The sequence below is a fragment of the Eublepharis macularius genome, chromosome 10 (genome assembly GCF_028583425.1).
Source record: "Eublepharis macularius isolate TG4126 chromosome 10, MPM_Emac_v1.0, whole genome shotgun sequence".
Taxonomy (NCBI): Eukaryota; Metazoa; Chordata; class Lepidosauria; order Squamata; family Eublepharidae; genus Eublepharis; species Eublepharis macularius.
This window is the reverse complement of record NC_072799.1, coordinates 39,061,411-39,130,570: the sequence shown is the minus strand read 5'-3', so window position 1 is coordinate 39,130,570 and position 69,160 is coordinate 39,061,411. Positions and strand designations below refer to the sequence as shown.

Sequence of the window (69,160 nt, the reverse complement as noted above, 5' to 3'; positions counted from 1 at the left end):
CTTTCTCCCTGGGCGTCTTGCTCCTGGGGAGCTACTCTGGAGAAAGCCGACATGTCAGTGAAGCAGAGCAGGATGCCCAGGGAGAAAGTTGCAGCTGCCTGCCCCCAAAGATAATTGAGAACAGCCTTGTGACTGGAGGAACGAAAATGATCCAGTATTCTTCACGCGAAAAAAAGTCACTTGTAGCTTGGCTCTAAGTCTTGCAACATATGCATATCATATGTCATATTTTATTTTTATTATGATAAGGAGCCTCAAAAGCTTAGTGTGGTATGTGTTTCACTGGACTTCTGAGATGGCCTGGCCATATCCCTTCTAGCCAACATTCAGCAGTGTTTGCCAAAAAAAAAACCCTAAAACCCGTGCTCTGAAAATGAAATATTGTAGCAGAAAAGGTATTGCCTGATACCAGGAAGTTCTAATCAAAACCCGAAGACTGCAAAACTGAAGGAACCCCGTCTGTCACTTGAAGGTTGTTTGTTTCTCTGTGACGTTTCCTGAAAACCTCAGATTCTATACAACAAAGCTGGTCATACAGATTACTCAGGGCTGCAGCTGAAACTGGCAGTTTCACATCAAGGTCCCTCCATAACTTCTTGTTCAAAGCCTATGAGGGAGACTACACAAGATGCCCGGGTGCGTGTTGGGTCCTGCAAGGTTCCCTGGGTAGTGTAGTCTTACAAAGCAATGGAAGAGATTTTGTCTCTCTCTCTCTTGCAAAAAGCCTTGGCTTGGCTTTTTCTCTGGGAGCTCAGGGGCAGCGGCTGGAGGAGGGCGGAAAGTAACAGGCGTCAGGAAATCCAGGGCAAGGATTCTCTCTTTCTCTTGCAAAAAGCTGCCCTGGACTCCCTGCCTCCTGTTACATCCCCCCCCCCCCGGACTCCTGGAGAAAAACCTGAACCAAGGCTTTTTAAGAGAGAGAGAGAGAGAGAGAGAGAGAGAGAGAGAGAGAGAGAGAGAGAGAGAGAGAGAGAGAGAGAGAGAATGAATGTCCTGACATCATGACCTTGGCCGCTTCCAGACGGCTCCCCGCTGCTCGGAAGAAGCCGGAAGATCACAAAAAAAACCGTGGAAGATCGTGTTTTCTCGTGTGAGATTTGCGCGACATCACGTGACATCGCACAAATCTCGTGCGAGAAAACGCGATCTTCCGCTTTTTTTCATGATCTTCCAGCTTCTTCCGAGCAGCGGGGAGCCGTCTGGAAACGGCCCTTATGCAGACTCCCACCTACCAACAGAAATAGTGGGAAAATGCACAAATGCATGAATATTATGACTGGGCAGGAAGAGAATACTGGGCTATTGTTTTCAACAGTGGAAACTCGTTCTTTATAAGTAGTAGTTCTTTTATAGCTTGTAATAAATACATTGTAAAAGGCATTTCCTAATTATGATTGTCCACTGATATGTTGTATATATTATGGGTGCCAAAGATAATGTATTTGATCCATTATTCTTCTAATAGACCCTCCTGTGGAGTAGCTTTAAATAAGACTCTAACACACAGGCTTTCAAACTGATGATGCATCTTATGAAGAGAACTGTGGTTCTCGAAAGCTTATGCTACAGTAAAGTTGGTTAATCTTTAAGGTGCTACTGGAATCTTTACTATTTAGGCTTTCAAACTGGCAGTCTACTAGAACTGCTGCCATATATGTATATCAAGGGGCAGGCAGACATTTAACACCAGAACAGGAATACATGAATCAGATGTAAAGTTTATGCAATGCTTCCTGGATGATGACTCTACTTTCTTATATGTAGTGAAACTTATTGCTAAAAGCATGCTCCTGTTTCCTGCAGCGCTCACATAAAAGAATAACTTAAAATGCAGCTATTGGGAACCAGTTATGGAATGGGACAGTGGAAATGAGAGTTAAATCTTTCTATCGATGAAACCGATGTAGTTTCTCCAGTCCAAATTCTCCCCTCTGCAGGCTGTTTTTCATCCTAGAGAGAAAAGACAGGGCCAAGCTAGAAGTGACGAATTACACTTGAATGGCAAGTGAACAGACTCACATGTATTTCTCCCTGTTCACTTGCGCTCCACTTGCACACTATGTGATCGGGTGGAGCACAAGTGGAGCGCTAGTGAACAGGGAGGAATACATGTGAGTTTGTTCTCTTGCCATTCAAGTGTAATCCGTCACTTCTAGCTTGGCCCAGTGTCTTTATTTCCAACCATGGATAAGAGCAGCTTGTTTGTGTGTGTATGATAGTTTTGATTGGGCTAACAATTTGAAAGAAAGGGTTAGCTCTGCCTTCCCCTTTGCCAGGGACTTGATCTACACTGGCTCCTGTCTTGCTAAACCACATAATGTGTAGTTTGGTTCTTGGAGGGGTCCTTATGCGATCAGGATTGCCTGATATGTATAAAGGAGAGTTAGAATGCAGGCGCGTCTGCCGTACTTTGCATGTGGAAGGCGCCCGTGTAATATTCATGCATCCACTGCAACCATTTGCAACATTATAAACCAAAGGCTTTCTAATTTCACTGCTTATTTTTCTAACAAAAATGTATAACAGTGACACAGAACAAAGTATGTTGAGGTTTATGTGGATCTAGACCAGAGCTTCTGGATCCCCAAGGCAACAGCCATGGCCCCCAAACCATTCCTTGCATTTGAAGTTTTGATCTGACAAACGTGGGTGAGCTACACATATTCTTGGATGCGGTCACATTGGAGTTTTGCTTACAACCAGCACTTTGCTGGAGAATAGAAACTGAAAGAAGTAAAACACATATAAAAGAAGTAGTCAGTTCATACTCTGGATGCACATCAGGATGGAGCCGCAACAGCCAGAAGGGAGAGGTAAAAATCTGGTTCTGAAAGTGGGTTCAACTGGAGTTTTTTTGGGTTTTTTTGCTGAGGAATAAAATAATGACAGCTTCCCTCCTAGGTATTCAATGAATATTGCAGTCCTCAGTGGTAAAAATCCAGCAGAATGAAATTCAGCAAATAGTCAGAGGACTGTGGCCACTGCTGAGTTTTGAAAGCTGCAGCACAGACTATCACGTATTGTTCCACCAACTTTCTGTTTTTTAAAATGTATGGGTGGACATCCATTTGAAGACTATTCAATACAGTTGTATCAAAGTGTATTGTGCTCTAGTATTGCAGCATCATTCAGGGCATTGTTACACACACGAGTGGCTTTAGTCTGGTTCGTAATGCAAATATACAATCTATATGGGCCAGAATGCAATTTTGTATTTTAAATGCCTCTCTTCCTCCTAAACAATGAACAGGCATTAATATAAAGTTAGAAAGTATCTCAAGAATGATGAAAGGTTCATGAATGAAAAGTTTCTCAGTCTAAGTCTGTAGGAAAGCACAGAAGCGCATTCAAATAAGTGTTATGCAGAAGGATATATCTGGGTAATAAAATGCATGGGTTAAGTATATGTGCATGTACAGGAGAGTGTTATTTTGGGTTGTTTCTTGATATTTTTATGCATGTTTTTAAATATTCACATGCATCTCTATGAAAGCATACTACTGCTAATCCATATGTCTACGTATGAAAAATCACATTTAATCACTAAGCTCATTATGTGATAGGGTTACCAACCTCCAGATGGTACAACATTCTTCTGGAATTACAACTGATTTCCAGACTACAGAGATCAATTCCTCTAGAGAAGGGGTGGCAAACTGGATCTGACAAAAACATCACTTTGTCAGGCCAGGTCATTTATACCATAAAATTTAATGCCAAGTACTGGAGATATAAACTTTCTAAAGGACAAAGGCTACCCAATTAATGATATAATTTTTTAACTCAAAATACAAACATGCTTAAAACATGAGCTCTTTTACTTTATTTCCATTATTTAACAGTCTTTGATTCCTGACATTTCTTGCTCTGAACAATTACATCAAAGTCTGGAGTTTAAGTCTGTGCTGTTCAGCAGTGTCAGGCCTGAAACATCTGTTTCCTCCCCCCACCCCAAAATTCAGCTTGTTAAAGAGTTCTGCAGAACTCAAAAACTTGCAGGCTGTTTTGTGTCATTTTCATTGCTCTTGATAAAAGGTATTACATAGGTATATGCTCCATATACTCTTTCCATCACTGCTGAGATGCTCCAAATTAAGCCTGTATCCATCAATCTCCAGCCCTCTTTTCCAATAAATCAGGGTGCCTGCTCTAAAGGTCCATTCTGGGAATAGCAGAAAGTTATCAATGAAAGAACACCTCTGAGCCTGCAGCCTCCCAACATTAACCACCTCTAGCACATAAAGAATTGGCTGCCAGGCTGTCATCTCCAGGTTGGGGAATTCCTGGCAATTTGGGGCTGGAGGCTGGGGAGGGGAGGGTTTGGGGGGGAGGGACCCCAGCAGGGCCCACCTTCCAAAGCAGCCAATGTCTCCAGGGGAGCTAAGCTGTCATCTGGAGATCAGCTGTAATTCTGGGAATCTCCACAGCCTAGCCACATTTACCCACATGCACCATGCCCAAATGTGCCCAGGACCTCTTTGGTAGCTGGCAGCATTTGTTTCACCAACCAGGCCATCCGCTTGCCCCTCAGCTAGAAACACAGCCCCTCGGTCTTCTCAGAACAGACTTTGGAAGTGGCCGTTTGTCCAGGTTGGATGGGGATGCAGGGAGGCATCTAGTTCCCCTCAATTCTCTCCTTGCTTAGGCAGCTGGCTAGGTGCAGGGCAAGAGAAGGCACTGCTAGGCAGCTGCTAAGACTCTGCCTCCACAGGGCTGGGCACTGGGTGCCAACAGAGGGTGGCTCTAATCAGCAAAGCAAGAGAGCTCCCGTGGCTACAGCTGGCTGAGTAAAGGCAACTGGCTGGGCAGTGGGTGGTTCTGACAAGTGGGCAGCACCCTGTCCTGTCCATCATGCCAGGCTGCCACGCCAGCGGATGTGGTGATGTGCAGGTGATCGCTTCTGCTGGGCAGTGCTTCCCCTCCCTTCCCATACACGTGGCTTTGCCAGATGTGTCTCTTCATGAGTGCTGATACCCACAGGCAGCATGGAGCTGGAGGCCTTGCTGGAGCAAAACCTGCCTGACAGCGCACTTCCCAGCCGGCACTGAAGCCCCCATCAATGTGGTCAGGGAGAAAGTGGTAGAGATCAAGGGTGTAGCGTGGGGAAAGCTTTTCCCCAGTTGCTCACAGCCTGGGTAAGAGCCCTGAAAAGACCGGATCCAGCCCATAGGCCGTATGTTTGACACCCTTGCTCTAGAGGAAATGGCAGCTTTTGAGGGTGGAGAGTATGACATAACAAGATCCCTCCCCTTCCTAAACTTTACTTTCCTCAGGTATCACCATCAAATCTTTGGGAGTGTCCCAAGCTGGAATCGGCAACCATATTATTGTTATATTTTCTCTAGTATAGTTGTCTACCATAGCAACATCATGTGCTTGAAAAGCTGGTATATGGCTAAGTTTACCTGAGTGGCTTATTAGATTCATAGCCATTTTTAGATTACGTTTTTGTGGCAGTTGTCTTCCAATATTTAATACAGAAGTCATATAAGAATTTTTTTTTTAAAAAAAACCCTAGCACTTGGTTTTTGCTGTTATGGGAGTTAGCTTGGGAATGTATCACATTCTCTACTATTTGGGTCTCTGGGTCATCTATATGTAACCCCCAGAGTCTCAAGGACCAGGTTCAATATATTTACCAATTCAAATATAAATGCAATTTATTTAAACACAACTATGAAAACATTCCCAAAGCTATTAATACTGGATCAGTAACCAGTGACCCCAGAGTACAGTCTTACTCACAATCCCCTGGTAAAGTGTGCAGACAGTTCTGTAGATTTGGCCAGAGTCTTTGCCTGGAACAGCGTCCCAAATATCTAGCGGGCCTTGCCACAGCAGTACTCTTCTTCTGAAGACGCTGTCTGAATCCCGGGGCTTGCTTGTTGCCCCAGGAGCAGTTCCCCTTTTCTCCTAGCAAGATGAAGTGGGGCAGCTCTGTGCTAGGGTGCTGGTCTCAGGCAGTCAATGAGCTCAGCTGCCAGCAATTCCTGCTCTTGCTTCTTCAGCTCTTCCCAGCTACTGCAGTTCTTCCAGGGAGAAGAGTTCAGCTCTTCCAGCCAGTAGTTTCAGCTCTGTGATGATCTTAGCTCCAAAGCTTGGAAACAAGCTTTGCCTTCCAAACAGCAGCAGCAGCAGCTCTCCCCCCCCCCCCTTTAGTATTTCCAGCTAGCCTAGTCCTGTATAACACCACTCCTCTTAGTCATGGTGACCTCTTTTTTATATACATGCCCTATGGGCCTTGGCTAAACATGCAAATTAAACAACCCTAGGTACAGCTCAGTTATCTGTTAGTCTGGTCTATGTATCTGCAGTCTATTACTCAGGCCTAGGTCCTAGGCCCCAAACCCTTTTTCCAGTATATATATCTTAATTGTGTAATTTATGTCCCACAGGTCAAGCTGGAGGTACTGACCAAAGGTAAGGAAGGCAATTACATATTGCATTCTTCATCAAAATACAAAGCGATTCTGCTGCACTCAGAAGTAGGAAGCTTTGAGGAAGTGAAGAAGTACATATCAATCTAATAAGCAAAGGCTTTTGCTATTTTGCTTTGCAATTTACATCTGTTTATCTTAGTTCTGTTTCCATTTCTTTTGGACATTTTTTTCCTGTCTTTCATTACAGGAATTTCCAATCATTTCCCAGTATTTCTTCTCTATAAATCTTTTGAGTAATTTCTGTCTTATCATTAAGCTTCTGCATGCAGGAGTTGCATAGAGGGTGGGAAAGATGTGTTGGCTGTATTGGCTCAAGTGATAGTCATACGGCATGTTTGAAAAGAAAATGATTAACTTTCATCACTTTGCAACATCAGATTTCACTAGTCCTAGAAAGACTGTTTTCTTGGATTCTTTGCCTGTTGGTGAAATTCCAGTCTGGCTATGAAATTCATCCATAATGAAATCTGTCAGGAGTTTCTAAGTTCAGAAAGAGTATATGACATGTAGCAAAATGATGGAGGGTTCTGACATTTTAAAATATGATGTTATGTTTGTATATTTGTGCTTCAGGTGGAGAATAGAACCAGAGACTTTTCAAAGGAATTATACGCCAAATGAACACCCAGAGGTTACTTATCTCTTGTATGAAATCCGCTGGGGTAGAAACCCTAGGACCTGGAAGCAATGGTGTACAAGCAATTTGCGCCAACATGCTGAAATAAATTTTTTGCAAAATCACTGTGAAGTGAGAAACCAACGGAGAACTACACCGTGCTGCATTACTTGGTTTCTGTCCTGGAGCCCATGTGGCAGATGTAGCGATGCTATAATTAAGTTCTTAAATGAGCATCCTAACATAACGCTAGATATACGAGTCTGTCAGCTGTTCAATATTCTTGACAGGAGGAACCAGAATGGTCTCAGGGCCTTATATAATCATACGGACCAGATATCTGTCATGCAACTGCCTGGTAAGTTAATAAATATACGAGACATGGATGGTGGATGAGGGTCTACACAATGAAACTGTTAACAGTTCTCACATAGACGACAAATAATATTTATTATTTATGAGTCATCACAAACATCTAGGTGTGTGCAGTACAAAATTAAATTGTAAAACAAGTTCTATCCCATAAGATTACAATCTAAAGACAAAAAGAAAGGGAAAAAAGAAATAATATATAAAAGTCCATATAGAAGTAGAATGAGGGACAGTAGCAGAAATTCAAATTCAAATTTATTATTACAGTCAAATGACCAGCAAGAAAAAGATCACATAAACAAACCACAGTTCCTATCTACATAAAAAGAAAGGGAGAACAGATTTAGTTAAAACTATTATAATACTCTGCAGATAATAAATCCTGAAAAATAAAACTACCTTCAATCTCTCCTTTTGTTAAAAACTTCTGCTTGTTTATGACCAAAAAACAATATTTTGCTACTGTCAAGGATACAGTTTTCTTAGTATCTTCCAGCAAATATTTCAGTAGCACAGTATCTGCATATTCCAAATGATTATCCAAAGATTTAAACTGGGAGAGTAATGGATTTACTAACTGCTGCCTCTCTTCGGAATACAATTTACAATGTAAGAGAATATGTGCAACGGTTTCAACTTTCTTCTCTGGGCATATGCAACATCTTTGGTGAATAGGCCTGCGAAGAAACCTTCCCTGCAACACATTAGAAGGGAAGGCATCAAAATGTGCTCTAGAAAATGCCCATCTGTACTTTTGGTGCATCATGTTAAGAGAGATATGGGGCTGCTGCAAATCCAGACCATGATTTAAGACTACCGTACAGTAGCACAAACGAAAAACATTGAAGATTGCATGGAGTCCCAACTCTATTATATATTTAAAATATTTTCTCTCTAATGGTAGCCATAGCTAGTGAGGAGCCTTACAAGTCTGTATAATTAAAAAATAAAAACAATTAAAATTCTAACAACAATCAGTGACAGATACTAACGACAGTATTTGATATTAAGACCAGTTTGAAAGGCAGAGTTGTCAGGAGGAGGGAGAGGTATGGAGAGGGGGGGAAAGCTTCAACAGAACGGAGAAAATATATCTTTACTTGGCGCTGACAGCATAACGTATTTGGTGCAGGATGGAAGGGAGCCCTAAAGGTAAGGAGACATAATATAGAAGGCTTTGTTTCTTATTTATGGAAGTGAGGAATGACGGACCAGACTCTCGGTAGACCAGGAGTTTCCAACCTTTTTTGAACCTATGGCCACTTTTGGAATTCTGACACAGGATGCAACCACAAAATGGTTGCCACAGGAAGCTCCCCCCAACACACAGAGGAAGGCCAGTACTGAAACAAGAGGAGTAATTTTAAAAATACACTGAGAAAGGAGTGAGAGAGAGAATAAAACGAATGTGGTAGCAGCTGCCATCAAAATGACATTAGTATAATCTGCACAGCCAATCAGAATCCCTGCTGGTAGAAGTCCTACCTGGTTCCACCCACATTCTAAAAACACTTGGTGGGTGCCAGAAAGGTGTTGGCAGGTGCCATGGTGGCCTATGCACACCCTGTTGGGTGCTCCTGCCAGTCTGGATTCTAATGGAAACAGAAGACCACTTTTCTTCCAAATGTCTCTACTTGCTCTTGGTTTAGTACTACATTTTCTAGATATGACAGGGTCAGGATGAGGATGAGTCAATGTTCCTCTCCAATGTGGTCTTTTTATTGTTAAAGTAAAAACACTCCCCCACCCACCTGTGTTATCTATGAATGGGATGTACAACTATATTCTGACAGAATTTGCCCTTGTGGCCTTAATAGGAATGATTCCTCTTTTCATGCCCTACTTGAATGTAGGTTCTTCGACAATATAAGGATTATTATATTAAGCCTTTAATTAACCAACCGTCCCCTTATACTCCAGGATCCCAGGCTCTTTTGCTTAGTGATAAGGATTCTAAATTTACCTCAGCAATTGCAAAATATGTCTTAGTCCTTTTAGCCCTTGCATCCAAAAAAGATGAGGAATAAGTATTCTCCGTTGCTCAAGATTTATGAATCAATGAGCTTCTAAGGGAATAAAAGGAAAGGAATGGGATGTACATATTAAAGGACTGTGTGTCTGCCAGCTGAGAAGAATACTTTCATCTGGGCTAGCTTCAGACTTTTCTAAGAATGCGTCAGCTCCCTAAGATAGCACCTTCCTGTTTTCATAGCTTTCTAGGGAATAAAGGCACTTGGAAGAGACTCATGGTCTTACAAATCCTGTCACTGATTAGCTATATGTGGGAGACCATTGCCTGGATTCAAAGATTTAGATTAGATTACTGAATTGATTAGATTACTGCAATGCACTCTATGTGTGGCTGCCTTGGAAGACTGTCCAGAAGCTACAGTTAGTACAGAATGCTGTGGCCAGTGATGACTGGAGTAGGTTGTTGGGACCATATTATGTCTAGTTCCATCTACGTTATCTCCCAATTTGTTTCTGGGCCTAATTCAAGATGTTGCTATTGACCTTTAAAGCCTTATATGGCTTGAGGCCAGCATACCTTAAGGGCTGCCTTCTCCCATATGACACATCGACTGTGTTCATCTTCGGAAACCCTGATTAGGGTGTTCCTGGCCATCTGAGGCTAGATGGATGGCAACCTAAGAAAGGGCCTTCTCTGTTGTAGTGCTAAAACTTTGGAACTCCCTCCCCAGGGAGATTTGTCTCTCTCTCTCTCTATTGTTGTCTTCTGTCAGTAGGTGAAGACTTTTTTGTTCTGTTGGCATACACCCAATAACTATTATTGGCATCCTCCGTTGTTTTGGTGTTATATCTGTTTATGTTTTCATTGAATTATTTTATGAATTATTGTGTGTGTGTGTGTGTGTGTGTGTATATATATATATATATATATATATATATATATATATATATATATATATATATATATATAAAAATAAATGTTTTTAATGTTGAAGTGTATTGATGTTTGCCATCTTGGGGACTCTGTTTGGGTGGAAATAAAATGTTTTAAATAAATAAGCAAATTTACGGAATCTGAGGGGATATTATTTGTTTAACTATCATGGTTTTCCTTAAAGAGCCCAAGAAATTCTAGTTTTCGAAGGATACTCCGAATTTTTCATTAGTGATCTCTAGACTTCATAGATCTACAGTTGCTTGTAGTTTGGTACCTGTGATAACCACACCTGTTGAAACAGTGTTAGGATTTGTACTGGAAAAATATGGTGTCTACACAACTTCAAAATTTTCTTGATTAGAGATGGCAGGGGGACAAAAGCAATGACTGTGTACACTGCAGGAACATTGCCTCTATTGTATCCCCTTCAGTACGCTCTCTCCCCATTACACACTTAGTATGTAGCTCAAAGTTCCTGAGAACCACCTAAGAGTATCAAAATCTTCTGTAATAGTTACCTATTTAATATTTTTCTAAGACAAGTTATTTGCAAACATAGTAAGAAGAGTTACTAAAATATGAACAAATAATTATAAAGGACTTTGTGCACTGATAAAATGTTATGGAAATGCTGATTCATCATTCATGAACTTTAGCTTTCAGTTGTTGATAATAGGTACAGCAATATATTTTCATTCTTTCACACAGCCAATTCAAATACACTGTTTCACAACTGTTCATCTGTTTTCCTTGTCTGGTGATCCTTTCCTTATTTTATTCTCTAACTCTTTGTCTGATATAGTTCTCTTGTTCTCCCACTTCTCTTTTCTCTTTTGGAGATGGGAAGGACTATTCTTGAAGTGTTTTGGAGGTAATACCAAACCTCACGTTGCCTTAACTTGATCTTTTAGGCCTTCTTACTGAAATGGAAACCAAACATAAGAGCCTCGTACTCTGAAGCCACCTTTAGTCTACACATTCATATATTCTCTCCCAAACTAACAGGATATTTATTTCTTCAGATTATCGTTATTGTTGGAGAACATTTGTGTTACATCAAAGAAGAGACAGAAACTATTGTCCATGGATGTTTTCTTCTGCGATAGAATCTTGTTCTGAAAAACTTAGCTCAGTCCTTGGGTGAGTAGAACTAGTTTGTTCAAGCTAATGTACTGAGCTACATTTTTGTTTAGAAGGGGGTCAGCTGTACATGGGAGGGGGACAAGATATTTCTGTTTGTTCTACACACATACATACCCACTATATTGGAATTCCTGCCTCTGGTAATCACGTCATCAGACATGGGTAGGTGGGAGAGGAGGAGATGTAGGTTTTGTGTCTACCACCAAAAATGCTTCTATTTCTATTTTCTATTAGGAGCAAATAGCACTCAGTGTATTCTGACCTCAGGGTCTGGAGTAAGGAATAGGTTTTACTGTGCCCCAGACTCTAGCCCACTTTGTCTCATTATCAAAACCAATCTAAATGAATAACTCTGACCTAGGTTCACAATCATACCATATTTTTACAAAAACATAGAGTCCAGGGCATTAGCCATTTCCCCCCAGTCTTTGACTCCTTGAACACGCAGGTCCTGAAAAAGTAATTTATGGGTTATATTATGAGGGACTCAGGGTGGTGTGATTTCTACCCCAGGTGAGTGAGGGCAGAGGCTGGGGTCAGGGCGGGGATCCTCCCATGGACAGGACCTGGCAGCCCTAGTCTGGAGGACTTTTAAGATTGGGACCATAGTGTGAGGTTGGGAGGGGTGGTGGTTAAACCTTCCCTGCTGTCACATTTTCCCTCCTTGAATCATATTTGTACTGCTGGAGAAACATACAAGTACAGATACATGGCTATTTCATATTTGGAGAATGGCATGGAAGAAATGGTCGATTTCTGCCAAACTTACTCTGGAGCAGGGCTTTTTTTCAGGGGGAACGTGTGGGAACAGAGTTCCAGCACCTCTTGAAAATACTCGGCAATAGTGCTTGAAAATAATATGATTTCAAAGAATCCCGTGTGTTTCTTCCTCATTTCCCTCTTGAGCAGGGCCGGCGCCAGAGTTTCTGGCACCTGCGGTCACTTGTGTGCACGTCCTCTGTGCGCGTGCGCACACCACGGACTGTGTGATGTCATCGTGCAATGACGTCATCACGCAGCGCAGGATGGCTGGGGTGGCACACGGAAACTGCTCCGTGCTCCGCATGCCACCCCAGCAGCAGCTTGCAGCTTCTGCGCCCGGCTGGGGTGTGTGGGGGCGGAGGAGCGTGCAGCGGAGCTGCTGCTGCCGTCGCCACATGCCCCAGCCGGGCGCAGAAGCTGCAAGCTGCTGCTGGGGCGGCACACGGAGGCTGCTCCGTGCTCCGCCCCAGCCGGGCGCAGAAGCTGCGAGCCGCTGCTGGGGCAGCGCGCGGAGGCTGCTCCATGCTCTGCACACCACCCCAGCAGTGGCTCGTGGCTTCTGCGCCCAGTTGGGGTGTGTGGCGGCAGCGGCAGCACAGGGCTGGCTGGCTGCAGCAGCAGCTGCAGCCCAGTCACGCCAGCTCTGCTGCACGCGCCTCCGCCCCCAACATCCCCTCCGGCGCCTCTCCAGTGCCCTCGCGCTCGAGGCCATCACCTACCTGGCCTCAATGGGTGTGCCAGGCCTGCTCTTGAGAGTTCCGCCACCTCTTTTCCCAGAAACGCCCCCCCCCTGCTCTGGAGTCAATGTAAATTGAATCTCAGCACATCTGATGAGTGAGTTTTAAAAAAAATGCCCTTTCTTTCTGCTTACTTTTGTGATTCCTTCTCCTTCTTTTACTTATAATGCGCTCTGTCCTCATCTCTGGTGTTCTCTCTCCCACAGCTACTACCGAGTAGTTCCAGATGCTATGGATGGTCACCCTTGGTAGTTAATGAAGAATCAGACATTTTGTAACAACTGGATAAGCCTCTATAATCATATTTTGAAACCCAAACGTCTGTGTATTTTAATGTCTGTGAATTGTTAGTGTCAGAAACATAAATGGAATAAAAACTATTTTTTCAAGTTCAAAAGACTTTTACCTAGGTATAATGAATATTTCCTTTTAAAAAGTTGTTTAAAGAGGATAAATTTGTGGATGATAAATGAAAGTCAAATGTCATATAAAGTAGTTATGAAAACTTTGAATGAAATGTATGGAATATATTTTGTTTTGTGGGAATTAAGGGTATTAATGAAACAACAGGTTAGTAAACAGTATACATTTGTTTTAAAAACTTATATTTAGAAATAAAAGAATTAAGTGAAAAAGTGGGTGCCGAGACGCAATGTTGTAATGATACACAAAATATGAGAATAGAACATGCATATTGCTTCCATAGTGCAGAAAGTACGCTGGTTACCTTAATTTACATTTTCTTTAACTTTTGGTTCATTAATTAATTTGTAAGACCCTTTAACTGTTTTCTTCAATCAAAGATTTTTTGAAGCCAAAACTTATAATTATGCTAGTAAATGGAGTATTGTTGCAGAGGACTCCCTCTTGAATGTAACGATAGAAAGGCATCATCCTGTTCTGTGGTCCAGATCAGTACATCCTCATTTGTCTGGAAACCTGAGTTGCCTGTGGCTGGATGCCGTATTACAGAGGTTCTATTATTCCTGTGTTCAGAGATCTGATCTGGCTGGTTGCACATTTATTTTCAGATGCAATTCAGAGTGCAAGATCTTACCTTTAAGGCCCTAAGGCTACAACCCTGAGGTCACTTTCCTGGGAGTAAGCCCCACTCAATTACGTGGGACTTATTTATAAGTAGACCTGCTTATGATTTCTCCTTAGACATCTAGGGACTGTTACTTAAAAATGCCTCCTACGTTTTACTATCCACTCCACCAGATAAGATTGTCTTTCCAAGCTCTGGCTCTCTCTGTTCCAGTGTATAGAGGTGAAGTGGGTAGCAGCTAATGATAGAGCTTTGTCAGTGGTGGCACCTCACCTTTGGAGTACTTTCTCCCTTGAGGCTCACCTGGTGCCTAGCCTATTGTCATATAGGTGCCAAGACAAAACATTTATCTTTATGTAGACTTTTAATCTATCTATGTGGTTTTATTAGTTTTAAAGTTATATGTATTTTAAATTACTATACCGATTGTAATCTGTCCTGAGCCTGCTGATGCGGGGAGGGAGGAATATAAATTGAATTAAATAAATAAATAATAATAAATATCTAGTACTGGTCATAAGGCTGTTGCCTTAAGCAGAAATTAAAATGGGAAGAACCTTACTTGATATCATGTCTCTGATGTTTAATTATTGCCCCTATATATTTTGCCACTGAAAGAGTAGCAGAATCATTTGTATGTGATAGTAACCATGGCACCTGGGCTCTCTCATATTAGGTAGTTCCATATTTATAAGTAGAGGGATGATTAAGCAAGCCCTCAACTCATTAAATATGGGCCACTCTATAATCATATGTTCAATGGTTTCAATTTTATTATATGGGCATCTGCATGTTCTGTTAGCATATGGTACTTTCTTGTATCTACCCTCCATAACTGCCGAGGGAAGGGCATTCATTCTTGCCAGTATAAAAACTTTTAATCGAAGTTTAATCCATGTTAAACAAATTAATCCAAATTTAATTCATGCCTTTTAAACTGGTTGTTTCATGACCTGCATTGCACTGAAGAACCCTTAATGCTATTTTTAATCATCACTTCTGTGATATGATTGCTGATTTTATAACTTGTGAAATGATCACTGAAGTTGTATGCCTTTCATGTAGATTTTATCAATATTTTAATGCTGGCTTTTATTGATTGTTATGATTGTTTTTATACTTTAATTAGGGGCTTTTACCTTGATAAGTACCTCATATCAGTCTCTGGAAAGGCAGTCTATAGAGTTCCTAAACAAATAAATAAATAATAACAGATTTTATATTTCTTTTTTTAAAGCTACATTTAATAAATAATTTAAATGAAGTAAATGTAAAGTTTACAGAGTATTTTTTGAGGATGGCTCCACATTTATATGGAGAAGTCTGTTGCCGTAGATATAGCAGTGTTTTTCAGGAATCACATAAAGGGTAAATGAAAGGTGAACATTATTTGATTACTGTTTACAACGTAGCTCTTTAGCCAATGAATTAGGGGGATGGGCTAAATAATGAAGCTCCTTCCTTCCTTCCTTCCTTCCTTCCTTCCTTCCTTCCTTCCTTCCTTCCTTCCTTCCTGTTGAACAGCTCTGTAGCAGAAAAAGGAGGAACAGTATTGAGGAACAGTATTAACTGCCAAATTCGTTCTCCTGTCTCCCCTGAGGTGTTCCGCTTTCTTTCCCCATTTCTGTTTAACAAAAAATGGCTGAGAAAATCTGGTAACTGACTGCCACCATCCAAGTGGACAGGGGAAAAGGTTTATGGAAAGGACAAGCCACTTGAGGTATTCCCACTTTTCTCTTAGTAATAAATCTGTAGCAACTGACAGAGGGGCATCGATTAGTTTAGTAAATCAGATGTTACAAACCACTCTGGCAAAATTAGATGCAAAGGATCTTTATTAGACAAGAAAAGGGTGGGATGGGCTATGGAAAATGTTACAAGGAATAATGACCCTTGTCATTAATTTACACACACATGTGGCTAAAGCAAAATGGAAAGAGATTTGGTCAAGGGTTTAACGGAATTGAAGACCAAGCAAGGCAGAAGTAAAACCCATGATCTAGCATGGCTAGATACTTGTCCGAAAAGTTTCAGATTCACTTCCAGTGATTCTAGTGATTCATACCATAAGGATGGCAAATTACTCAAGTAGTACCTGATGCTCCTGTTTGAACCCAGAAAATGCCTATGGAACTTCCTTGTTCCTGAAATTTGTAGCTTTGTAGTTGTTTTTCTTGCAGGTGTTCCATTTACTTTTACAGTACTACATTATCAGAAAACAGCAGCTTTGGTGGGTGGACTCTATGGCATCACATCCCTGCTGAGTTCCCTCCCCAAACTCTATCCCCCCAGGCTCCACTCCAAATTTCCAGGAATTTACCAACCCAGACTTGGCAACTTTAATGCTTCCTGCGAGAAATATCAGTGTAACCTTGGTGCTTTCCACACAAGAACAGGTTTCTGTAGTTTCTTCATTGCTGATGTGACAGCTGATACAGTGCATTGGCAATGGAGCTTCTACATGGCTGGTTTCCCTGTTGATTCCCTGCCCAAGTCTGCCAGAAGTGGCCAATCCCCCATAGAGATGGGCATGAACAGAAAAAAAACCTGAACATGCTGTTCGTGGTTCGTTGCCAACTACGAACAGAGGCTCACAAACAACCATGAACATGACCCTGTTCACGAACATGTTCGTGGTTGGATGTTCGTAGGGGCCAGCAGGCTCGCCTCCAGCCATCAGCCAAGTTTGGTCAAGATCCCTACTGCACCACTCCCAGAAACCTAACCTGAGCAGGCACCAGGAAAGGTACCAATAATAAATAATATCTTGGCCCCAGAGCCTGGCAGCAGCCCTAGAACCTGAGGGTGGGTAGATTCCTACTGCACCACTCCCAGAAACCCTACCTGAGCAGGCAGCAGGAAAGGTACCAATAATAAATAATAGCTTGGCCCCATAGCCTGGCAGCAGCCCTAGAACCTGAGGGTGGGTAGATCCCTACCGCACCACTCCCAGAAACCCTACCTGAGCAGGCAGCAGGAAAGGTACCAATAATAAATAATAGCTTGGCCCCAGAGCCTGGCAGCAGCCCTGGAACTTGAAGGGGCATATCCCTACCACACCACTCCCAGAAACCCTTCCTGAGCAGGCAGCAGGAAAGGTACCCATCTTACTATATAATAGAATAAGCGTATTTGAGACAACTCACTTTATACCCTGGTGCACCAGCAGAGGGTGCTTTCATGGATGGAAGCCTAGGCAAGGCACCATGTACCTCTAGAAAATGTGCCATGGTGGGAAGCCCAGGCTGGGAGCAGGTGGCAATGACCATCTCCTGCCTTCACCCAGCTGATATTAGGAGTGGAGCAGGTGGCAATGCCCACTCCCTGCCTTAACCCAGCTGGTATTAGGAGCGGAGAAAGTGGCAATGCCCATCCCCCACCTTAACCCAGCTGGTATTAGGAGTGGAGCAGGTGGTAATGCTCACCCCCCTGCCATCACCCATTTGGGATCAGGAGTGGAGCAGGTGGCAATGCCCACCTCACACCTTCATTTGGCTAGGATAAGGTGCAGAGCAGCAGGCAATGCTCTTCTTCCCTTCACCCAGCTGGGATAAGGATCAGAGCAGGTGGCAATGCCTGCCCTCTTCAACTTATTGGATTAAGCCACTGAGCAGGCAGCAATGCCCACCCTGTCTTCACCCTACCAGAGTCAGGAGCCAAGCATACAGCAGTGCCTGCCCCCCATTCAACCTGCCAGAATCAGGAGCAGAGCAGATGGCAATGCCCGCACCCCCTTCACCCAGCTGGGATCAGGAGCAGAGCAGGTAGTAAAGCCTGCCGCCCAGCTTCACCTGTCAGGATCAGGCATGGAGCAGGAGGCAATGCTTGTTCTTCCCTTCACCCAGCGGGGAACAGGTAGCAATGCCCACCCCCCTTCACCCAGCTGGGTTCAGGCTCGGAGCAGGCAGCAACCTGCCCCCCCTTCATCCAGCTGTAGTCAGGTGCAAAACAGGAGGCAATGCCCCCCCTTTACCCAGCATGTATCAGGCATGGAGCAGGAAGCAAAACCCACCACCCCTTTACATAGCCAAGATCAGGCAGTTCAGGCATGGAGCAGATGACAATGCCCACCCCCCTTCTTCACCAGCTGGAATCGGTGACGAAAGAGGAGTGAATGCCTGCCTGTCTGCGCTCCCCTTTCTAGGGCCTGTTGTATTTCCCCCCCACAACGGGCTTTGTTGCTAGTAGTAAATAATAGCTTGGCCCCAGAGCCTGGCAGCAGCCCTGGAAACTGAAGTGGTAGATCCATATCCCACCACACACAAAGAAAATTCAAGCTCCAATGCACTCTACCTGTCTCTCTATCAAAATGCCAACAGCAGGGGCGTGGCGTCGGAGCCTTCGGGTATGGACGCACATTGAAAGATCTCTGTCTCCTTCCTCCCTGTAAACCCCGGAAAACAGCTGATATCGCTTACCCTGCATTATATATTTGAGAAAGCAGACGCAGAGGGAAAAGAAGATCTATCCAAAATCAGCAAGAAATTTGCAGCAGCTCTTTTACAGCACAACTCAAACTATGCCTCAGGAACGCAGCAAGGCCGAGCTATCCAAAATGGCCGACAGGAAACTTGTAGAAACAAATGCAGCAGCAAAAACTAATAACCACTCCCTCGAGGCACAGTTTGCAAAATTTGAAGAAAACCTGCTCAAGCAAATGACGCTGCTCATCCAACCGCTATCTACACAATTAACAGAAATCAAATTAGAACTTCAAAAGACAAATCAAACAGCTGAAAGTGATATGGAACTTAGTATCATGTCTCAAAGAGACGTAAGAGAAATATATAATAAACTAGAACAGCAGGAGGAAAGAATTCTTCACCTGGAAGTGTCAGCTCGTTACAGAAATCTCAAGCTCCGTGGGATTGAAGAGTCCCTTATAGAAAATGAAAATGTAATCAGAACATTAACACCTTGGCTATCTAAGCTGCTGGGCATTAAGGAAGGCACAAACCAACTCATAACAAAAGCTTATCGCATCGGATCTTTAAGCCAGCAGAAAAAAAGAAATATGCCGAGAGATATCATTATTGAAGTACCAGATACTAACATCAGGAAGAAAATAATCAATGAAGCAAGATCCAAAGGCTTTCTATTATTCAATAACACCCAGATACAAGTATACAGTGACCTGCCTAATGAAGTTCTCTTAAAGAGAAAAGAACTTAAACCCACAACCGAGACTTTGAGGAGAGCGAAAGTACAATACAAATGGTGGAATTACACGAAACTACTGGTCTATCACAAAGGACATCGTCTTATTGCTTCGGACTACGACTCTGCAGCATCAATGTTAAATGAACTGAACCTAGAAGAACCGATGGAAACAAGCAAACCAAGTCAAAAAAGAAAATTTTCTCAGTCAACATCTTCATCCCTCAGAAGGGAAGTAAAATTTCAGTAAGAGACAATTGATTTAGACACTTAGCCACAATGCTAAAATTTAAGGGAAGCGTTATCATAATACTCTTTATTGAAGATTCAAAACGGGGTAAGAAAGGGAGGGGGGAGTTCGGTCCTTTCAATGTAACTCCTTTTTTAGTTAAGCCCGGTAAGTTTTGGTATATACCAAACTAGTGTGTGAATAGAACACACTAGCTAAAAGGGCTTTGGGGAACAAATCTATTATTTTTGTGCAGTTTGTAACAACTGGCCAGGGGATTTGTGGGAGGGAAAGGATTTGAAATAGATCTCCCATTATTGTGATCTTAGAGCTAATCAACCAAGAGTTCCGTGGGAGGGAAAGATAAGATAACTAGGGAAAGGGGAAAGGGAAACATCAAGGGAGGGGGAGAAATTTCCAAAGCTCATTTGTATTGCTAATTCAGACTTAAAGGGCAAAGTTGGGTGGGTTAGGGAGGAGGAGGGAATAGAAAGGAAAAGAGAGGGGGAAAAGAGGAGGGAAAGGGGGAAAATTAAACGAAATAAGTTGATTTATCTAAACAAAGGATATAAGAAAATAGAACAGAGTAAGGAGTTAGAGAAAAGGAGTGGACAGCTAGGGAAAATCAAATAAATCCTTCTATATTACATTCAAACTACTTAGTGTGAAACTACAACACTGCAAAAAAGAGGGAAAGAAAAGGGTAAGAGGTCAGTGGAAAGGAAATCAAACAATTTATTTTCAATAACTATTTGAAGTGTGAATAAAACACTTCACTAATAGAATCATTTCTCTTATTTTATTTTGGCCTATTTTTGTCTTGAAATAAACGAAAGAGAGAAAAGAGAAAGAGGCAAAGCTTAGAAACGTTCAAGGGTAATTGCTAAGTTATATAAAGCTGAATTCATTGTTCAAGTTAATAAAAATCTCCATAAGTTATAAACACAGAAAATCATTTAACTTTTACTTGTTTAAATTTACTTGATACCTGTACCAAAGAACACTCTAAAGATTATTTATAGATCCTATTGATATAGTCACTACTGCAGCAATTTGTGATCTCTTCAGACAACGTTAGAAGGGAAAGTATATACACCAAGCTTAACAAGTCAAAATAAAACTTTTCAAGTGAACAGGAATTTACTAATCTATTAAAACCTTTAATACTAACAGCGCAATCCTATGGCCGGCCCCAACGCCGACGCGGCTGCACTGGTGGTGTGGCGGTGCCGCCGGGCCGGATCCTGTGCCAGCAAAGTGTGGCCGCAGCGGCGCCCGCAGCGGCGCAGAGATGCAATTTTGGAGAACCAGAAAGTGTTGTGGGCGGGTCTGATCCACGGCCGCCGCCAGGCGCAGCCAAAGAGCGCTGTTCCTGACAAGCGTCAGGGGGAGGGGCCAGGAAAGGCGCAGCCTATGGGCAGCACGCGATCCCGGCCAGGCCCCAGAGCAGCAGGCAAACCGCGCCCATGCTGGCAGACTGCCTCGGCTCGTGTGTCGGGCGGGGCTCGCAGTCGGGAAGGAGAGGGGTGGGCGTAGTCTGAGAAGCCTTTCCCCCGTTTGCCCAATGTAGCACCAAGTCCCTGGCGGCCGCGTCCAGAGAGGTTGGCATGGGACTGGCAGGCGCCCTGCCATGAGGAATCCAGGGCAGCAGCCAGTCTCTGGCAGCAGGGGACAGCCCCCAAGTGGTGCCGAAGGGGAGGGCTGGCCTGAGGCCGCCACCAAGAGGCAGACACAGCGGGCCTGCCCCCTCGTCCCCATCCCAAGGCAAAGAACACAGACACCCATTGCACAGAAATCAGCCTTTATTATTATATCATCCCACCTCCCCCAGCAGACGTGAGGAAGGGGAGGCGTGTAGGAGAGCCGTCTGTGCAGCAAAACACCCCACCCCACCCCCAAGGCGGCAGCGGCGGTCACCGGCGAGGCCGGCGGCCGGACCCCCTTGGCCGTCCACGGGCCCGGCCTCTCGCACGCAACTGGGCCCGAGGGAGGGGTGCCTCTGGGGCGGGTGGAACTGCTGCAGCGGGTGGGGCCGGAGGGTCGAGGATGGCGACGAGCCGCCCGAGCAGGGCTTCGGCACGGACTTGAGAGGCACACCCCACCCCTCCCAACAACCATGGCCTGTTGGCGTGGGAGGCTGGCAACTGCTCCACGGGATTGGATGCGAGGCAGGACGCCCTGGGGTGGAAGGTGTTGGAATGACCAATGGGGCTGCTGCAGACGCCCGAGGGGCTGGACCCACTCTGGGAGGCGGCCGCTCATGGGACTGTGTTGCTGGGGCTGCGGCTGCGATGGGGGCGACCCTCCCCAGGCGCGCGAGACCTCCTGCCCGGGATATGGCATCCACCTGCCACCACCCTGGATTCTCCATTGGTGGGGGCTAGGGTTCCAGCGAGCGGACCGTTTGCCCTGCCATCTCCCGCCCCCTTGCAGCTGCAGCTCGCACCACCCTCTCCCTGGCTTATCGTGTGCCAGCTACTCTCCTCACCGGGGATCCCCGCTCACATGCCCCGCCCCAACCCTCTACCTGGCCATAGATACAGGGGGGTTAGCCGTGTTAGCCTGTGGTAGCGAATTCAAAAAGGGTCCCGTAGCACCTTTACAACTATCCAATTTTATTGTGGCACAGGCTTCTGAGAATCAAGTTCTCTTCGGCAGATGGGTGGTACAGACACTGGTCAAATACAGAGGAGGGGGGGGAGGAGGGAGGGAGGGGGCGGGGAGGCAAGACGGGGTGTGTCGGATACATTTGTGGCAATGTGCAGGTGGGGAGATGTGACGGGAGTGTTGGGGGAGGGGCGGAGGACGAAGTCAGACTCGCAGACACAGAAAACAGTTGTTGTACATCTCGTTTTATTGCACTGGAAAGAGCGGGCTTGCGTTTAGGCTGGCGAGGGAGCCGGAGCATTCCACACAGCCCTCCTTCCCGCTCGGAGGGGCGGGGCTGGGATGCAGGCCGCGGCGCGACGGTGCTTCCTGGGCTGCAGCCAACCGTCCGTCAGAGATGTTTGGGGAGGGCGGGGCGCGGGGGAGCAGCCATGCCCTGGACGTGCCTGTGGGGGAAAAAGACACGTGTGGGCTTTGCCTCATTCCACTGGCAAGGCAAGCCCCACACTCCGCCATCCGGGGGGGGGGTTGCACATGGTCGAGGGCAGCAGCTGATGCATGACGGTCTGGTGAGGATGCACTCGGCCTTGGCAAGCCTTTACCTTTAAGGGAGAGAATGAGCTGGTCACAACAAACACCTGGCCACATGTGGTTTTCGAGGCGCCTGCCTCTGAGGCAGCCAGGGGCGGCCATGGTTGCCCCCCACCCCTGCTGGGCCTCACCCAAAGCGGCAAGTGAGCGGGTGGGTTCAGGTGAATGGGCGGTTTGCACTAATTTGCGGAATGCCCCCCCACCTCCTCCTTACCTGTCAGCGCTCCGTCGGTCATCACCAGGTGGGAGCGCCAGAGTCAGGGCACCTGCAAGGAAACGGGAGAGCATGCGGTTAATTTGCAAAGTGTCATTCCCTTCTGCCACGGAAGGGTTAGTTTGTTTGTGCTTAGTTAGAAGCAACTAGCATGCATCAGTTAGCTGTGGAGTCATTCTTTCTATCACGGTAGAAAGAGAGTTAGGCAGACATTTGCACCTCTTCCCCTTTATGCGAAGTTCCCCCAGTTTTTCGCAAAGTCCCCGGAGTGCATTCTGCGCCTGCCAATGTGAATGCCCTCAGCCCGTTTCGGTTTTCAAAGGGGCAATGCCACTCAGCAGACGGGCAGAGCCTCCGGCCGAGTGCTCACTTACCTGGGGGTTTGGGCGGCGCTGGCCGGATGTTTTGTAGGGCGCGGTCGCAGGTGATTGGGTGCAGAGAGGGGGGCTCGTCCACGCCGGGCGCGCACGCTGATTGGTCCCCGGGATAGTTCTCATCCTATGCTCCTTCGGGCCATAGGGGCGGGGCGAGGCGCTCAGAGAGGGGGCTGATTTTTCGCCGTTCCATGGACGCCTATGGGCTACGCCTTCTTTTTCCGTGGCGTAGCTTTTTTGCGCCGCTGTGGGCGTTCCCGCTTCTGGAGGAGCTTAGGGAGCGGACTAACTCTGACCCCGCCTTGCTCCCCGCCCCCCCCCTGCGTCGGCGTAGGGCTCTACGCCACTTCTGCGCCGCCGCCCGGGCGCCTGTGGCTTGCACCGGTGCTGGCCCGCCGGCGGGCCAGCGCCACGTCCCAGCGCGGGCGGAAGGCCACTTACGCGGGCGTACGGGCTAGATGCGCCCTCGCAAGCCTTAGTTCGGTTCCTGTTCACTTTCCGTGCCCTTATTAGGATTGGGCTGCCCGTATCCACAATTCATCTTAGCTACTAAAGATCCTTCATATAAAGCTAGCAAGTTCTTCTATAAATTGAATCCTACCAAACAGTACAAAACTACCACCTATAAATTAATTGCCATAATTGGAAGAAAATTGATTGGGGGGAGAAATACCACATCATCAATTAATTAAACCCTTATTCTCGATTTTATCAATCTACCTTGAGATAGTGCTATTACCAAATAATTAATTAAAATACATTTTTAAAAGAGGGGGGGAATTCATCTGAACAATTCATTAGATTCAATATGTCATCAAATATTAAAATCACCTCTTTTAATGTTCGTGGTCTAGGTAACCCCATTAAAAGAAAACGCATTTTGGCAAACTTAGCTAAAACAAGGTCAGACATCATCCTTCTTCAAGAAACACATCTCCACCCCATAAATAGTCAAAATCTAAAAGCAAGCTGGATACACCTTCAATACCATGCAAAAGGCACTTCTAAGGCGAGGGGAGTAGCTATCCTAATCTCTAGAACCATTTCTTTTCAACATCAAAGCACATTAAGTGATCCCAAAGGGAGATTCATTTTTGTAAAGGGCAAAATAGGATCACAAACTTACACCCTAGCTTCAATTTACGCCCCAAATTCAAATCAAATTGCGTTCTTGGAAGACAGTTTAAACAAATTGACTTCTTTTCAGGAAGGTGAACTGATCTTGGGAGGAGACCTGAACTACATAGTAAACCCAAAATTAGACAGATCCAAACCTAAAAACAAAAAATGTAAAAAAGAAACTTCAAATACTAAGCTAGCAAAGCTTCTAGACAATAACTTTCTAACAGACGTATGGAGACATTTACATGGTCTAGAAAAGGATTTCACATACTATTCATCTAAATATAACATCTATACTAGAATAGATTACATTCTAATTTCCAATACAGCAATAAATAGGCTACTTTCCTCTGAAATAGGTAATATCACCATATCAGACCATGCCTGGACTAGTTGTACACTGATGGCCACCCAAGACACATTGAAACAAAGGCATTGGTCATTCAACAAATTACTCATTAACAACCAAAATGCTATCAAAGAAATTAGCAATAACATTGAGCTGGCTATAAAAGAAAACACAACGGATGATGTTAATTCATGCATCGTGTGGGATACAATTAAAGCAGTTACTAGGGGCCATATCATTTCTTTATCATCACAACTAAATAAGAAGAGAAATGTCATGAAACAGGAATTAATAGAAAACATCAAAGCACTAGAACTCAAGCACAAAAAAACTGGTAGCAAACAGACATATAAAAAGTTATTGATTCAGCGTAAATTATTAGAAACCTTAGAAACTAACAAAATTTTGAAAAATCTCCAATATGTTAAGCAAAACTACTGGTATAACAATCCGAAATCATTGAGGTTACTATCATATAAAATAAAAGAAAAAAATCATCCAATATCATTAAACAGATATATGATAAAAATGGGAAACTACAATTCAAAACAAAAGAAATTCTTGATACTTTTGTCAATTATTATAAACAACTTTATTCATCTAAAATACCAAATGAAGAGAAAATTACACATTTCTTAAAATCCCTCAAGAATTTAAAACAATTGGATGACGAACACCGTTTACTCTTAAACAGCCCCATCACACATCAAGAAATACTTGATGTTATTAAATCACTCAAAAATAACAAAACTCCAGGACCTGATGGCTACCCATCAGAATTTTATAAAAAGTTTGCCACACTAATTGCTACTCCACTAATGCATGCTTGCAACACAGTTTTAAATACCGGACAAATACCCCCATCATGGTTCACTGCAACGATCATAGTAATCCCTAAACCAGGTAAAGACTCAACTAAAACAACTTCTTACAGACCTATTTCATTACTAAATCAAGATTATAAAATTTTTACAGCTATACTAACTAAAAGGTTGAATTCATTTATTACACATTACATACACCAAGATCAATCAGGTTTCATTCCAAACAGAGATTTAACTAATAACATCTATAAGACACTCAACTTAATTTCACACAGTCAAAAAAACAATTAGAATCAATATTTCTATCTTTGGACATAGAGAAAGCGTTTGATTCTCTAGAAATATCGTACTTAAAACAAGTTTTACACTGCATGGGATTTGGAGAGACATTCCTCAAAATAATAAATGCTATATACTCACAAGCAACTGCCCAAATAACAATTAACAATCATCTATCCCACAAAATATTAATCCAAAGAGGCACGAGACAAGGGTGTCCTCTCTCACCAATCTTATTTGCGTTGGCTATCGAACCGTTGGCTATAGCTATTAGGGAAGACCCCAAAATACAAGGAATTAACATAGAGAACAATCAATATAAATTAAGCCTTTTTGCCGATGACATGGTTGTATATATTACAAATCCCATAGATTCTCTATACCCACTCCAAAATAAACTACTGGAATTCGGCTCAATTTCGGGCCTTACAGTCAATCAATCCAAGTCACAGCTCTTTCCAATATTTCTCCAAGTAAACACTGTTACACATATCAAACAATCTAGTCAGTACCACTGGAACCATAAGCAAATGTCATATTTAGGCATAACCATCCCTAATAACCTTAACCAATTGATGGAACTAAACCACATCAAAACAATCAACCAAATTAAAGCAGATCTACATAAATGGGGAAGGATTACACCCTCATGGTTAGAACGATACCACCTAATTAAGTCATTTGTACTTCCAAAATTACTCTTTTTTTTGAGGGCAATACCGTTAACAATTCCACAAAAGAAAATTAAATCATGGCAACAATTATTAAACCAATTCTCATGGGGGAAGAAACATCCAAGAATAGCCTTTAAAACTCTTAAGCTAAGAAAACAGCAAGGAGGCTTTAAATACCCTGATCTAGAACTCTATCAGACAGCCACCAGACTATTCAATACATTACAAATTTTAATTACAGCAAATAAGACTGACTGGATCGCAATCTTGGAGTCAGAACTTAAACATTGCAATATACAAAATATGTTTTGGAACACAAAAAAAGATCGACCCCACAAAATAAATAACCCTTTTCTAGAATCAATAATCAATACCTGGGATCGTACAAGATTCAAACTTATACCACAATTCTCAAGATTCCCTTCTTTTATAGAACAGCATTGGTTCCCTCCAGGGCAAACTAAAGCCTTTAAAAATATATGGCTCCAAGCAAATATGATCCGCATAATTGATATAACAACAAAAAAGGGAATCATAAACAAAATAGAATTAGAACAAAAAATAAAACACAAGATTCACTGGTTTGCCTATTTTCAACTCTCAAACATGCTACAACAAATAAAAATACAAGAATTACTTAAAAAGAACGCAACCGATTTTGAACTCCTACTTGATACCAAATCACTCAAACAAAAGGGATTAATTTCTAAACTATACAACATCCTTTTATCTCTCAACCAAATTAAAACTCTAAAATGCCAAACAAATTGGCACTTAGATTGCAACATAGAGCTAACACCTGAACAATGGAGAGAAATATGGACTGCAAACATTCTAAAACCTAAGACAGTTACCTCCCAAATCCAAAATTACAAAATCATTCACAGATGGCACATAACACCAAGAAAACTCTCACTAATAACTAAAACAAATCCTCCGCTCTGCTGGAAAGAGTGTGGAAATATAGGAACGTTTAAACATTGCTGGTGGGAATGCCCCCGAATAGAACCTTTTTGGAATGATATATTATGTTATATAAAAGAAATAACGGGCTACAAAATCCCCCTTGATCCAAAGATCATATTCTTGAATGTATGGGATACTTTCGAAATTCCACAAATAAGAAAAGATCTAATTAGCAACCTTTTGGTTGTAGCTAAGAACTTGCTAGCTTTACACTGGAAATCAAAGACGGTTCCCACAGCAGAAAAATGGTTAGAAAAAATATGGGACCACTATATACAAGAAAAAATACATGACGAATTATACCAGAGTGAACACTATTTGAAAGAAACTGATTTTATTGCAAAATGGTTACCATTCATTGAATTCATTTTCAATACAAATCACTCTCCACCTAAGCATTTACTTTTTGTTACTCAGATTTGAAGCAACGACTATCAAATAATTGAAAAAAAAATGCTAGTTGTCTTTGTTTTAACTATATTGGCATGACGTTTATTGTATATAGTTCACTAAGACTTTGTTGTTGTTCTATTTTACTTCTGTACATTGTTTTTGTTTGTTTGTTTGTTTGGTTTAAAAAAATTAAAAAAAAATGCCAACAGCAGCTGTCGCTCCCTCTCCACTGTCTGTAAAGACTAGCCAGAGCTGGGAGCCCCCCCCTCCCGCATGGTCTTTGCTCTCTTGTAACAAATTTGGAGCTCCACACTTGGAAGGAAGACCTGCCTATCAAGCTAAATTGGGCTTAGATTGGGGTTACCAGGGCAACAGCAGGAGTTCAGACAATCCCTTCCTACGTTGCCAAGGGAATTGATTGCAGGTGCCAGACTGTCTGGCTTGACGAACAGTTCGTTTAGAATGGGGCCTCACAAACAGCTTGTTCTCGAACAGCAGATTGGGCTGTTTGTGGCTTTTTTTTGTTCATATTGCTGTTCATGCCCATCTCTAATCCCCTACCCTACCAGGTCTTTTTTATTTTTTAAAGAAATCAGCAATTGAATATTGTTATATCAACATAACAATCTGTGTATCATTTTCTATGAATTCCAATCTTACAAAAGAAAAGTTTCCAGCTTCTTTCACTGCAGAGATGTAAGTAGAAAGGCATTTTTCTGCAATGGAAGGTGCTAGAGACTTACTTTAAAAAGAAATAAAAATTGGGAATTGACAGAAAATGATACATAGATTGCTATATAGCAATATTCATTTGCCAATTAAAAAACCACCCATACCCCCCAAACCTTTCCCACCCACATGGCAGCCATCCAGAATGCTGTGATCTTTTTCAAAATTTCACAGCAAAGTGGGTTTGGGAAAGATCAGAGAAAACCTGAGAAACGCCAGGAAGGACTCAAATGCAACATTCACAATGCTGCTAGGAAGCAGGGAAAATGGCATCAAACCTGGGACAAGTAACCAAATGACTCTATTTGCCACAATCATGTGAAACAGTACGTAATACAGTTTCACTGCCTGCTCTCCTAATTAAAAGTGCACACATACCAAACAACTGACTATGTTGAAGCTTCTGTGGCTCTATGGCAAACTCATGAAGTCCCCAAGGCAACAGCCGCTCTCCTCAAAATGTGCCTTGTGGCTGATCTGGCAAATTTGGGTGTGGTGAGTCGCTTTTGTAATGCATGCTAGAGTTTCGTTTATTACAATGAACTGTTTCTGAGGAACAGAAAGTGAAAATGGGAAGAAACCTTATAAAAGAAACAAGAAGACAAGATTATGAAGGTACAGCAAGATGGCTCTACAGCTTGCAGAAGAGAAAGGTAAGACTCTGCTTCTGCAGTTGGGGGTTCAGGGTTGTTTTTCTTGCAGCTGTTCAATTTACTTTTACAGTACTATAGTATCAGAAATTCAGTAGAACGTTAAGCAAAAAGATCTACCATGCAGGGTATTCCTATCTGAAGCCACTGAGGACAGATTAATATAATCTCAGCAACTGCAGCACAGGCTATTCATGTCTCACCTTACCTTCTGTCTGCTGTACTTTTATCTGATGACTGGGCAATAGGTGCAGGACAGACACGGAAATATTTACTCAACAGTTAGTTACATTGCAGAATTTACTGCCAGTAGACACAGATAGCTTTAGAAGGTTTAGACTAGGATCCCATTCCTCCCATGGGGGTGGGGGATCCCCTGCTCCTACCTTTTGCCCCCTGCCAACGCTTACCTGGACGGCAGGTGGAAAGGTGGGGAGTGGGTCTCCCAGGTGCACTCTTGGGGCCAGCGTGACAGCATCACTGATGTCATTGTGCTGCCCCGAGAGCCACACTTCACAGCGGGCCCTCCCCTGCTTGCACGATTATGTCACTTCCCAGAAGTGACATCACGCCGGTGCAGGGCTGCGCACATGCGAGGAGGATGCTGGGAAGAAGAAAAAGGTAAGTGCTGGGTCCCCCCTCCCACTGGGAGGGTAAGGGGACCTGGAAACCCTAGTTTAGACTGATTCAAGGTTAAGTCCATTGATGGCTACTAGCCATAGTGCCTGAAAACCTCCATATTCAGAGGCAGGCAGGTCTCTAAGAGGCAGCATCAAGGGAAGGCCTTGGACTTTAAGTTCTACTGGCCCTCCAGGGGTACAGATCAGCCATTCAATAGTATTTGCAGTGCCTGAATTGGTTCATTGTATTTGTATGGGGACTGGCTTTTTAGGTATTTTCAGAGCCATTTTTTGATTTCTTGTGTTTGGTTATTGGCGCCTGTCATTCTAGGCATAAATCATATAGAAAGGAACAGGGCCTGCCAACCATGTAACTGAGCTAGGTGGTCACCTAAGGAACCAAGCTTTAATGGGCACATTAAAAAAAAATTAATATGTTCTCTCTTATGAACTAAAGAATCAAACATCATCCTTGTAAAACAGAACGTTGCCTGTTTCACACTGTGCAGCTCAGCTGTGTATGTACACACACTTAAACATATGCCGTAGTATAGCTTCTCATTTTTCTCATACTTTACCTGGGGTGCCAAAAACCGTTAGGATTTACACATGTACGAGCTTGTAACCATTCTCTTAAAAATACCCCTTCTGGACCTCTGTAGCTACATCGATTAATTCTGCAATTTTGCTTCCAACAGGTCAATTAGACAGCGATACCAGCAAAGGGTAAGGGAGGCAGTTTTCTATTACATTTTCCTTATGAACATATAAAGCTATTTAACTGAAGTCAGGAGCAGAAAGAACTGAAGCAATAGTTACATCAGGATCAAGTACCTGGCAGCCAAATTGTTTGGCCCAAATGTGTTTTTCCCTTTTACCTCTTTGTAGTAGATTTAGTCTATTCTTTTGGAGCCTGGAGTTGTATGAGGGTTTTTTTTTTGCATTTCAGTATATGAATCTTCCCTTTCCATTATTACTTTAGTTTTTGGAATAATTTCTGACTTGTTATGGAGTTCCTGCAAGTAGGAGCAGCATAATGAACTGAAAAAGGGCCTTTCTCACTCACTGGGTCCATAATACATTTGAGAGAAAGAAGACAGGGAAATTATTTCTATCAGTTCTCAAGATTTTTAATAATATAATTATATATAAGATGGGAAACCATCCATGTTGCTCACATCTTAGCTGTGTGAAATTCTGGCTGCTCACTATTTCTGTTTAATTTTCTTAACCTTAACAAAACTCTTTTGATGTCCTTTAAAACTTCTTGGGTGTTTCATATGAGGAGGAATCCCTTCATTTCTTCAGACTTTTGCTGAAATGTGTTCACTCACAACAGACCATGTAAGAGGTTACTCAATTCAGAAAAGACAGACAGCACAAAGAGGGGGATTTGGGAATGGTTAAAATCTGTCACTCTTGCACTTTAGGTGGAGAATAAAACCAGAGAATTTTAAAAAAAATTATACACCAGTGGAACATCCAAAAGGAACTTTTCTCCTGTACGAAATACGCTGGGGCAAAAGTCCCAAGACCTGGAAGAAATGGTGTACAAATGATGACAATCACCATGCTGAAATCAACTTTATTGAAAAGGCCTGGCAGGAGAAAAATTGTCACAGAACCATGCCTTGCTCTGTCACTTGGTTTCTTTCCTGGAGCCCTTGTGAAGAATGTAGCTGGTTTATAATTGAGTTCTTGAAGAAATACCCTAAGGTAACACTGGACATACGAGCATCTCGTCTGTACAGGGATTGTGAGCAGCAGACAGGACTTAAAGAATTAGTTAAAAGGGGAGTCAACATATCCATTATGCATATGGGTGGTAAGTGAATACATCTTTATTATATATATGCAAAAAGTGGATGGATGAGTAATATCTCTTAATACAGGCCTCACAAACAAAAGGAACAGTTTTCTTTATATAGCACCTTCAACATCTAAGTGTATGATACAAAAAAATAAAACATAAGATGGAAAATACTTGCATTTGATAGATATCCATGATTTTATAAACCCTGTCATTAACCAGATGTAACAGGCTAGATGGGAGTGCAAGTATCTCATTAACGACTCGGGGTCATTCTAGACGTTACCTCTTTTATGAGTTTGCCAAGGAATCAACCTGTGCTCTGTGCAGTCACTAGGGATTCCAGGTCCCCTGATGGGGGTGGGGGAATCCCCCACTCCCACCCTCCGCTTCCCGCCACCATTCACTGGGCCAGCAGGGGGGAAACATGAAGGAATGGGCCTCCAGAGTGGCTCAATGACATCATTTCCAGGGAGTGACATCATCGCATTGCCCTGAGAGTGCTTCTGCATTTTGCACCAGGCTGATTTGGGCTCCAAATGGGCCTGCTGCAAAGCACGTGAGCGCTCCTGCAACTGCGCAATGATGTCACTTCCCAGAAGTTATGTTACCGTAAAGGTGAGGAACAAGGACAAGGTGAGTGCCAGTCCTCCCACTCCTGCTGGGAGGCTAAGGGGACCTGGCAACCCTAGCAGTCACACAGCAGCTATGTCAGCCTATAGCATGAATATTACAAAATTATTAGTGATCAATAAATACAAAACAAATTATACTACAAAACAAATTATTTCAGTATACTGGTATGCAGGCCCTGTTTGTCTGAGTGGTGAGAAGTAGCAGGGGCTAGAGCTTTCCTGGGTTGGTTACCTTAAAAAAAGAGAGTAAGTGAGCACTAGAGGATTGTGGTGTCTTAGTGTGGTAGTGGAGAGTGCTCTCAAGTCATAGCTGATTTATGGTGACCCAGTGGACTTCTCATGGCAAGAGACTATCAGAGGTGGTTTGCCATTGCCTGCCTCTGCAGCCCTGGTCTTCAGCGGAGGTCTCCCATACAAGTACTAACCCAAACTGACCCTGCTTAGCTTCTGAGATCTGATGAGATCAGGCTTGTCTGGGCTATCCAGGTCAGGGCAGGTGGATGGAGAACAGGTGGTGTCACAGAAGATCCACTACTCCACACTGGATCCCCAGAGTGAAAGATCCTGCAGGTGCTTCAGCCCACCTGCTGTTCTCTCTGTTTCTGTCAAATCTCCCTCAAAATGTTCTTCTATCAAGATGGAAATCAAATATAAGCTTCCACAATGAAACTCTCTGTCCCCTACACATAATCAAAAAATATTTATTTCTTCAGATTATAATTATTGTTGGAGAATATTTGTTGATCATCAAAGGAACCAGGATCAGGACAATCACTATATGGGTTTCTCTCGGAAGATATGTGACTGGAATGAAAAACTTCATTCAATACTTGAGTAAGTGGCTATTATATTCAATATCTTGCATGGCCTTCTGTGTGGCTTCTGGCACTAGTTGCTCTTACTTATTATCAGGGCTTTTTTCAGCAGGAACGTGGTGGAACAGAGTTCCAGCACCTCTTAAAAATACTTGGCAATAGCACATGAAAATATTATTTCAAAGAATCCCATGTGTTTCTCCCTGATTTCCCTCTTGAGAGTTCTGCCATCTCTTTTCCCTGAACCCCCCCCCCCTCTGCTTACTACCCAAATGCTAGCAATTTATAATGCAAGATCTGGTGGGGGAGGCACACCATGGGTCTTTTTGCTCTGACTTCACACAAACAAAACCCAGTGGGGTTCAACAGAGACCCAGGGCACCAATTCCAGGGGCTGTAGTGCTGATGGTGAATAGGCAGGTTTTACTTCCACTTCAGGAATATATTACTTCTATGATCTGACTTATTTTTTGTTAGGATTGAATGGCAACCAATGACTGGTGCAGGGCGTAGACTTTACTACCATTCAGTTGTGTCCCAGAGTACAGACCACTGATTTGGCCCACATCCAAACCTTTTTTATTGTCATAGCCATAGCTTGTCTCAGATACTTGATCATACTGTGTTGATGAAGAGATGAAACCCGTGAACTGACCAACCATCCTGTGTGTACATTAGCTAAAGGTCATCAAATTTTGATGGATGGAAGAGGTAAACCTGCTTTTCCAAAGTTGGCCCTGCCCCTTGTCCTGAGCTATCCACAAGTTCTAGGCCCTGACAAGATTGTCTGTTTTACTGTATTACATTTTATAATATCCTTTCTTCAAGGAACTTTTTGTCCCCCTCCTCATCCTTCATCATTACAACAGTCATGTGTTACAGATTAGGCTGAGAGACAGTGATTGGTCTGGGATCATTTAATAAACATTATGGATGAACAAGGATTGAATCTGGGGGTTGCCAACTCCAGGTTGTAAAAGTTCTGGATATTTGATGGTGGATCCTGGAGAGAGTGGGGTTTGGGGAGGGTAGGGACCTCGGGAGAGTATAATGCTATAGAGTTCACCCTCCAAAGCTGCCATTTTCTACAGAAGAACTGATCTCTGTGGTCTGGAGATCAGTGCCAATGTCAGAAGATCTCCAGCCACCACCTGGATGTTGGCAAGCCTAGCGTTACTGGTCTAAAGTCAGTACTTCATTCTATCCATCCCTCTTGTTTTTCAGAGGAATGAGTTTTACAAACCCAGTCTCCCCTTCCTTGCATAGTTGCCTCCAGAAGGAGAGACTTTGCTTCCCTTTTGTTGGGTATTACTGTGGGTGTTGAAATTCTGAGTATTGGGAATATATATTCAGTTTGGTTTAGTTTAGTAACTTAGCAGAGTAACATAGCAGAGTTATTTAGTCAGATGCGTTTAAACCCTTTAAAAACATGCATTAATTAATTAATCTTCAGACAAAATCATAGAAAGATAGAACTTACAGTTTATTGTAGCAGATTTCTTCCATAGCAATATCTTCTGGTAATAAGAAGGGAAAGATCCTAATCTAAAGAGTTACATTCCCTATTCTAATACAACGGCCTGAAGAAGTAGGCAGCGAGGCTGTAGACGTGTGTTTGTGGACAAAAAAAGCTCCATAGAGGAGCATGGAGGATTTACATCCTTCCTCTTTGGAAGACCATGTGGAGAGAGAGATTTCCCAAGAGGCACAGAGGCAAGAGAGGAGGAGTCAGTAGGCGTTCCCTCTTTCGACAAGAGAGTGGCAGATTGCTAGACTTATACATTACATTCAAAGAGACATGCAGCGCCCCCCAGTGTCCAGAGGCAGGCTGAGTCACCTATTCCAGCACTGAATCCTAGCATTTTACAACTCCCCATCTCAGTTTCTCTGCTTGACCACTACTGTGTCATGCCACTATGCTAGTTCCTTCTGTTGTAAAGATTTTTTCTAGAGTAGTGTTACTCGTCTCCATGTGTCTCTTTTTCCACAGCGAATCCTCCTGACATGCTATGGATGGTCACCCTTTATGGCTGATTGAGAAGCAATGATGCCCCAAACCTCTTGCCAAACCCAAGTGTCTTTGTATTTGCTAAGAATTATTAGTGTCAGAAAAAATATTCATTTTATATGGGCAGTATTTTCCCATTCAGAATTTTTATAATGAAAACATTCCCTTAAAAAATAAATGTATTGTATAAAATGGATACATTTATGAATGAGTTTATGGGGGCTTTATGTATAGCATAATAGAAAAATTAGTTACAAATACTGTCATGTTTTTTATTTCATATGAATGAAGGATGTTAATAGAAAATAATTAAACAAATGGGTAGCAAGCAATATAAAATAAAAATGTTTATAACATGAAAATGAAAAGGGAGACGATGGGTGCATGGAGGCTAAGTGAACTGGTGCTTGACATGGAGTGGGATGCTGTCCTTTTCAGGTGGGCCTAAGTTCATCCATTGCAGAAATGAGCAGAGCCACACCAGCATTGCCCAATATTAAGCTGTGGTCATAAAGCTATCCCACTTCCTTTTTTCTCCCCCTTACAGCACTGATGTCAGTGCATTATATGAGACTATAGAATGTATGCAGTACAAAAATTGTGGTGAGAATTGCTTTTCATTAATACTAAAATTTCCTATGCAATGTGTGGTTTGTCTAATCACAGTAACAAAAAGAACCGTTATGTTACTTGTTTAAATAATTTTGTGACACAGCACTTCACAATGTTACCTCCTGGGACAACGATAAACATGCAACTGCAATCACTATTGGGCATGTTGGTATCTTGATTACTGCAAACTCTTATTGAAAGTCAGCATGTGGTAGTGAGTGATTGTAGTGTGTTAGAGTGTTCAAATCCCCAATTGCCAAAACAATGTTGTGGGTGACCACTTTCTCAAGGTTCTAGTGAGGGTGAAATGGAAGACAGGAGAACCAAGTATGCTGCTATGAGGTCCTTGGCGAAGCAAGGGATAAAAAAGCACTAAATAAATACTTGGCACAACCTTCTGGTGCTACTGTAAATTTAGGAGAGAATTCTTTTGAATCAGGTCTCCACTTATTAGCACAACTAACTGGATTCTGGGATCAAAAAATGTTTCATTGAGGAAAGCAGTTGAAGGCCCTTACAATTTCATTCATGATCCAAAATGTGCAGACACAGAGCAGAACCACAAGTGACAAAAGGCACAGATTGGACACTTGTCAGCTTCCCCCAAGTTTTGATGGGAAATGTAGGCATCCTGGTCTTGCAGCTTGGCTCTCTGACTGCTGTCCAATGGACTTTTCAACTGTCACTTGTCCAACATTCCGCCAAGCTGCCTACATTTCCCATCAAAACTTGAGGGAAGCTTGAGGGAAGTGTCCAATCTGTGCCTTTTGTCACTTGTGGTTCTGCTCACAGGTTTTCTCTCCATTGAGGATTACATCATTTCATTTCCATCTTCACCTTGAAGGACTCTTTATTTACTAAATATTTTACAAAATGAAATGCAGGAGCCCTCTTAGGCAATATTTTATTTATAAATTTGGATTAACAAATTAGGGCACTGCTATTTCCTTTCCTTTCAAGATCATTTGATCCAGTAGTCTTGAGCAGCAGATAAGGAGTCTTTATTTATTTAAGGAAAATATGGTGGAGAGATACTTGACCAAAGCCAACATGATCCTTGGGTCTCTCTATCCACCAACAAATAATGAACTATATTGTCTTTTGATACAGTAGGAGGTAGTTTAGTTAAAATAGAAGCAATCCACAGTTCATGATAAGAATTTTAATGAGGGCATTCCAATATCATATGGGACAAAGGGCTGGCCTTTTCTAAGTTGCATTGATAAAATTCTATTCGAGTAAGTTATATTACAGTATCTCCCATATAAAACTGCTGAAGGAGCAGCATTCAGACGTGCGAGCATAAATGCTATGCAAAAGCGAGGAACTGTTGAGAGTTTAATGTAGGCTGGGATTGTTGAAGATGGAAGGATGCCAAAGAACTCTCCGAGTGCATATAACTGAGCAGGAGTAATCTAGATCTTCTATACGTTTCTTGATATTTAATAAAGATTCACTTTCCCCAAATCTTAATATATCATCCTTTCCTAAATTGAGACAAAATAATTTATCTATTTCTTGCATCCATTGGGGTAGTATAGGCCTTGATTTAGCTTGTAAAGCAGACCATCCTTCTTGTGGAGAAGACCTTTAGCCTGTGTTTGAATACATGCAGCCATGCTTTGGCTTCAATAGCATTCTAATCTTAAAGGGCACTGCTATTGATGGGTCTTATGAATTACTGGGAATTGGCAACACCCATCTTCAGCCCATACTCCCCAGAAACTGTCCCCAGTTAGCAAGGGCCAAGCTGATGAGTGGTCACCAGAGAGACACCCCCCCCTCCTTCACCCTGGGCTGTGTAGCCAGCAGCAAGCTAGAAGCACCAGCAACTACCCTAGAAGAACAGCCATCAATCACCCATCAAAGGGCAAACCAGCTTAAAGATGTGCAGTACGAGACCAGGCAGAAGGGAGCATGGATGGGCAGGAAAGGTAGGCAGGGGGGATTATGCATTCCCTCACCCCACAAGGTTTCCTGGTGCCCTGGAAGAATACAATGCCCAGGGGACAAGAACACGGTGGAGGCTGGTGTTTTCCCATGAGTGGGTGGGAGAGTCACTCTCAGTCACGAATACCTGCACAAGTTGTGAGCAATCCTCCAGAGGAAAAAAGCATACATCATGCCTCCCAAAATATAAGCTCCATTGTCTTCAGTGGGGCTTACTCCTAGGTAAGAATGCACAGGATTACAGCCTGGAAAGGGATTTTAATAATAATAATAATAATAACCGAGTTATATACCGCCCTTCAGGAAAATTTAATGCCCACTCAGAGCAGTTTACAAATTATGTCATTATTATTCCCACAACAAAACACCTTGTGAGGTGGGTGGAGCTGAGAGAGCTCCAGAGAACTGTAACTAGCCCAAGGTCACCCAGCTGGCTTCAAGTGGAGGAGTGGGGAACCAAACCTGGCTCTCCAGATTAGAGTCCAGCACTCTTAACCACTACACCAAACTGGCTCTCGTTTTTCAGCCTCCCAGACTGAATTCAGCCCAACCAACTTTCCCTTTTAATGTCAATGAGTCAATTCAATAAGCTTCCTCCCCTACTTTCTTTCTTGCCTCCTTTCACAGGAGAAAGATGGCAACCCAGCTAGCTAGTCTGAGTGGCCCCGCTGCTGCTGCCTTCTTCGTGCTCTGACCTGGCTTCAGCATGCCATGCCATGCCTCACTGTGCACCTATTCTGGACGGGGTCTCGCGGCTTGGTGTTAAAAAACGAAAAATTAATTAAAAATAGTGTCAGTTTAAACGGGTAAAAACCGGTGCCAGGTGTCACATCTAGCTTGGCCCCCAAGCATAGTGGAACTACAAACTCCATGCAATGGCTCAAAGTACAGGGAGTTCTGCTGGTCTCTTCAGAGGTGCCATGCTAGATCAACTCAAAGGTCTGCCTACTCCTGTAGTGACCAACCAGATGCACCAGAAAGCACACAAGCAGGGCTGAAAGGCAGCCCCTCCTCTCTGCTATTGCTTTGCAGCAACTGCTATTCAAGGAAATACTGGCCTGGATCCCACCAAGATTTCCGTAGCACAAGGAGGGGGGTTATTTTCTCCAGCCCCACCCTCCCAGGGGATAGCTCAGATTCCAACCCAGACTGTTCTGGGAGCTCCTCCTGTACCCCAGGAGCAATATTTCAGGGCATTTCAGGGCTGTTTTGGGAGGCAGAAAGTGAAAAAAATTCACTCCTTTCCTTGCAGCTGTGGAAATCTAAGAGCTAAACTACAAGAGAAGAATGACATGAGGACACTCACGCGAAGGGAGTCGCAATGTTAGCCAGGAAGCTGAGTTTTAAAAGACAGATTAGAAGGCTTTGTCAATTTCCCCTCTCTACAGAGCCTGCAAAGATTGCTCCTCAGTGGGTTTGTTTATTTCTTCTTTGCCTCCCAAAGGCTCTGTCAGTTTCCCCTCTCCTTCTGGGAGGCAAAGATGAAATAAACCCTCTGAGGAGCAATCTCTATGGCTCTGTAGAGAGTGGAAACTGACAAAACTTTCCGATCTATCTTTTAAAACTCAGCTTCCTGGCTAACATTGTGACTCCCTTCATGTGAGCGTCCTCGTGTAATTCATCTCTTGTAGTTTAGCTCTAAGTGGGATCCAAGCCACTACTTTTGAACATGGAGCTCCCATCTAGCCAGTTGAATGAGCCAAATTTGTTATCCACCAGAACACGGCTCTCAAGGTCTACCCCACATTCTTCTCGCATCTTTTCTATGCAGTGATGTATTTCAATGGAGCTGCTGCAAGTCAATGGGCATTCGTGGCTTCCATCATATCTAATGGGCCTTCCAGCCTTTCCCATTGTTTCCAATGGGCATTCTTGTCATTCGTTTCAGAACCTGCCCCCCCCACTTACCTTTAAGGTGCTGCGTCTCCGAGACTTGGGGGGCTGATCCAGGGTGTTGAGGGCTGCGGGGGCTACCCTTGCTGGGTTCTGATGCTTTCTGGTCTTACTTTTCAAGGAGGGGGTGCATGTTTATTGGAGCAGCGGGGGACTTTGCAAACAAGCAGTGCTTTAGCTGCCAGCCTGGCCCTTGTCATGAATGGCGTGTGGGTGAGCGCCCTGTCTGCACCTTCCATTGAACTGCATCTAACTGCTCAAGTCTCCTATAACATCCCTACATAAAGAAATAATGTCACTATATTAGAGGGGGTGGAAAGGCCATTGCAAAAGTTCAGGCTGCCCAGGTGGAATTTTAAGGATTTGGGGGCTCCCAGTTGCTGTACGTCTGTGTGCTTAACACATTGAACTACAATTACAGATGAAGATGAATAAGTATTTAAACAAACTCAGGATCTTTTATAATGACAGTTTTAAATTTTTCTTTGAAACTAGTTTTTAAACAAAGAAGATGACAGGGCACTACTGTAACCAAGCAATTTAACTGTTGCTAGGTAATTCAACAGAACGAAGCCTGCATCTTTAGGACTTTCTGGTTTCCTGCAGTTTTAAAGAACTAAAAATTACAGCATTGGTGGTAAATTAAACATTCCATTAGACTACACCTGATACTAAGAGGAGACCAAAACTGCCTAAGTCTTAAAATACCTTGCCATTATAGCAAACGGCCAGCTGCTTGACCAACTGCTATTTATGCACTCCTACAGAGAAACTTGCAGTGTTCTATAAAGGAACTATCATTTCTGGAAAAATGCTATATTTACTGAGGTTAGCGGATCACTATGATTTTTGTTTTGTTACATGAAATGAAGCAAACTCCTGGATATGTTTTTAACTGAATCACTTTCTAATTTCTGCTTATTTTTATATCCACTTGTTTCCCGTTCTGTTTCTTCTGCATTTCTGATTGATGCAGAAGAGAGCAGACTCTATGGTTTCCCTGCTGAGTTCTCCCCCTCCCCAAACTCCACCCTCTCCAGGTACCATCCTGAAATTTCCCGTAATTTCCCAACCTGGAGTTGATCACCCTACTGTGGAATCCAGGTCAATACATTTATATTCAACATTTTAAGTTACAAATTTCATAACTGTTTTACAACTACATTATGAGTTTCAATATTGCTACCTATTCAATATTACGTTTTTTTTTACTACTTCTACATAGCCAATATAAATGTTAACAAATGGATAATATATCAGAATCCATAAAGGAAGTCTATTATATATCTCATAATAAAAAAAACAAAAAAACTGTGTTTCTGCTCAAAAAACTACTTCTTACATTTATAATAATTTAGGACTAATTCTCATTCTCCTTTTACACTGTCTAAATTTGTCTCCTGCTTTCATAACACACATTCCATCTCTCCTCAAAACTAGTGATTAATCTGTTTCTCAAATAAGATGTTAACTTCACCATTACTGCATATTTGGCAGGTTTGTTTTCCTATTCTTCTAAGCTTGGACAGATGTCTAATCTTCATTTTGCTACATAGATGATTCCAGCCTCTGTCACCATATATTCAAATATCTTTTTCAAGACTTTTGGTAATTGATTAGACAATATTCCTAACAGCATATTCTTCGCTTTCAAGGAGAATATAAATTTTAATATATTCTGCATTTTTCCATGTAGTTCCTTCCAGTATCCTTTTGCTTTTTTTGCAAGTCCACCACATATGATAAAAGGTTTCATCTATATCTTGACATTTCAAACATTTTCCTTTGTAGTTATTTATCTACTTTCTCAATATCCTTTGGAGTAATATACTAGCTGAAAAACATTTTGTACCAATTTTCTCTTAACACCTAGCTGGCTGTAAACAATTCCTTTTTCTCATTGGTGCATAGGTAGTTCGTCTCTAAAGTTCTGCATCCATTTAAATATATATTTTTCACTTGTTCTTCTATTTCTAATAGAATTATCCATCATAAAAAATGATCTTTTTGTTTTGTAACCAGCTGTTCGAACTCAGTCATCTCTCTTAAAACTCCACTTTCCGTGTTAATAATCTTCTTTAATCTTGAAACTGATTGGTAATATGGTAACTATCTCTAATATAGTCCATGGCCGTTTCCACACTGTCTATAAATAGCGCGAGACTCAGGAAGGCTGCCGGCTTCCTCTTGCGATTTTTGACGCCATCTGTTTACAAAACACCACAAACGGTGATTTATGACGTTTTGTAGTCGGATGGTGTTAAAAATCGTGCGAGGAAGCTGGCAGCCTTCCATGAGTCTCGTGCTATTTATAGACAGTGTGGAAACGGCCCATCTCTAATTATATGGCTCCTTTCTTATGTTATGATAATTTTAGTTGATTTCTGCTGATTCCAGTTTTACTATTTGTGTTGGATTTTTAAGCCAACCTGCAATCCAAACCAAACTTGCGATTTGATAATACAATTTTATATTTGGAACTGCTAACTCTCCTCTCTTTTTCTCATCTTGAAGTATTTTAAAACTTATTCTTAGTTTCTTGCAATTCCAAATACATTTATTTGATTTTTTTTTTTGGCAATGCATTCATTTTGATTGCTCAAATTCTCTCCAGCCATGAGAATTTTAATTTTTTCCATCTAGATAAATCTGTTTGTTTCTGTCTCCAGGCCTTCTAATAATATTCTGAAGTACATTCAGTAGAAAAGACCATGTTAAATTGTTAAACTCTTTATCTGCATCCAAAAATAAAAACAGTTTTATTTTTTTCTTATTCACAAATTCAATTGCACCTATTATAAATTGTATGTCATATACCTCTTTAGTACAAAGTCTGTTTGATCAATATGTATTAGATTTGGTATGCATTTTCTTAATTTTTCTGCCATTATTGTAGCAAAGATTTTATAATCTACATTCAATAAGGAGATAGGTCTATATGACTGTGGTAGCATTGATTCACGTTATATATGCCTCTTGCCACATTGGAGGTATTGTCTTCCCTTCTTTTATCTCATTCATAACTTTTTGTAATGGTATCAAGACTTTTTCAAAATGTTTATAATACATTGCTATCAACTCATCCAGGCCTGGAGCCTTATCCTTTTTCATATTTTTTACTGCCTGGGAAATTTCTTGAATTGTTATTGTTTGATTTAAATTTTTTGTGTTTTTGGCATAAACAAAAAACCCCTTTTAAACAATTTAAAATTAAAACAACATTAAAATAGTATAAAATAATTGAATAAAAACATACACACACAAAAACACAGAATGCCAAGAACAGGGAAGATGGCCAATAACAGCTATTGGGAGTAAACCAAAGGAAAAAAAAAAGTCCTCACTCACCGGCAGAAGACGGCAATAAAGGGGGATGGGGATTTTGGTCATCACTAGAGATGGGCACGAACTAGAAAAAATCCAAACCATGTGGCTCGTGGTTTGTCAAATTTCACGAACCACGAACCACGGACTTTCATGAACCTGCCCTTGGTTTGCGAACCGGTTCATTTGGTTCATGAAAATGCCACATCCAGGTCAGAAAATCATCCGGGCCAGCAGAAGTTCACTTCCAGGTCAGCAGAAGGTCTGCAGGAAGTCCGTCCCCTGTTGCTTAGGAAACTGATTGATTGGCACCAGGCTGTCTGCAGTAATGTACCAAACAAACCAGCCTAAAAGTTTGTGGCGGTTCATCAGAAATGGGATCTGATGAACTGTGGTTCGTGAACCACGAACTGGCCTAGCTCGTGCTTAATTTTGGTTCATATTTCAGTTCGTGCCCATCTCTCGTCATCACCAACTCTAAAAGATTGAACAATTTGCTACTGATCACTGGGCTCCGCCAAAATAGCCTAAATGGCAATTTGATTTGATTTATATATTATATTATGGTAATTAGACTGGAACTGAAATACTGTGAAGGGGGGCCCTTTCCTAGCTTCTGACCAGGGTGGTTTATGTACATGCATATGAATGTTCCTTAGCAGAATATCTAACCAGATGGCAGATCTCCCAAATGAAGACAAAAATAATGGTATTTAGAGCTTTGATTCCCAACCCCTTGTCTCATATTGTGAAATAGCTTTGCCTAGCTGCTTTATTTCCTTGAAGTCCTCTTGTGGCTTACACCATAAAACTGATGTAACGGTACAGTATGACTCTCAGGCAGCAGGTTATGAATGCAATCAGAGGACAATAGCCTTTGTATTCTGCTCAAGCATCAGCCACAGTGGTGCTTTAGTTCTGTAGGGTGGACATTTTTAGCTTGTTAGATGTGGGTATTAGAGGATATGAAACACAGCTTGATGACAAATTCAAAACCAATTCTGTAAACATTTTATGAACAACAAGGAGGAGGCTCTGACTGAATCCTACTTATAGGCCTTCCAGGGGCATCTTTTTGGCCACTGTGGGAAGCAGCATGCTGAACTAGGTGGCTTCTTGCTATGATCCAGCAGGGCTGTTCTTAAGTTCTACTTGAGTTTTTTCAGTTTTCATCTGAAGAGATTAACATCTTTGGTCCAGCTTGCTGGTCGTTTTATTTGCTTAGTGACTCTGAGAAGAGTCTTCTGTTCTAAATGTTTATAGTTCTTGAACATATGCACATTTTAAAAAATTCATGGCTAATTCTACAGCTGATGGCAGTTTCTGGGCTAATGCAGTAAATTGCTCTTCCCATAAAGATGTCACTTTCTAAAGAACAAAAATGAATATATGGTAATGAAGATGATTAGATCATATCATAATTGCAATTAGAGTTGTAACTTTAAAAAAACGGCACATCATGTAGGAGCTTATTATTTCAAATACTGTTGTGACTGGCTTTTCTTTTCTTGGCTTAATGATACTTTGCAACTCCTTGATGAGGACTTCATGAAGCTGTCTTTGAATTTTAAAAGCATCTAATCACTTGAAAAATATTAAATAAATTAAGATGTGCTCCTGGGGAACGTAAGTATTGTTCGTAATGAGATGCCATTGAGCCATGTAGCCTTTTCCAAAGCATGTTTATTCAGATGTAAATCTCACTGTGATGAAGTCCTAATAGGTGTTTTAAACATTGCAATCTTAATGACTCAATTCATTTCCATGTAAGTTTCAAGAAAACTAGTTATTCTTCAGCAAGGAAAGTACAAAAGGAAACTCCAGAATAAAATTGATGAATGAGAATTTATCAGTAGGCTTACATGTATTAATCAGCTTAATAGAGATTATGTATTTTCACTCACAACAGATGATAAATTAGCTTACAGCACTAACCCTGCTTTTCTCCCTAATGGAGACCTGTTCTTCTCTCCTCCATGTTATCCTCACAACAACAACCTTGTGAGGTGGGTTATGTTGAGAGAGGCCATTTTCACACATCCTTATTGTAACGCCATACTAGCACATCGTATCACTGTTCTTCCACTATATTTCACTTCTCCCATGAATACCCGTTATCCTCCCATAATCATCACGTTTTTCTCTATTCCACTTTGTGATGCTTTTTTAGTGCTTTTTTTGCTTTCGTGATAATGATTGAAAACAATTGGGAACAATTGAAAACACTTTTCCAGAGACTTCCCACTTTAACCATTCCCCTTTTCTTTGTTTCTGAACTGTTGGAAGAGATTTTCCCACCTAAGACCAGGAGTCCCGCAAGCCTTTGCAAGCTTCTGGTGACAGTCAAGCCCCATTTTTTAAAAAAACAGAACCCTTCATTGCATTATTGTGATGTCTCGTTCAACAGGAATTGACCACAGCTAAATATTTACAGCCATGAATGTTGCTGTTGTTTAATGTATGTTTACATATGGTAATTTTTTAATGTATGCTGTTAATTATGCATTCTGCAAAAGACAGAACCAACACCTTTTCTTTAAAAAAAAATCCTAGAATGTTATTCTTCTTCCAGACAATATCTGTGTTAACTTCAGATGTACCATTTAAGCAGTGGCAAAAGGACATATCAACATTTACATGACGAGAAAAAAACAAGGGTTAAATATAAAATTTTACAGGATGCAAAGGAGAGCGGCTGACTTGGTTTATCAGACTTATGCTTCTGCATGTTTAATGTGGATGAAGGAATGGATGCTTCTGAGAAATGAGAGACTCTTGACATTGGAAGGTCATGAGTCAACCTGTGATTTGGATGGCATGCCTATTTGAGAATTTTGAGAATCTGGAACAAATATAAACTAACACAGAAGACACCATTTTGAATTTCAACACAGGAAGTGTTTTACAGAAGGGAGATGATTTTCAAACAGGGATGGTTGACTTATGGAGACTTATTAGAATTCTCACAAGGAGATTGCAAACTGAAGACAAGGGAGGATTTAATAGCTAAACGTTATAAATGTCAATGGGTTTCCTATTTTCAACTTTTTGAAAGATTAGATAAAAAAACGTTGGGGTTTTGAACATGAAAAGACTGTGTTTGAAAAACAGCTTTGTTCAAAGATTGGACATGTTCTTTCCAAAATGTATAAGAAATTACTGTATACAGAAATTACTGTATAAATGTATAAGAATTACTGAAATTTGAAACAGAAGAAGAATCTGTGAAAGATTGTATGGTAAAATGGGCTAATTTTTTGGGGTATAATATAATGATGGATCAGTGGGAAAATATGTAGTAAAGGGGCTTAAATTTATTTTGAGTATTAGACTGTGAGTATTAGAAATGTAAGAAACAAGAAGGAACATTTTATCATCTCTGTTGGACTTGCCGTAAAGCGAAAATTTTTTGGACTCAAATTCATATGATAATACAATTTTTTAAAAAGACTACTATATAGTTTAAACCGGAAGCCTTTTTGTTGGGATTTTGAAGAGATTAAATTTCCCACTGGCATGGAATCTTCCTGGGTATCCTTGCGCCATCTGGCCGTTTTCACACATCCAAATATTCCGCCAATTTTGCTCTATGATAACATTAGCTGCGGTCTTTCTTTTTTTCTTTGCTTTCTGCCCTTTTTATTGGGCTTTTAAGTCTATTAATAATAATTTTAAAAATTCTCTGCGTGACAGCGCAATAGCGCAAATCTCTATGCCTTTAAAGAATTAAGTGAAAAAATGGGTGGGAATGTGCTTTCGTCAGCAATGATGAGAGCACATCCACTGCCCCCTCTTGTGTTTCTTCTTTGGAATGTGAACATTTGGGGGCACAACTAAGCTCAATGATGCGCAATGAAGCGGCAAAAGCCAAGGCAAGGCGTTATGATAGCAGGACTGCAGCTAACGTTATCATAGAGCAAAACTGGCGGAATATTTGGATGTGTGAAAATGGCCAGATGGCTCAAGGATACCCAGGAAGATTCCATGCCAGTGGGAATTCAAATCTGGATCTCGCAGATCCTAGTCCAACACTCTACCCACCACACCATATGGCTTGGTATGGAGGAATACAACTGTTCAGTAAAAAAGTAAAAGTTCCATAGGTAAAGGTAAAAGTAGTCCATAGGTCAAGTTCCATAGGTCAAGTTCCATAGTTAAAGGTAAAAGTAGTCCCCCTGTGCAAACACCAAGTCATTACTGACCCATGGGGGGACATCGCATCACAATGTTTTCTTGGCAGACTTTTGTTATGGGGTGGTTTGCCATTGCCTTCCCCAGTCATCTACACATTACCCCCAGGAAAGTGGGTACTTATTTTACCAACCTCAGAAGGATGGAAGGCTGAGTCAACCTTGAGCAGGCTACTTGAACCTGGCTTCTGTCAAGATCGAACTCAGGTTGTGAGCAGAGCTTGGGCCGCAGTACTGCAGCTTACCACCCTGCGCCACGGGGCTCCTGAAAGTTCCATGAGCAGATACAATTCTTTCTGCATGCCTAGAAATTCTGTATATTGTGACCATTGACTGTGGAGTTGTAGGAAGGAGATGGGGAATTATTTGCAGTATGTAGTTGAAAAAGAACAAGTGCACAATATTTTCCATCTGAAGAAGTGCCCACTATTCATGCAAAGACAGACATTCATAAAAGTAAATCCTTCTCTATCATCTTGATATTCTACATGTTATGTTGGCAAAGGATTTATTCTCTGATTATAAAAATAAATGACAGCTAAAATGTTGAGGCAAAAATGGCAATGAACAGGGGGAAATACTGGTAAGCTGACAATAGGTCTCCGGTAAATAAAGGAGAATATATTACATCTTTCAAAGTGTATGGCTTTTTGATAGTAGGAGACATTCAGGTAAATATGAAGTGTACTATTGTGAATTATTATATAAGGGATGGCTAAATCATTGAATCAACTGGGGAGGTGAGAAGAGGCAAAACCCCTGTAAATCTGGAAGAATGAGACTGGTAGCTGCTCTTGCTACCTTGCATGGATGAGATGCTGTAATGAAAAGACTGCTAGAAAACACCTGAAGCTAAGTGTCTTTGGCTAAAGCTCAGATGCCCTTGCCCACACCCACCTTTTCCTGAGAGTTTCTTTCTGAGACAGAGCTACACAGCAGCCAGCCTTAGACCCCCACCTCCACTCCTACGCACAAAATGTAGTATGAAAGCAGTGTGTGCTGGGCTGCAAGCACGTCATTGGATATTGTCCTGTAGCAATGATTCACTACAGGATTGTTCTATGTATACAAGGCAATCCTGATGCCAAAAGATTGCTATAGCATAACAAATGTGAAATATCCAGTGACGTGTGGATGCATCTTTGGAGTGCACTCCAAATGGGAATAAACACAACAAATGTGAAATATCCAGTGATGTGTGGATGCATCTCTTTGTGCACTCACTGCTATTTTCTGCATTTGCTTTTGCAACAAATGGAAGATCATGGCTGAGGAAGAAAACTGCTGGGGGAGGAGACAGAAATGGAAAATAAACATGTAGGGAAGGGTTAAGTAACCCTCTGCCTGTTGCTTCTTTCTTCCAACAGTGGTGCCCAGGAGTTCCCAGTCTTTGCTCTTTGTTGTTGTTGCAGACAGACATTTATTGTATTTCTCTCAGGCTCCATCTCATGCATATTAGAAAGACCTCATGTTTGTTAGAGAAATACATGCACACTAGCTTTTTTCTGTTTGCAACCATAGCACACAGGGAAAAGTAATTATAACACACTCTCCCCAGCACTTGTTCTTGAATCCTCAAACTGCCCCATGGATCTGCTATTGGCTGTGTTATAAAACTCACATGCATTGTTTATGATGGAGCCAATAGTGGCTCCATGTGGTGGTTTAAGGAGCAGAAACAGCGAGGGTGTGTGTGACAAACTGCATGGAGCAGCTGCTCCCTCTTCTCTGATTGGTCAGTTAGAAAAAGTCTGAAGGCAGTCAGCTGGTTTTCTGACAGGATTTTGGTGTGAGTGAGTCTGAAAAGAAAGTCAGACAGGTTCCCCTTTAGAGTGAAGAAGAGAAGACTCCTTTGCCTTAACTGTAGTATTACTGTCCTGAGGAAGAATTATAAGGAAAAAAAGTCTAAACATCAGCATAAACTGAAGTATACTTTACACAGACACCAGATGAAACTGAAGTTGGATCCCAGTTCCCAGTTTCTTATTCACAGTTCCCAGTTTCTTATTCACAGTTCCCAGTTTCTTATTCACAGAGCAGAACACAAATATTGGGGGAAATTGAAAAGCTCTGTAGCCCAAAATAAAGATTCTAGGAGCACATATAGTATACAATATGGTCTACTTAGAGGGCAGAGTCCTCTGAATGTGGTGGTATATGATATGTGCTCCTACAATCTTTATATTGGGGTGCAGAGCTTTTCAATTTTCCCTAATATTTGGGTTTGGCTTTGCAATTAAGGAACTAGGAACAGCGAATAAGGAACTGGGAAGCAGTTTCAGTTTTGTAGACAGCAGAGAACTGGGAGTGTGTTTTGGTGAGAGTGATTGGATAGTGGATTGAGTCTCCCTTTCAACCCAAAAGAAGTGGAGAGAATGAATTCCTGCCCAGTTTCTAAGGAGGGTTTGGCTCTGATGAGGACCCCAGGTCTGTTGTGAAGGGAAACCAGTTTTAGACTAACTCCAACTGTCATAGGAAACTTTCAGCAGAAACATTGTTGCTGTGACTAAATTACTAAGCAAAACACTTCTCACTGTTAAGAACCAAGCATATATGAAAACAAGCTTCAAGACTTTAAAAACCACAAATATTAACATGCTACTTGGAGGCTGCTCAGTCAAAGCAGGGTAACTGAATTTTGGTGGGAAAATCTGCCTTACGGTGGGGAGAGTGAAGGGGGAGTGTCATAGGAGGCTACAGCCACTTCTCCCTGTGTGTTATGGTTGCAAACAGAAAAGACCTGGTAGGTGCTGGGAAGCACAAAACTCAAATTGCATATATGATAGAAAGTCCTTTTATTGCTCCCCAATGGATATGAAGCCTTCACAGAAAATTCAACACTACCCAAATAAAAAAGGTTTGGGAATTTGGAACAAGAGCTTTAAAAAGGAGATATTAGAAGTAATGCACATAAATATTCATTCCCAGTCTCACTCTAGATAATCAAACCATATTTTTTTCATTCAGAGAAATGATTCTTTACAGTTTGTGAATTCTGCAGGTGCCCCTTTTCAGGGAGTTATTTGATTTAAAAGCATTTGTTTCAAAGGTCAAAAATAATATTCCAAAGAAAATGGAATTTTCTGGGCAAGAAACAAAACATAAAAACCAATTGCTATTTTTATTTTTATTTAATATTTAATGTATTGAATAAATCATGCACCCTATCACACTCCAGTCACTGCATGCTGCTTTGATTCTGGTGTTCTGATCTCAGTGGAAAAACAGAGAACATAACGGAATAAATATCCTTGTTCTTATTGCTGCACATTTCAAACTGACAGCATTAAAACATTGTTGGGCATGCCAATCATAAGCACATTGTATTACTTCTTCTTGGGAGAAGTTTCAAGGAAGCAGAGTCTTTGCACTTACAGTTTCAAAGAAATATTTAACTCTAAAGGGAGATCAGAGGATTAAGCTACACCGGGTAAAAGAAGAAAGAGAAAGCAGTGAAGGACAGACTTGCTAGTTACTGTTTTTCTCTTGCATATTTGTTTGGATAAAGCATCAGGCACCCAGGTAGCCTTTTTAAAAGAAAAAGTACATGTGAAGCATTTTACATTTTTAGAACCTGAATGTCTGGTTGGCCTTCTGGTGAAATTTCTCAGGTTGTGCTATAACACAAAGAACCCAGAATCAGAAAGGACTCATGAGGAACCATAGGTCAGTAGGGGACTTAATTTGCAGTTAGCATTTTCTGTACTCAAGTCTTCAGGCAGACATGTGCAGAACTTCTTCCTAAGACTCTGGAGAGCCACTACTAGTTGAAGTAGTCTAGAAAGGAATAGAGATCTGACTAGTTGGCTTGGATCTTGTGTGGCATGAATGCAGCAATTTCCCTCTCCTGTTGCAGTTTTCTATGTCTTCTGAAATTGTTCCTTCATAGCTCATCAAGACCTTGGGAATATCATGGGAGTCAAAGTGGGTGCTACAGTAAAAATTGTTCTTTCCTCTCTTTCATGAGCAGAAGCGCCTACTGCAAAAAGAAAGGGTGGGTAGGATCCAAGCTACTGATGGCTCATCAAATATAGGAACCAATATCCACATCAATATTGAGGTGGTTTCATGGACTGATGTTGTCAATAGACGTAATCATCTTCCTATCACAGCTCCTTCTTTCAGAGACGGAACGTTTTAACGGAGCTAATGGTTTAACTGTTGGATCACAGAAATGCTTTAAGAAAGTTATTCCATATGTTTGTAGAAAATTGCTTTTAGCCCAAATAAGTCTTGGTATCCTTGGAGAGAAGAATGTGAGTAGAATACGATCATAGTATATTGGACTGTGGGTTCTTTCTACTGATCTTAGGTCTATATGTGATATATTCAATAGGAAGGCTAGATGTTGCTTAGCACGCCATTTCAGAAGCCAATTAATATGCTTTCCTTGATAAGGGTAAATCTTTAACACAACTTGGCAAAAATCCTCATTCGAAATTGAATGGGATACTGCATCAGAGTGGGTACTCCCAGAGGCTCTTCCTCTTACATCCTTTGATGGACAAATCCCAGAAGGAAGATTATTGTTTGATTGGGTCTTTTGGTTAGTCATTGATTGTTTCTGACAATACTGAGTTATCAGGTCCAATTTGTCATAGATCTTAGGAAGGTTCTGACTTATTAATACTGTTTGTTTGGCTAAATAGCTCAGGATTTCTGCCTTACTTAATTCTGATCCTTCATTTCCTGATGGCAGAATTTCAGAAAGATCACTAAAATTCAGCTCCTTCTGACTTTCATCTAATTGTAGGTGTTGTTGATTGGAGATTGGAAACAGCCCTGACTCCTCAGACAGACACTGGTATCTGTTTGTCTGTCTAATACAGTTTGAGAGTCCCTCTGGGAAGAAATCTTCCATTTTACTTTGCTTGGAGCAGGGAGCAGGAATATCATTAAATGGGCAATCCCGTTTCTTTCCCATTTACTATATTAAATTCAAAGTATAGGTTTTGCTTTTAAAGACAAGTTAAGTATATTGTAATGGCACAGTGATAGCCTAAGATTCAGCTTCCTAGAGTTGTCACAATACAGCTATGAAAATAGGTGTATCTGGATAGTGCTATCAGCTGTGTAGTAGGGATGCAACAAGGTCTTACTAATTAGAGTAGTTACACCCTGTTGTTCTTGTCCTCTTCTTTCCCTTGCCCCTCCACCTACCCAGTCAGAATTAAAGAGTGGAGTAAATAAAAGAAATAATATAAAATGTAATAATAATAAAAAAACACGACCAAGCTGAGGAAAGGGAACAATACATCCTCTAAAGCAGGGGGCAAAACTCACACACCCAGCAGCAGTCTGGAGTGACCACTAAAGACACCAGCCGGCTAGGCAGCAGAGCAGAGATAAAAATAGAAAAGCAAAGAACAGAAGGAGCCAGTTGGAAGAGAGACAGCAAAGAAACACAGGTTTGCCCCCTAAAATAAAGGAATCTGTCAGTCTATGGAAAACAGGATACGTGGAAGCGGACTTTCCCCCTTGCAGCAAGAAATCCAAGTTCTCTTGAGTCAAGGTTTTTTTATTGAGAAAGCAAATTATAGCATATATATGTCCATAGAATACACAGAAGCAATAATAGCATCTGGCTGTACACAGAGCACTTGTTGAGAATGACGTAAGGAATGCTTGCTACACAGTTCCAGTCCTTCCCTGTAGGCCCCCCACCCTCAGTGCCCAATCAGCTGGGCATAGTCTGTGGAAGAAGAGGAAGGAACCGTCCCAAGGCCGCTGCTGCGAGCCATCCGAGATAAGCGTGCTGTCTTCCCAGGAGCTGGATGGCTTGTGAAAAGAAACTACACACAAATACATAGATTGATTGCAAAACTAGAGAAGATGGAGGGACTGTGGACAACAGACCTGACAGAATCAATCTCCCTCTCTACTAGTCAGTCCAGAAGGGGTGGGGAATGAGGAGTAATTGCTCAAGCCGAGCAAGGTCAGCTGCTATCAAAACAAAACAAAAGATTAAAAATACTAAGAACTAGAGCCTCGAGAGAGCCTGTAGATATTTAAAGAAATAACAAAGATAACAACAGTTGTTGTGGGTTTTCCGGGCTGTATTGCCGTGGTCTTGGCATTGTAGTTCCTGACGTTTCACCAGCAGCTGTGGCTGGCATCTTCAGAGGTGTAGCACCTAAAGACAGAGATCTCTCAGTGTCACAGTGACACTGGCCATTTCCACACACGTTGAATAATGCACTTTCAATGCACTTTCGCAATCCTTTTGAAGTGGATTTTTTGTTCCACATGTGGAAAATCAGTTTCAAATGTTCACTAAAGAGTATTGAAAGTGGATTATCCAACGTGTGTGGAAGCAGCCACTGTCTTTTGGTGCTATACCTCTGAAGATGCCAGCCACAGCTGCTGGCGAAACGTCAGGAACTACAATGCCAAGACCACGGCAATACAGCCCAGAAAACCCACAACAACCATTGTTCTCCGGCCGTGAAAGCCTTCGTCAATACAAAGATAACAAAAGTTTTTAGCAATAAAACAAATCCGCTGGAGCAGCCCCCACATACATCCAAATCGCAACCCCACCCAACCGATGGTTTCATGTGTTTGTGATGAGACATGCTGGTTGTTTAATGCTACCGGTTTCCTTTACCAAGAATAAAGAGATGCAGCTTCTTTGTATGTTCTATACGGGCCCCTCCAGAGCTAAAGAGCTACGGGCCCTTTTCAGCTGCTCCTTCTGCTCACTATCTCTTCTCTGCTGAAATGTGAGAATCATCGACTTCACTGCATAGGATGGCACTGCAAAAGTCTCGGTGAGTATTCAGTTGAAAACATATTGCTTGATAATTGTGTGGCATAACATTGACCATTTTTAAAAATCTGTGCTCTGTGTAGCTGTTCCAAGAAGGAACAGGGCTATGCTTAGTTGCTATGTCCCCTCACCATTTGTTTCTGAATGTTGCATGGTACTTCATGGCCATTATAACAAATACTGTAATTTTACAGCTAACTTAATCAGCTCACTTTCTTTTCTTAGGAATTCACCATTCAGAGGTTACTCTGAAGCACTTTGCTAGTCTCTTACCCTCTTCACTCTTTACAGCTTTTTCTGCATGTTCAGTTGAGTTGCCCCAACCCAGTTAACATTGGTTGTGGCCTAACTGCATGTTATACAGTCCTTGGATTGTGTACATGTGGTGTGAGTTCTCCACTGGGAACTCAGTTCCCAAGCATGCAGGGCCTGATTTGGATTGGACCACATTGAGCCAGCAGAAGTGTAATTTTCCTGACTTTAAATGGCTATTTGCCCTACTGGGATATGTACCATTTCTTGAGGAGGCTTTTTAATTTCACAGCATTGTGTCAGCTGAATCTTGCCCAGCTCAGTTTGTTGAAGAGGATTCATGCTATGATAACACCCAAGTCCAATCTTGTTATTGATGATAATTTGGCCCTTTGTTGTGATGTTTATGTGAGTTTCTTTGCTGATAAAATCTCTCCACATTGAAGATGGATCGGATCCACTTCCAGAGTTGTCAAAAGTGGCCACATCCGTTTTCCATCTATAGATTCATACTGATCTCTCAAGGATGGATATTGATGTACTCTGGTGTTTTGAGGACCACTTTATGCTGGTTAGATCCTTTCTAGTTTCTAAAATCATGACAGAGAGAGGTGATGGGACCCTAATTCTGACTGTAAAGTCAATGTTGGGAGTCTTTTCAAAGTCTCTGAAGGTAGCAGTTCTTAGAGCTTTGCTGGAAAAAAAATCTTAATTGGCTAAGGATGATGTGGTCAATCATAATCCTTAGCCAATCATCATCCTTAACCAAACAAATTTTGTTTGGTTCTAATAAAAGTTATTAGATGACTTATATGACTTATGAGATGAGTATTGTGACATTCATCTCTGTAATATTGTGCTAGGGATGGCAATAAAAATCGGAGCACTTTGGGAGCAGGGTTGGTTCATTAAGGTACCAACAAGTGGAAAATGGAAAACAATTTGCCTTTGTGTTATTGTTTGGAATCCCTTGTGAAAAAGGATGGAACATGATATTTCAATGTAGAGTCCATAAAGCCATCTTTTCTCTAGATTTTAAAAATTTGTGCTAAATGCTAGCTTCCACCCAACAATGCCGGCAGGACTACAGTGAGTAACATGAGCACTGGGGGGAATTAGCAATGTCACAGAACTGTATAACTATTTGATTTACAGTGCAATCCTAAACACAGTTACTCCAGTAGAAAAGAGCAAGAGTCCAGTGCTCCAGAAACTTTACAGTTACTCCAGTAACTCTGCTTAGGATTGCACTGTTAGTATATGTAGTGTATGAAATTTCTCATCTCATAACACTTGGCTATGTTAAAAAAGAAACTCAGGTGCCGTTTTTACTGAAATTCTCAGAAATTGAATATTTAATAAGATTTTGCCAATGTGCAATCTGCTTTCAGGAAACAGGGTGCCCAAAGATAGCTAGCTAGCTAGCTTTGGATGAAAGTTTTACTGACTGCTTTGAAACTATGCGAACTACAAAGCCAAATGATTTCCATGCTTATGTTCCAAAGTTCTTTAATGTTACTTTGGATGAAGGTCTTGATGACTGCTGATTTCTTTTCTTTGGTAATTTCTTTAGTGATTTCTCTTTTAGGGTAATTTTTTATTGGGCATTTCTTTTAGAAAATGTTTTATGTCACTGATGTCCTCTGTACCTAACTAAACCTCTCTTATTCATGAGTCTTTGTTTGGGGAGAGTTGCTGTGGGTGCATGACAGATGCAATTAAACTACAATTTTATGAACTATACAATAATGTGAACGAACGTGGCACCATCAGCATGTATGCACCAATATTACCAGCTGAGACAGAACTTTCAGCAAACAGATAAGCTTTTTAAAAAAATGCTTGCCAACAACACCAATAAAAATTGTCAGCTGGTTCTGAATCACATTGCCCATCACTATTGATACTAACTTGCTCCATGATAAGCTCTTGGCCTAGGAATTGGTGGTGGTACTAGGAGAAATACACAAATGGCTAATACAGGTGAGGTAGCCAGAATCTGAGTCCTTGTACATATTTGACACACCCCAAGGTGTCTGAGGGTGGGATGTGAAGTGGAGGAGTCTCGGATCAGCCCCAAGAGAGGTTACACATAGGCTAAGAGGAGACAGGAAAGGCAGAATTGGATGTTCAGAACACCTAAAGAGGAGGTGAGGAAGAGACTGAGTAGAGACTTCCTGGATAGTAAAGGTGAAGGCCAGAAAATTCAAGGAGTGGATGGCAGGAGGAAGAAGAATAAAAGATCAGTGAAGGGGAAGGTGGAAAGACACCTGGCTGGAAAGGGCAACAAGACAGATAGCTGGAAAAGTCTGGAAATTGAGGAGGGCTCAGGGAGGTACTATTCCAAGGCCAGGAGAGCAGCAGGTTACTCTTTGGAGGCCTAGTCAACTTAAGAGGGTACAGTGGCGGGATACCCCAGGCAAGGAATCCTATCTAAGTAGGGATCCAGGCCTGGGAGTTAGGGTTGCCAGATCCCCTTACCCTCCTGGAGGGGGGGGGGAGGAGACCCGGCACTCACCTTTTTGTCTCCTCACAGTCGTGCTTTGCTTGTACTCCTGATATGGTGCGATGATGTCACTTCTGGGAGTGACATCATAGTATGGGTCCCTTGTTGTCCCCCTGTTTAGGAGAGTCTGGAGACTGATAGAATAGCTAGGTAAAGAAGCAGCCCCTGGCTCTGGGGGGTTCACACCTCTATTTTATAAAAATTTTATGAATTAACAAGAGGGGGACTTCAGGGACTTATGGGGAGCATCTCATTTCCCTTTCTCAACAGTGTCTCTTCTCTGAAAACTCCATAGCTTCTTTCCTTTCCTTGCTTTCTTCTCTTCCTTCCCACGCTTCAACCAACCTACCTTTATCAGCCCTTCTGTCTTCAGCTTTTCCCTCCCTCCCTTTCCCTGACATCCTGTACCTGGGAATATTATGGCCTGGTTGTTCAATTCCAGCAGCCAGGCTGGGCCCAGTTCTATGGTGGAGAACTTGTGGGGGCACCTCATTTCTCCATTTATCCCCCTCCCCAGGCTATTTCCTCTTTCTGTCCTGGCAACCCCCATATCCTCTTCCCTTTCCCCGCTTCCTTCACTCCTTCCCACCCACCACCCAATTTGTCTTTTATATGGCCCACCAGCTACATTTATTATTTTATTCATGTCCTGTCATTCTCCACAATGGGGATCCAAAACAGCTTACATCATTCTCCTCTCTTCCATTTCATCTTCACAAAACCCCTGTGAAATAAGTAAGACTGGGAATGTGTACCTGGCCCAAGGTGACCTGATGAGTTTCCATGGCAGAGTGGTAATTCAAACCTTTTTTTAAAATTCACATTTTTTTTGCAAATTTGGGGCTTTCCTCAAGTTTGCAGAAAGATCAAGTCTTTCCATGGCTTGAGTCTGCGGATTTATGTATCCACAGATGGTGCCATGTTGAGAATGGGACCATGCTGAGAATTAGATATACTAATTAGATATACTAATATTTCTTCGTGGTGATAGGGGTATAATATAGTGTTAGCAAGTGGAAGGACTCCCTAAGGGCTTATAGAGTCCTATTTTTATCCCTTCAGCATCAGCATATACTGAAGCATTGCACTGGGATGCTACAGGATATGGGAGATCTATGTATACTTCTAATATTCCTATCCAGTCCTCCATTAGACATGGTCACGAATCGAAATACGAATCAAATTTCATGACGAATCGGGCCATTTCGTGTTTTGCAAAACATGTTTCATGGGTCCATGGTTTTCACGAAATTCATGACTTTTTGGGCTGATTTGTTCAGTTCGTGAATGATTCCTGAGGCCAGAGAGACTGGCGCTGATCCATTGATTCCCTAGGCAACATAGGCCCGGAATGTCTTTTGTTGCCGTTGGAAACCCCAATCTTAGCCCACATAACCTTGATAGGCAGCTCTCCCTGCCAACTGGAGAGTTTCCATTCTGCCCTATACAGCAAGGAGCAAGGGGGTTAATCCCCTAGGCAACTGAGAAGATGGGCCTTCTGTAACCATGGGAACACCAGTATATTCTTATTTAGAGCATTTGTTCTTGCTGGCTTGTTGGGTGAGGGTAGGTGGAAGAGAGCCTGCTGAAGTCTCCCTGTGAGTTTGGCATCTCTGGGTACGAAGGGGATCACACAAAACTCTTCATTGATGTAATAATCTATAAAGCAAAAATTATATATGAGCTAAATTTTATATAAATGAACATCTAAACTTAAAACATTCAAACCTGCACACAAAGCTGGTATAAAGTTTCCAATATTTCTGGATGTGTGTGTCATCAACCTGTAACTGAAATCAAATGTCACATTTGTCATATAAGGTCAGCTATATGATGGAACGAAAGGATGCTGCATGTGATATGTAATTCTGCTCCCAAAGGAGGGAGGGAAGGGAGAGAAGGGGGAGAAAAGGGAAGGGGAAAGAGAAGAGGATAAAACAGTAACTGAAATGCCTAGAAGACAGCAGTGTAGCCATAGAGACCATTCACATTCAGACACAGCAGGTCCAATCCACTTCTTCGTTTAATCCCATAGGTGTCAACATTTGAAGGTGATACATCCAAAATACTTCTCTTTTCTGTCAGAGATTTTGCAGGCTCGAAGATGTAGGCTGAATATATTCCACAACCCAGACTTGCAGCTGCTTCTCAGTGTGGCTGGAAGTGAGAGAGTGATTGACAAGAGGAGCATTTAGCTTCTTTAGTCTAATACAGCTCTCATGTTCTCAGATTCTTACTTTGACAGGCCTAGTGGTCATTCCCACATCCATTAGGTTACAAGGACATTGACATTGCATTCCTAAGCAGAGTTGGAGTACTAAGCCCATACATTACTCCCTTAGAGTTGCAACTGCTGAAATAATAATAAAAATGTCTCAGTACTGGATTAATTCGGAAATATTTTTCTAGTCACTGCACAAGCACATCCTGCGCAGTCTCCCCATGGGGAAAAATGTCTTCAGGTGCAATACTCCAACAGTTATTGTCCTTCTCCTCTGGAAGCTTGCTTCTCACTAATAAGTCCCAAAGGTTTTTTGTTCTTTTGGCCATAAATAGGGGAGGACTTTGGCATCTAGGGATGTTAGATAAAAGATGCTAATATCTTTCTATAATGGTCTGAACTGGTTTACATGTACTGTTACGTGTCAAAGGAATGCCATCCTATCAGCATTTTGTTTTTTAACTCTTGGGGTAAGTAAAGTTGCCCTTGGTGTATTGTTAGCCTAATGAAAGCTTGTTTTAAGATGCTTGAGGAATAGCCCCTAGGTGAAACTATCTCCTGCTAGGTATGAATTGGCATCTGTAGGCTTTCTATAGACATCTGTCTGTAGGGTATTGCCAGTCCTTTTGATTTCTACATTAAAAGGATTTCTTTAGATTTTTCAAAAGTCATTTCAAATTTAATTGTGCTGTGTATGTTATTCATGAACTGACTGAAATTCATCAAAAATTCATTTTAAAAGGAGCCTGCCAATTTCCCTGTTATTAAGATTGAGAAGGAATTGTAGTACAGATGCTGACTTCCAGAGACAAGGTAGGATTCTGATGACCTAACAGGCAGATAGGGGCTATTTTGATTATATTTTATCTGTTGTAGCTTGACCCTTGCAATATCTTTAAAAATCCTCTATATCAGCAAACAGATGTAGATTAAATCCTTCTTCTTATCCAGTTTATATGTCTTTCTTTCTGGAAATATGTATTCTTCAGGGCCCAAGCTTCACTGGTCTCAGGCTGGTCAAAATTTATAACAGCCCCTCCTATCTCACAAATCAAGCAAGAAAAACAACTATTTTATTTCTGAAGTAGGATTGCCAGCCACTGGCTGGCAACCGGTGGAAAAGAGAGTGGGCTGGGGATGGGGGGAATGACATCCCCATGCTAGCATGATGATGTCACTTCCAGGCATTTGCTCGAAGTGACGTTGTGCTATTGGTACAGTGATCAGAGGGAACAGTACCTATTCTCCCTCCACTCATGCTTAGGTGCTGTTGTTCAAACCAAACTTCATGTTAAGACAGCATAGTAGGTAGTATAACCAAGAGTTAAGTGTTTATTTAATTTGAGCCCATTATTAATGCTTTATGACAGATCTTCAAAGATAAGGATAGAAATTAACATATGCATCTTTCTTGTTATGTTTAATCAAACAAATTTCTCTGAGTCTGGAGGCTCGTCATTAGTTTAGGTAATTGTCTGAATGCTGAATTTGTCTTCCATGTCTGGAAAGAAATGCAAATTACTGTCACATACATCTGGATCTGTATTGTCCTAGCACAACAAGGAGTTAGCTCTCATATGTTTGCTTGAATCTGTCTGCAATTTTCACAGTAAACATCCAGGCCAGTTCACTGTAAATGTGATGAATTCCCTATACAGGCAGTGTTATGATGACCCCTACTTTCTCTAGGGTAGATTTTGCCTTTAATCTTTCCCTTACACCCTCTGGGTAGATTGCTGCCACCAGGAATATTATATTCCAAGATGTTTTATTTAAGTTTTCCCTTTAGTAACGTGACCAAGCGTCAGGCTCCTTCGTGGTTCTATGTGGCCCTGAGGATAGGAATGGGATATAACAATGACAGCTACTCTAGGATATAACAAAAACAAAATAAACTCTTATTTTTTCAAGAAGCGCATCATTTCATAAAAGTAGTTCTCAGTTCTTAAAGTTACTTCATTTAAACTCATTCACAAAGATCTCTTCTAAGGCTTCACACACAGTTAGCCTCTTTCTCTGACTCAATATTTCTCACAGATGTGCTTAAGGTTACTCAGGCAGCACACAGCTAGCGTCTCTTTTCTTCACTAAATATTTTTCACAGAAATGCTTAAACTGCTCAGGCAGCACACAGCTTGCCTGCTTTCCTCTGACTCAATGTTTCTCTCAGAACTGCTTAAATGTACTCAGGCTGCACACAGCTTGCCTGATTTCCTCTGACTGAATGTTCTTTCTCCACTCTCAGTCTGAAACTGCATTCATTCCGCCCACATTCTCAGTCATCAACCAATCATATCACTCACTCATCCCTCTCTTTCACCCCCCTCTTCACCTATATCACACCAAGCATTTAAAGACACATGCACCCATTTACTTGAAATCATTACAGGCAGCATTTCTATATTTTAAAAAAGTGTGAAAAATGTTTGATCAATAATTATGCATATGTGATTATTTACACATGTTTAGCAGCCTGCTGTGAAGAAACACATGAGGCATTTGGATTAAGTGTATATTTTTGTCCTCTTTGGAAGTAGAAATGAACCACATTTCAAGCAATTCTCTGTACCTCCAGACCACTGGTGTCCACAGCTTGGTGTAGTGTTGGATAAAAAAGAGAGAAAACATAGCTGCAATCTCTACCTTTCTCTCCTTTGCAGTATCTTGGCAGCTTGCTGTTGTAACATCTGTGCTCAACCCAATATGGGGTCTGAATGTGCAATAAAAGAAAATGAGATGGAGATATGTTTTTTATTATCTGAATCTCAGCCAGGTAAAAACAAGATTTTACATAACAGAAAAGGCAAATCCTTATATTAAGGATTGAGTCATTTTTATGGCTTAAGTAGATTATTGGACAAGAAACAGAAACTATCCAAACTTTTATCTGTTCTAGTATTACGGAATGGTTTCTCCCTGCAAGACTGCTATGCCTTAACAGTTGTGTAACGCAGCATTTGAATGAGGGTCTGGCAGCATGGAGACTGGTGAGCAGTGCAAAGGAACAACTCACTGTCAAGCTGATGACACATAGTCAATCTGGCCTGAGAAATAATACCGATAAAGTCACAGGATTCACTGCTGTACCCAAACAGTGCTGGAGGAGAGCTTGACTAGTTGATCTTGAAACATGCGTAACACCTTTAAGAAGAGGTCTCACCACCAGTATCATTAAGTACAGCAAAAGCCTGTCTTATAAATCACATTGCGGTACTCACAGGGCCACTGAAAAAAGTTGTTGCTGATGGCACCCACTTTGGAAATAGTAATATAGTGTGCCTTGGCCCAAACAAAAATAGACTGATCCACTGCTCAGAGATGTCAACTCTATAAAAACGTATTATTTTGACCAGTATCAATTGCTGAACACTAGTAAACTCAGATCTGTAAACTGACAGAACCACCTCAAGACCAATTTCTCATTTATACCTGTAGGTGAACCTGTGTTTAATGTGTTGGTCTATAGTAGAAGAGCAAGACTCGGGTCCAGTACCACCTTAAGGATCAACTATATTTTAAGGGCATGAGCTTTCGAGAGTCAAAGTTCACTCAGAAGACTTCTTTTTGTAAATTCTATAGTAGTCGAGTTATATTTCAAAGGTATTGTCTTGTTGATCTTTTTTTTGTCTGAATGGTGATGGAACGGAGAGGGATTGCTTTTCTTTTTATTCCATGTCTCTGTTTTGTTATGCTGGTCTTGAATGGTCTGTTTGCCTTTCCAAAGAACATGAGGCCACAAGGACGCTTGACATTACTGCTACAATTATTTTTAAATATATTTTTATGGTCAGATATGCTAGCAAAGTCCTTGATAAGAATATAGAACATGAACCCCATAGCCGCACTTCAAATGGATCCTTGCAGTACTTGTTCTGTGTGAAATCTATACAAAAGCATAATAAAATCCACTAAATAATCCCCAGTCTCTTCATCTATAAATAAACACAAGAGGACCTTCAGAAACTTAACCAAGGCTACAACATACTTTCTCTAATGTCATAAACCTTGGTTCAAGCAGCAACCAAGACACTGACTTGCTGAGAGAGCAGCTTCACAGGGATGAGAGTCTTGAGAAATGGCCCCCCGAGGCACCAGCAATGTTCATGACATTAATAAAGTTGGGCACCTTGTGGAATACATTTCCCAGAGCATTCTAAGAGCCAAGCTGTATGCTTGGGCTGTTTCTGGGTTCCCCAGATCCAAGTTGTTCCCTGCAGCCAGACAGCAGCTGCAGGTCACAGTTTATAAAACTTAGAGCCAAGCCAAGCTTGGAATGTCATTGGTGGGGGGAAGGGAGGAAGGGCTCCTGCCTTCCCTCCAAGCTGCTTTCCTACATAGAAAGTGTGCTGGAGGGGGAGTTATTTCCCCATTTTTACCACTCCATGTGCATAGAATAATCCACACAGAGCAGCAAAAACAGACAAATGACTCCCCCACCCACCGCAAGCACTGTTCTCATGTGGGAAAATGGCTTGGGGAGGGAGAGAGAAAGGAGCCCTTCCTCCCCCTGTGGCAGCCTCCTCATTTGGGTTCTCCTTTATTTTTTAAAAGCCAGTCCTTACAGCTGTTGTGGGGCTGTGGGGAAGCTGAGCTAGGTTAAGGCAAACTGAACCCAACTCATTAAAAACCTGTATGTGTAGTGCAGCCCTAAGGGACAGCTCCTCAATGCATTGCAAAGAATGCATTGCAAAAGACCAAGCTGGTTGGTTCTCAGTTTTATAGAATCCAGATACGTACCTTTTAAATGAATTTATCTGCCATGATTCTTACTAAAAAAGAAATTAATTTCTTTATTCTCCAGGAATTGCTACTGTTTTTTAGACTACAGAGATAAATGTTTCTGGAAAACACATCACCCTTGGAAGGTACTAAACTAGCAAGGTTCCAAACACTGTTTATGGTTTAGAGTTAGAATCATAATTCAACTCTCTTAAAAGTGCCATTCTAAGACCCTTCTAAATCCATTGCATAGAAGGTTGTAAATCTTCTTAGGATGGGACTGCAAGAGAGGGTGTCTGGCAGCTGACCAATATTCAAACTCTGCCAGTTCAAGGTTTAAGATAGCAAGTACTGGGAAAGTGTGTGTGAAGTGGTTAGTGTTGGACTAGGTACTAGTGTTGGACTAGATACTGTGAGACCCAGGGCTTTTTTTCAGGGGGAATGCGGGGGAACAGAGTTCCAGAACCTCTTGAAAACGGTCACATGGCTGGTGGCCCTGCCCCCTGATCTCCAGCCAGAGGGGAGTTGAGATTGCCTTCCACGGGCAATCTCAACTCCCCTCTGTTTGGAGATCAAGGGGTGGGGCCACCAGCCATGTGACCATTTTCTTCGAGGGCAACCCACTGAGTTCCACCACCTCTTTCCCCAGAAAAAAAGTCCTAGTGAGACCCATGTTCAGATCCCCATGGAAGTGTGCTAGCTGCTGGCACAAGGTCAACCCCTTGGGCATAAGCCCAACCTTCCCCACAGATTGTTGTGAGAATAAAATGGAAAAGAGGAGAATGATCTAAGATGTATTAGATCCTCATTGAGGATAAAGGTGAAGTATATCTGAAGTAAATAAATACATTCATTAATAAGAGCCCTCTCTGTTGAAAGGCTAGAGAGCAGCTTCACCAGACAATATTAAATTAGGTAAATCAATGATCTAGCTCTGTATAAGTTAGCTTCACATGTTCCACCTTCTTCATTCAGAAATCTATGAGAAAACTCCAGAACTTTTTTTCACCTCCTCAGGCATACATTCTTCCATCTAATCACCCTGGGCACAAGCCGTCTTCAGCGACAGTTTTACAACCAATATCAAGAGTATGTTTGCAGCTCTAACCTGGAAAAACGTCTAGTATAATTACTTGCAAAGCAGTAGAGTTAAAATGGATTTGCACAAAATGAATTATCCATTTAATATAAACGTAGAGTATGTGAAACTTAAATTAGCATTTCAGAAGAGGGATTATAGTAAATTATACCATTTTACAGCATGTTGAAGGCACATTACAACACGCAATAACTTGAAGGCAAACATTAAGAATTTGAATATATATTTGCCACTTACAGGGCAATCCTAAGCAGAGTTACACCAGTTTAAGCCCATTGATTTCAATGGGTTTAGACTGGAGTAACTCTGTTTAGAATTGTACTGTAAGGGTGGTACGAGACTATAATTTGCAACTGCTTTGAAATACCCTTTACTTTGCACAGAGTTTCAATGGAATTCTAGAATATAATTTGTGACAGTTTACTTTTATTCTGCTATACTGTAATTGTAAGTATTTGAAGTTTTAGAATCTCCTAACTTAACAAAGTCTTATTTTACTAAATACTCTTTATTGCTGGTCTCTTGATATTTGGTTTTTCTACATAAAAATCCCAGTCTATTTGGTTCTGTTTCAAAGCAATTGTTACAAAAACAAAGGCTGGAATAGGGCTGAAGATGGAATCACCTCCTCATCCACTTTGTCTTGAAAAATAGTCAAAAACACATTTCTTTGTGACAATTTCTGTTGCTTGAAGACACATTAAGGAACTAATGAATATTTTTGGCCATCATTTCTCTCTCTCTGTATATGTGTGTGAGTGAGAATTATATATTACATTAAATATAACACATGATATTGTATAATTTTAAGTATCCATATTATACTTATTCAAAGTTGGGAGCCAGTGTAGTATAATGACTGTGAACTGGTAGATCTAGTATTCAAATAGCATCAGGGCCAATGGGCTTTGATGGGTATAATTCTACTTTGGACTTTTGGTCACAAGGTGAGCCATTCAGTCTCAGCCCCACATCTACATTAGAAAAATAATAATATATTATTTGCCTACCTTAGAAAGCTGTTGCTGTAAAGATTACAAGATGGTTATGGCGATGACCCCTCACCCACCCTAAACATCCCCTCACAGGTTTGAGGCCCCCCCCAGGCAAATAAAAAGTGGGCCACCACATGCCACTTATCTAGCCTCTGCTACAGCATGCAAAGATCCCTGATCAAATCCTCACAAGGTCCCCTCTCTCATCTTCCAGAGGCTTCACCAGATGTGTAGTTAAGTCTCTGTACGGGTGTGCGATTTGGATTTCCGATTTGGGAAAAATACCCAAATTGAACCCAATTCGCAAAGATTTGGGATTTCCGAATCGGCTCCAGTGTGCTGCATCCGTTTTGTGCAGCGGCACAGAAAGGGGCATTTAAAGTCTCAAATCAGCTGCTTGGCGGGGAGTTCCCTGCCAGGCAGCCAAGTCAAGCTGGCAGGGTTAAAATGCTCCTTTCCGTGCTGCTACACAGCGGCATGGGAAGTGGCATGGAAAGGGAGTTCCCCACCCGGCAGCCGATTCTAGCTGGTGGGATTAAAATGCCCCTTTCCCAAGTGCTGTGCAGCGGCATGGAAAGGGGCATTTACAGGGTATATACAAGAACTTCCCTGTATATACCTTGTCAGGATCTGTCATGCTAAGAGAACTTAACCTAAGTCACACCATGTTAATTTGGGTAGTTGTTTAGTCTTTCTCTCCCTCCAGGTCTAGCTAAGCCTTGGCTTCTTGCACAAGGGAGGAAGACAGATTCTGGCTAACTGGGATGCCATAGTCTGATATACCTTACCCTGCTATAGCCCAGGATTATTGGGGAAAAGGGAACTTAGAGGTTACTTTCCATATATATATATATATATACACACACACACACACACACACACACACACACACACACACACACACACACACACACACACACACACACACATACACACACACTGCTGCCATTTAAACTTGGCCCATTTAGTGTGAACAGAGTGTTTGAGGGCTGTGTGAGAGATGTTTTCCGTCAGGCCATGAAAAGCTACTACTTGAGGATTTTGGCTTTGGCATAATGATTGTTCAGAAAAAGATACTGTTCTAGTAACTAAAGAAATATAGGCTGTGTTGAATCTTATTCTTAATATTATTCACGTATTTACCAGATGATAATGAGTTACAAATTTGATATATCATGACACTGAGAGTCATCTTGCCTATCCCAAAATATTACATATGTAGTACTACCTGTGTATAAACTCACCTATGGAGCACCAGGCTAGGTTGCTGTGAAGGTACTCAGTTTATAAAAACTAAGGCATATTTTGATGGATCCCCAAAAGGTAAACTTTCTTGTTGTTTGTCTTCCTCTAAAACAGATTAAGGCACATGCAACTGTTACAACTGTCTCCCTATTAGGAAAGATTGAAAATCAATGGCTGTTGCCCTCCATGGTTCTGGGGATAACGAGAGTGTATGTACAATAAAATAAAAATACAGCAGACAAAAATTCTCTCTCCTCTCCTTTAGTCATTTTCCATCCAACAGTGCATGCTATCTCTCTGTTGTCAGTTGAGAGCTCACATCATATATATAGTTTTGACTGTGGAAGTTTATCTCAATTCTTCAGCAGTTTCCTATAATAACCAGACACAATTTTCAATAGAAGACTCAGGGCCAAAACAAAAAAGCTTCTAGATGTCATCAAGGAATGAAAACAAATTAGCTGAAAAGTCACTGCATCCTTTACAAGGTTAGAACTATCAAATCTAAGAGTCACAGTGAAAGGTTGCTGGATTAGTAGGTGTCCATCAGAAGAAATCTTCATGATGCCTGTTAAGTTCTACAGTGATTGGCTCCAGAGACATGAGGTGGGTAATGAGGACTTGGTAGTCCTGGGCTCCCTTTTCACCTGGGATCATCACTGTGTAACCTGGATTTTCCAGTTTGGGGCAGGCTTTACTTTTTCCTCTTTGTAACATATGAGCACACAAGCACCATATCCTCTTCTGTTCTTTCCCCCTGGTGTAGTGACTTTTTTCTAATGCCATGGACAGGGATGTTAGAATGTCACCACTGCCGGCAGAATGAAATTTGTATATCTGAAAAAGATGCTTCTTAGTAAGCAGGCATTTATATTTTGATTAAATTTAGGTAGTGCTTGACTTGTTTCATGTCTCTGAATACACATTGTGATGACAAAGAAATAAAATACTTGACAAATAAATATAGGCATTGGTACCAGGTACGACTGTTTATTAAAATGATTACAATTGCAGTACTCTTTGATAGAATCCTAGGGATTTAAGATCCGCTGTCTGTATACTTTATTCTTTTCTATATTTATTTTGCGTCCATCACTTGCCTGAATTTCTGTTCATTTTTGTAGCTATTATGTATCAGATCAAGAGTGCCTTGTTCTTTTCTGCTTGTTTTCTTCACAACATTACCACAGAATTGTCTTTTATATATTTTCTCTTCTTCTTTTAAACTTTTATTCCACTGAAGTATATATTATGGGAAAATTGCATTTTTATGACAGTTTAATGGGAGGAAATGCACTGGGTGTGATCCGGCAAAAGTAAAGTCTCAAAAAAGTCTCATTTATTTCAGTGGGATGGTGAAGTGTGCGCTCAAATCTCTCCACTGAAATAAGTTGAAATTGAATTGATTACCACTTGAAGCTAACTTATGCTGTGTCAGATAATTGGTTTTTCAAAGTTAGTCTTGCCTACTCTGACTGGTAGCATCTTTCCAGAATTTCAGGTGGAAGTTTTTCACAACGCCTATTACCTAATCCAGTTAAGGTTCCAGAGTCTGTGGGATTTTCTACATGCAAACAGATTTTCTACCACAGTGTTATATATCTAATAGTGTGGGTGGATCCTCCAAGCCATGGCTTCTTAACTTGAATTGTACAATTTACTGCATTGTATTTCATTGTCAATAAATTTTATTGATAACATAAAATTCTCTTGGAGAAGAACACAACATGAAACAGTAGATAAGTAAATAGCATGTATCAGAAATAACACTGCCATTAATGTACAGAAAGAAAGGAAAATGAATGGTTTGGTCCTTGTTACCAGGAATAGAATCACAGAATCATAGAGTCAGAAGAGTCCTTGCAGACCATCTAATTTGCTTGTCTCTTGTTCACATGTTCTTCTGCATCACAAAATTATATGCTGGCATCACTTTCTTTTTAAAAAAATGAGCAGGTCAAGAGGGTAGAACTGAATTAGGGCCACCAGGTCTTTATTTTTATCATGATTGATCAGTTTAGTACTTGTATTTATGTAGAGAAGAATGATGCAATCAAAGGGCTAGGGATAGAGCAAGACTGATGAAAGAAATTATAGATATGACTAAAGGATCAATCTTGATAAAAAAGTAGGGAAATTCAAAGATGGCGAAACATATGGTACTTAGCAATGGGCCTGTAATGTTTCCTTGCCCAGCCCCTAGTGAGATTATTTTACTGGAACAAAGCCCTGGCTAGCAGGCCAGGGTAGGACGTCATTCTTTTTACCCTCCAACTCCCTTCTTAGGTGGGACTCTGGAGGACTCCTTCAGAT

At 41.6% G+C, this 69,160-nt stretch overlaps 1 protein-coding gene across 2 annotated transcripts; it reads left to right on the top strand.

Moving 5' to 3' along the window:
- Positions 1–29,134: 29,134 nt before the first annotated feature.
- Positions 29,135–62,307, top strand: APOBEC1 (apolipoprotein B mRNA editing enzyme catalytic subunit 1). 2 transcript variants are annotated; one of them, XM_054989761.1, is made up of 5 exons: positions 29,135–29,187; positions 30,503–30,530; positions 31,235–31,629; positions 32,963–33,083; positions 62,225–62,307. In XM_054989761.1, the coding sequence occupies exons 1-5, from the start codon at positions 29,160–29,162 to the stop codon at positions 62,226–62,228; spliced, it is 576 nt and encodes a 191-aa protein (XP_054845736.1). In that variant the 5' UTR covers positions 29,135–29,159; the 3' UTR covers positions 62,229–62,307. The 2 variants fall into 2 exon arrangements, with proteins under 2 accessions (XP_054845736.1, XP_054845734.1); XM_054989759.1 differs by lacking the exon at positions 62,225–62,307 and adding an exon at positions 35,055–35,677.
- Positions 62,308–69,160: the final 6,853 nt, after the last annotated feature.

What these genes read in the sequence shown, in the direction of transcription:
- APOBEC1 (XM_054989759.1), top strand. Translation starts at nt 29,160, where the DNA reads ATGGCTCTACAGCTTGCAGAAGAGAAAG. An exon ending in ACAGCTTGCAGAAGAGAAAG is followed by an intron (nt 29,188 to 30,502) that starts GTAAGACTCTGC and finishes TGCTTCCAACAG; the next exon opens with GTCAATTAGACAGCGATACC. An exon ending in GACAGCGATACCAGCAAAGG is followed by an intron (nt 30,531 to 31,234) that starts GTAAGGGAGGCA and finishes CTTGCACTTTAG; the next exon opens with GTGGAGAATAAAACCAGAGA.